This window comes from Nicotiana tabacum, chromosome 22 (assembly GCF_000715075.1).
Source record: "Nicotiana tabacum cultivar K326 chromosome 22, ASM71507v2, whole genome shotgun sequence".
Lineage (NCBI taxonomy): Eukaryota > Viridiplantae > Streptophyta > Magnoliopsida > Solanales > Solanaceae > Nicotiana > Nicotiana tabacum.
The window spans coordinates 70,493,997-70,566,085 of record NC_134101.1 but is presented as its reverse complement, the minus strand read 5'-3'; the positions used below and the strand labels follow the sequence as shown (position 1 = coordinate 70,566,085).

At 40.4% G+C, this 72,089-nt stretch overlaps 1 protein-coding gene across 2 annotated transcripts; it reads left to right on the top strand.

The window, feature by feature from the left end:
- Window positions 1-24,347: 24,347 nt before the first annotated feature.
- Window positions 24,348-39,048, top strand: LOC107832275 (peptidyl-prolyl cis-trans isomerase CYP20-1-like). Of its 2 annotated transcripts, NM_001326273.1 has the most exon segments (8): window positions 24,399-24,503; window positions 26,593-26,671; window positions 29,279-29,326; window positions 29,406-29,429; window positions 29,719-29,901; window positions 29,986-30,061; window positions 30,286-30,583; window positions 39,039-39,048. In NM_001326273.1, coding segments are annotated over 7 exon segments (624 nt in total). In that variant the 5' UTR covers window positions 24,399-24,428; the 3' UTR covers window positions 30,425-30,583; window positions 39,039-39,048.
- The last annotated feature ends 33,041 nt before the right edge of the window (window positions 39,049-72,089 follow it).

Sequence of the window (72,089 nt, the reverse complement as noted above, 5' to 3'; positions counted from 1 at the left end):
AAATAAGATAGGAGCACCCCAAGGCGATACACTGGGCCGAATGAAGCCCTTATCAATCAATTCCTGTAATTGTTCTTTTAATTCTTTCAACTCTGTTGGGGCCATATGATATGGTGGAATAGAAATGGGCTGAGTGCCCGATAACAAATCAATACCAAAATCAATATCTCTGTCGAGTGGCATACCCGGGAGATCCGCTGGAAATACATCAGGAAAATCCCTTACTATAGGAACTGACTCCACGGTAGTAGTATCAACACTAACATATCTCACATAGGCCAGATACGCATCACACCCCTTCTCAACCATTCGTTGAGCTTTAAGAAATGAAACAACCCTGCTAGGAACAAGATCCGAGGTACCTCTCCACTCTAGCCGCGGTAGACCTGGCATAGCCAACGTTACCGTCTTGGCGTAACAATCAAGAATAGTGTGATAGGGCGACAACCAGTCCATACCTAAAATAATATCAAAATCCACCATACTGAGCAATAATAAATTAGCTCTGATCTCAAAATCACTGATAACAATTAAACACGACCGATACACGCGGTCCATAATAATATATTCACCCACGGGTGTAGATACATAAACAGAAAAACTCAAAGAATCACGGGATACGCCCAAATACGGGGCAAAATAAGATGACACATAAGAATAAGTGGAGCCTAGATCAAATAAGACGGATGCATCTCTATGACATACCGAAATAATACCAGTGATAACCGAATCGGATACAATAGCCTCTATCCTAGCAGGAAGGGCATAATATCTGGCATGGCCTCCCCTCTAGGGAGACCTCTACATATCCGACCTCCACCTCTAGTTGGTTGTGCAGGTGGAGTGGGAACTGATGCAGTAATCATGGCCTGAGGAGCCGAGGGCCCTGTGGAATAGGTGGGGTCTGAGAAATCTATGGAGGTGCACCCCTCCTAAATCTAGGGCAATCCCTCATAATATGACGAGTGTCACCACACTCAAAACAAGCCCTCAGAGGTCGTGGCTGCTGGGACTGGCTCGGGCTTGATCGACTAGACTGCCCGCTGAAAGCACCCCGTACAGGAGGTACAATAGACACTGGTGGTGCATAATATGGAACCTGAGGTCTGGGAGTAGCCGGAATACCACTGGAAGCTGGAAATGCTGAATGAATAGGACGGCTCACATAACCTCTACCATGACGGGCTGCAACTGAGGCACGAGAATTATTATATGTGCCAGAATCTCGGGGTCTCTTAGCTTCCCTCTCTTCCCTCTCCCGAGTCTGCATACCTTCTAATCTCTTAGCAATTGACACCACTTGTTGGTATGTGATGTCCATCTCTAGCTCTCAGGACATATTGAATCTGATACTAAGGTGGAGACCCTCAATAAATCTGCAAGCCTACTCTCGAACAGTAACAATTAAGGCTGGTGCATGCCTAGCCAACTCACCAAATCGGACCGCATACTCTCACACGCTCATAGAACCCTAGGGCAATTGCTCAAACTTTGTGCGCCATGCATCTCTAAGACTTTGAGGAACATATCCCCTTAAGAACATATCTGGAAATTGAGTCCAAGTGTGTGAAGATGCCTCAGCGGGACTATCCAACTCATATGCCTGCCACCACTGGTAGACTGCTCCTCTAAACTGGAATGACGTGAAAGAAACCCTACTGGAATCGACAACACCCATAGTATGAAGGATACAGTGATATTCCTCCAGAAAACCCTGAGCATCCTCTGAAGCTAAACCGCTGAAAGTGGGAGGGTGGTACTTCTTGTACCTCTCGAGCTTGAGCTGCTCCCCCTCTAAAACTGTTGTCCTAATCTCAGGTCGAACTGGGACAACTGGCTGCACTAGCATAAACTCTAAGGCATGGTCAACTTAGGCCCGTGGATCTGGAGTATGGGCGGCGGGAGTCTATGCTCCTCCCCCGGCCTGAGATGTGGCAGGAGCAAGTGGAATTAACCCTGCCTGAGCTAAAGTGCCAAACATACTCAAAAACTGGGCAAGAGTCGCCTGAAGTGCAGGAGTAGTAACATGCGTCTCAGGTGCCTGTTCTCCAACTGGAGCTACTAGTGGCTCTGGTGCAGCCGCTCGTGAAGGTGCTCTGGTTGAACCACGTGGTCCTCCTCGACCTCTGGCTCGGCCTAAGCCCTGACCCCGGCCTCTTGCGGCTCCAACAAGGGGCGCGAGTGTGTGATCATCGGATCCAGTTGTGCATGTCCTCACCATCTGTGAAAGAATAGAAAGATAATGGTTTAGAACTTTGAATTCAACAATTGCGCACGATAATGAATCAAAGAAGTAAATATTTAGCTAACAGTTACATAGCCTCCTGAAGATAAGTACAGACGTCTCTGTACCGATAAGCAAGACTCTACTAAACCTGTTGTGACTCATAACACCTATGAAACTAGGGCTCTGATACCAACTTGTCACGACCCTAAATTCTCTCCGTAGGATGTCGTGATGGCACCTAGTCTCTAAGACTAGGTAAGCCTATCAAAGAGGAATAAAAATAGAAATCTGAAATAAATAAATCTGAAATTTTACATTATTACAACTTCCAAAACCTGGTAGAAATAAGTCACAAGCTTCTAAGAATTTATCCTCAATGTCTCTATATATCAGAGTTTAAAGAAAATAAGGAAGCAACATAACAATAATAGAAGGGGACTCCGAAGTCTGCGAACGCTGGCAGATATACCTCAAAGTATCCGTGCGCAGATAATTTACTGATGTCTGGGTTGGTAATATGTACCTGGATCTGCACAAAAAGATGTGCAGAAGCGTAGTATGAGTACACCACAGCGGTACCCAGTAAGTGCCAAGCCTAACCTCAGTAGAGTAGTGACGAGATCAGCTCAGGCCCTACTGGAAAATAATAATGGCATGGTAAATTATTTAACAATATAATAAAATAAAATGACAATGGAAATGAATCAAGTAGCAGGTCACCATTTAATTACACAATAATGGCAAATAGTATCTCGTGAAAACAAAACAGAATTTCCTTTCAACTTTAAGAAAATCATAACAATAATCAAAGGCAACTGCGGCCATAAATCAATATCAACACGGGCACTCCCGAGGTACCGCCTCGTGGTCCCAAATCATAAATAAATTCACAATATCTCATTTTCTTATATCACCGCGGGAGCCTTCACAATTTATTTTAAAGAAAATATTTTTTTTCCGAAATAGCATCCCGCATTTTAGCCATCCTTATCATACCGTCTGACTTCTAGTAGTTTCCCCTACTAGCCATGCGTATCAATCCACCCTTATCTCACCGTATGCGCTTTAACACCCAAACCTTATACCACCGCATGCGTAACAATATCACAATATATCACAATTTGCACCTCAAGTGCCAAAATAAATCAACAACAATATTTTTCCATAATAAAGAGCTCACGACTCATGCCAAAATAAATCAAAAATAATACTCAGCAAATATAATATTTCACAAATTTATCACCTTGTTTTAAATGTCAAATTTTTAAATGCAAAACACTTCATGTTTAAATATATTTAAATTAAAGAAATTCTACCAAATTAAAGAAATTTCACCTTCAAATAGTACATCGAATAAATGAAACTAAATTTAAGCTAAACAGGTAAAAACAATTACCAGGAGAAGGTCAAGCAAGTTTAAAGTATATAACTCAGATCAATGATGAAGAATATAACAAGATAAAATAATTTAATTAATGTGCAACAATGATCTACCCAATTTAAAAACATAATCTTTCGTATTTAGCCCGTGTACACACTCGTCACCTCGTGTACACGACGTTCAACACATTTCAATTTCAATCCTAGTGGAAATTTTTCCCACACAAAGTTAGACAAGTCACTTACCTCGACTTGCTCTAATTTAATCAAGTAATATGCCTTTTTCTCGATTTTCTGACTCCGATCGACTCGAATCTAGTCATAATTAATTCGATACACTCCACAAAATTTATTGGAATTAATTCCGTAAGAAAAATGCAAATTTTCCATATGTATCCAAAATTTAACTCAAAAATCTCTCATGGGGCCCACGTCCCGGAACCCGACAAAAGTTACAAAATCCGACAACCCATTCAATTACGAGTTAAACCATACTAATTTCACTCAAATCTGACTCTGAATCGGTGATCAAATCTCAAAAATTTGTTTTATGAAATTTCTATAATTTTCCCCAAATTTCCATCTCAAAATAATGATTATATTATGAAAACAACGATATAATCATGTATGTTAACCAAATCTGAGTTAGAATCACTTACCCCGATGCATTTTTTGAAAACCCCACGAACAATCGCAACAAGCCGAGCTCCCAAGGTCCAAAATATAAAAAAATACCCTAAACCTCATTTATATAGTACACCTTTGAACTCCCAATGTGCGGTCCGCACAATTCCAAGTGCGGCCGCACATCTCAGCTCATGCGGTCGCACAAAATTGGTGTGGTCGCATCCTTTTAGTGACAGCACTGTCAGGCCTTAGTATTTTGGCCATAACTTTCTCTACATATGTCCAAATGATGACTTCTTTACCTTTATAGAACCTATACACGAAAGGCTACAACTTCGTTTTTCAATCATCTCCAAATTCCTTGTATATCAAAAGATATAAGCTTACGAATTCGGACCAACGGCAGAACTCCCTAGAGTGCGGCCGCAAACAGAATTGTGCGGTCCGCACTCCTCCTCAGAGGTCCGCATTTTTCTGCTGCGGTCCGCACCTCTCCTTCGCCTCAGCACCTCAAATTGTGCGGTTCGCACCCCCAAAAGTGCCAGAACAATATCAGAGTGCCGAAATACCCGAACTCACTCAAAACTCGCCCCGAAACACACCCGAGGCCCCCAGGACCTCAATCAAAGGTACCAACAAGTCCTAAAATACCATACGAGCTTAGTCGAGTCCTCAAATCACATCCAACAACACTAAAAACATGAATCACATACAGATTCAAGCCTAATGAACTTTAAAACTTTCAATTTCTACAAACGACGCCGGAACCTATCAAAACAAGTCCGATTGACCTCAAATTTTTCACACAAGTTATAAATGACATAACGGAGCTATAAAAAATTTTACAACTAGATTCCGACTCCGATATCAAAAAGTCAACTCCCCCGGTCAAATTTCCAAGCTTAAATTCCTATTTTAGCCATTTCAAGCCTAATTTAACTACGGACTTCCCAATAAAGTTACGAACACGCTCCTAAGTCCAAAATAACCATACGGAGCTGTTGGAAGCATCAAAATTCTATTCTGGGGTCGTTTTCTCAAAATATTGATCGAAGTCAAACTTAGCATTTTAAGGCCAACGTAAGGAACCAAGTGTTACGATTTCAACCCGAATACTTCCAAATCCCGAACCAACCATCCCTGCAAGTCATTAATTAATAAACGCACATACGGGAAGCTTTATTTAGGGGAACGGGGTTCTAAAAGTCAAAATGACTGGTTGGGTCATTTCATTCTCCACCTCTTAAACAAACGTTCATTCTCGAACGGGTTTAGAATTATACCTGGAGTGGTGAAAAGATGAGGATACCAGCTGCACATATCATGCTCGGTCTCCCAAGGCGCCTCCTCGACTGGATGACCCCTCCACTGAACCTTCACGAAAGTAATGTTCTTTGACCTCAGCTTTCGATCCTGCCTATCCAAAATAGCCACTGGTTCCTCAACATAAGATAGATCCTTCTCCAACTGAACTGAACTGAAGTCTAACACATGAGACGGATCGCCGTGATACTTCCAGAGCATAGAAACATGGAATACCGGATGAACTGCAGAGAGACTAGGTGGTAGTGCAAGTCTGTAAGCCACCTCTTCAACTCTTTAAAGAATCTCAAAAGTCCCAATATACCTAGGGCTCAACTTGCCCTTCTTCTCGAACCTCATTACACCCTTCATAGGCGAAACTCGGAGAAAGACTCGCTCACCAACCATGAATGCAACATCACGAACCTTCTGATCTGCATAACTCTTCTGTATAGATTGGGCTGTACGAATTCGATCCTGAATCAATTTAACCTTTTCCAAGGCATCCTAAACCAAGTCTGTACCCAATACCCTAGCTTCGCCCTATTCTAACCAACTCACTGGAGACCGGTACCGCCTACTATACAAGGCTTCATACGGAGCCATCTGAATGCACGACTGGTAACTGTTGTTGTAAGCAAACTCCGCTGCCGCAAATTAAGGTCCTTCTGTTTAAGCAGATATTGTAGACTACAGTGATCGGTGTAGACCACACAATGGACACCGTATAAATAATGCCGCCAAATCTTCAAGGCATGAACAATAGTTGCTAACTCAAGGTCATGGAACGGATAATTCTTCTCATGTACCTTTAACTGTCTCGACGCGTAGGCAATCACTCTACCGTCTTGCATCAATACTGCACCGAAACCAATACGCGACGTGTCACAATACACAGTATAAGGCCCTTAACCTATAGGTAATACCAATATTGGGGTTATAGTCAAAGTTGTCTTGAGCTTTTGGAAGCTCTCCTCACATTTCTCGGTCCACCTGAACGGGGAACCCTTCTGGGTTAATTTGGTCATAGGTGTAGCAATAGACTACAACTACATGAAGGGCTACAACTTTTGTTTTTGAATAATCTCCAAATTCCTTGTAGATCAAAAGATATAAGCTTACGAAATCGGACCGGCGAAACTGTAGAACTCCCTAGAGTGCGGCCGCAGATAGAATTGCGCGGTCCGCACTCCTCCTCAGAGGTCCGTATTTTTCTTCTATGGTCCGCACTCTTATGTGCGGTCCGCACATCTCCTTCACCTCAGCACCTCAAATTGTGCGGTCTGCACCCCCCAAAGTGCCAGAACAATATCAGAGTGCTGAAATGCTCGGACTCGCTCAAAACTAGCCTCGAAACACACCCGAGGCCCTCGGGACCTCAACCAAAGGTACCATCAAGTCCTAAAACACCATACGAGCTTAGCCGAGTCCTCAAATCACATCCAACAACACTAAAAACACGAATCACACATAGATTCAAGCCTAATGAACTTTAAAACTTTCACTTTCTACAAACGACGCCGGAACCTATCAAAACAAGTCCGATTGACCTCAAATTTTTTACACAAGTTATAAATGACATAACGGAGCTATAAAAAATTTTACAACTGGATTCCGACTCCGATATCAAAAAGTCAACTCCCCCGGTCAAATTTCCAAGCTTAAATTCCTATTTTAGCTATTTCAAGCCTAATTTAACTACGGACTTCCAAATAAAGTTCCGAACACACTCCTAAGTCCAAAATAACCATACGGAACTGTTGGAATCATCAAAATTCTATTCCAGGGTCATTTTTTCAAAATGTTGACTGAAGTTAAACTTAGCATTTTAAGGCCAACATAAGGAACCAAGTGTTCCGATTTCAACCCGAGCACTTCCAAATCCCGAACCAACCATCCCCGCAAGTCATAAATTAATAAAAGCACATACGAAGAGTTTTATTTAGGGGAATGGGATTCTAAAAGTCAAAATGACCGATTGGGTCATTACAAGATTATCCTAGGAAATTATTTTTCGCAGGTAAAATATTTTAAATTTAGGAATTTTAATATTTTCTATGAAAATCCGCATGTAATATCTACGAATAAAATTCCCATGTAAAATTTCCATGTAATTAGCACTTTTCTTGTAGTAATACACTTTGAAGAAGTTGGCTCAGATCTACATCAGAGAGATTGTTCATTTGCATAATTTGCCCATTTCAATCATTTCAGATCGTGGCACGATTCTCTTTACACTTTTGGAGAGTTGTTCCATGAAAGTTGGGCACGTTATTGGAGTTGAGAATCGCATTTTACCTACAGATGGATGGTCAGCCTGAGTGGACTATCCAGATCCTTGAGGATATGTTGAGAGCCTGTGTTATCATTTTTAGAGGCTAGTGGGACCAGTTTCTATCATTGGAGGAGTTCGCCTAACACAACAACTACCAGTCTAACATTCAGATGGCGTCTTATGAGGCTTTATATGGTAGGTGGTGTCATTCTCCTATTGGTTGATTTGAGCCTGGTGAGGCTATGATGTTGGGTATGGACTTAGTTCGTGATGCCTTAGATAAGATGAAGTTTATTCGGGATCATCTTCGTACAAGATCCATGATATGGCTTATATGGAAGGGCAAATTGAGAATAAAGGCAAATGTCATATAATGTACTTTCTCTATGAAATGCGTTATGAAATTTGGGAAGAGGGTCAAGCTGAGAATAAGGTTCATTGGCCTATTTGAGATCTTAGAGAGAGTTGGAGAGGTTGCTTATAGGCTTGCACTGCTTCTTAGCCTAGCAGGGGTACATCCGATATTTCATATTTGTATGATTCAAAAGTATCATAAAGATAAGTCGCATGTATTGAACTTTAACACAATACAACTTGATGAGAATCTGAATTATGAAGAAGAGCTAGTAGCTATTATAGATCAGCAAGTTCAAAGGTTGAGATCTAAGAAAATTTCTTCCGAGAAAGTGCTTTAGAAAGGGCAGCCGACTAAGGAGGCTACTTGAGAATCCGAGTCTGATATGAGGAGTAGGTATCCACAATATTTTACTTAGTCTTTAATTATTTTTACTTAGTCTAAATTCTTACTGTCAAAATTAGTTATCAATCATCCCTCTTATTGGAAAGTACAATTTGGTTATTTCACGTTCTCTCATCAAGTATTTACCTTATTGTAAACTCCTAAGGAATTCAACCCCGACTCAAGTTGGGTATTATAATTGCAACGACCGTTTACCACTTAATATTGAGTGTGGATTTAGGCGTGATCAGCCATTAATTTTATTGAGCTGCCCTTAGCTCGCGCTTTCTCGTTCCCGACTCGCTTGAACACTAATTGTCTCAATGGTTTACATTCCCTCTAAATATTAGAAAGATTTTAATTTTCATACTTTATATTATTTTGTCAGCTAAAAAATAACCATTAATAAAAGTGGAATTATACTAACTGATAAGATGAAAATATTATGCATAATATAAGTTGATCCTTGAGGAGGCACATAACTCACGGTATTCTATTCATCCATGCGTCACAGAGATGTATCGTGACTCGAATCAGTATTACTGGCGGCGGAAGATGAAGAAGGACAATGTTGGGCATGTTTCATGGGGCTTGAATTACCAGCAGGTCAAGTATTAGCATTAGAAACCAGGTGGTTTGAATTAGAGGTTAGTGATACCGAAGTAGAAGAGGGAGCACATTACGATGGACGTTGTGGTAGGATTACCACGAACTTTGAAGACGTTTGATGTTATTTGGGTCATTATGGACAGATTGACTTCGAAGAGGTTGGCTCAGATCTACATCAGAGTGATTGTTCATTTGCATAATTTGCCCATTTCAATCATTTCAGACCGTGGCACGGTTCTCTTTGCACTTTTGGAAAGTTGTTCCGTGAAAGTTGGGCACGCTATTGGAGTTGAGAATCGCATTTCACCTACAGATGGATGGTCAGCCTGAGCGGACTATCCATATCCTTGAGGATATGTTGAGAGCCTATGTTATCGATTTTAGAGACTAGTGGGACCAATTTCTATCATTGGCGGAGTTCGCCTAACACAACAACTACCAGTCTAACATTCAGATGGCGTCTTATGAGGCTTTATATGGTAGGTGGTGCCATTCTTCTATTGGTTAATTTGAGCCTGGTGAGGCTAGGATGTTGGGTATGGACTTAGTTCGTGATGCCTTAGATAAGATGAAGTTTATTCGGGATCATCTTCGTACAAGATTCGTGATATGGCTTATATGGAAGGGCAAATTGAGAATAAAGGCAAATGTCATATAATGTACCTTCTCTATGAAAGGCGTTATGAAATTTAGGAAGAAGGTCAAGCTAAGAATAAGGTTCATTGGCCTATTTGAGCTCTTAGAGACAGTTGGAGAGATTGCTTATAGGCTTACACTACTTCTTAGCCTAGTAGGGGTACATCCAATATTTCATATTTGTATGATTCAAAAGTATCATAAAGATAAGTCGAATGTATTGGACTTTAACATAGTACAACTTGATGAGAATCTGATTTATGAAGAAGAGCTAGTAGCTATTATAGATCTGCAGGTTCGAAAGTTGAGATCTAAGGAAATTTCTTCCGAGAAAGTGCTTTAGAAAGGGAAGCCGACTAAGGAGGCTATATGAGAATCTGAGTCTGATATGATGAGTAGGTATCCACAATTTTTTATCAGTTCAAGTACATTTTTATGTTCGTTCAAGGACGAACATTTTTTTTAGAGGGGAAGCATATAACGACCTGATAGGTCATTTTGAGTTCTAACTTTTCGTCTCATAATTTGAGACTTTGAATAGCCTAATTTGATAATTTATGACTTGCGTGCGTGATCCGTTTTGAGTTTCTGAAAGTTCAAATGTGATTTTTCAAAAAAAAAAAATTGTTTTTGAAACTTAAAAGTTGTTGGAATTGACCACGGTCAACATTGTTAGTAAGCGACCTCGGATCGATATTTTGATGATTCCGATAGATTCTTATGATGATTTTGAACTGGTGTCCCGAGATTGTTTCGATGCTTATGTGGAAAGTTAAAAAATTAAGTTTATGAACTTTGAAATCTTTGTGTTTTGATATTTGATTCTTGATTGTAGATGTTATTTTATTGTTTTGAGCTTACGAGCAAGTTCGTATGAAGTAATTATACTTGTTCAAATGTTTGAATTGTGGTACGAGGGGATCGGGTGAGTTTCATATTAATTTCGGCTAGATTTTGCTAAGTTTGGTATTGCTAGTGCTACAGTCATTGCACTTGTGATAGCCAGCTCGCAAATGCGAGGTTCGCATTTGCGAGTGCTACCTCACATTTGTGATACATGGGAAGGTGAGGGTAGCTTCACATTTACGAAGTTTAGCTTGCATCTGCAACGTGTCCGGGAGGAAGGTCAACTTCTCATTTACGAAGCTTATGTCGCATTTGTGACTATAGCATTTGCGATCCCCATGTCGCAATTACGAATTTTGAGCTTAGGAGACATAGTCGGATTTGCGAACCTTGGTTCGTATTAGCGAGTTGTGGAATTGCGAACATGAGTTCGCAATTCCGACATCTGCTCTAGGCTATACAATAGAGAATTTCAGGATTAGTTCATTTTATTCTATTTTTTAGACCTAGACTTCACCTAGAGGCAATTTTTTGAAGAGAATTTCTTCTTATCTTCAAAGTTTAGTAACTTTAACTTATCTTTGATTAATTTTCATCACTTTTCATAGTTTTTTATCCCTAAATCTAAAATTTCATATAGTAGATATAAGATTTTTGGGTGGATTAGGATTTTATATTTTTGAGATTTAGACCTCGATTTGAGGTCTCTTGAAACAAATCACATATTTGAACTTGGGGATGGATGGGTAATCGGAATTTGATCTTAATTTTGAATTTTGCATAAGTGAGCTCTGGTTGAGTTTTTGTATACTTTTCCAAATATGTTAAAGATCGAACTACTTTGATACTGGGATAATATCTAAAGTTTATTTTGACTTATTTGGGCATTACTTGACTAGATTCGAGTTGTTTAGAGGCTTGTGGTAAAGGCAAAACTATGTTGGATTGTTGATTTGGTTCCTGAAAGAGGTAAATATCGTGGTTAACCTTGATTTGAGAAAAATTGAATGTGATCAGATATTTGCTACATGTTCTATGTATTGGGGACAACATATACGCAAAGTAACGAGTGCATATGCGTTGTCATGGGTTAAAGCATGCAGGTAAACTAGTTTATTCAAGCTTTTACTTATTTTCTGCATTTACTTGATATATGCCTTTACTTGACACATATTTTTACCTGCTATATGTCGTTACTTGCTACATGTATTTACTCGTTTCATGCCCTTACTTGGTACATGTCTTTATTTGTTACATGCCTTACTTGTTACATGTCTTTACTCATTTCATGCCTTGTTCTTCTATGCTATATTGGAGTGTGCGGCTATTTGAGCGTGCGCATGTTATTGACCTTGTGTGAGTTCTCGTCAAGATACATGTGTGAGACTAGCTTTTGGATATTGGATCGCCTGCTGTTCCTTGTTAGTGTACATCTTTTCCTTAATGAATTAGGTTTATCTATTCTCCTCGACATTTTACTTTGAAACTCACTATGTCTGGATGTGTTGTTGGATGATTCTAGTGAATTAATATGTTGGATCAGGTTGCCGCTGCAACAATATTATTATAAGAATCGGGTTGCTCACCACAATAATAGTATGGTCATGAGATCGAATTGCTAACGCAACAGTGTTTTGATGTGTTGGATTGGGTTGTGCGCCACAACATACAGTATTGTTTGTGATATAATCTTTCCTTGTGGTTTTGGCTGTATTAGTTATAAGTGTTGTTTCTCCCACATTGAGTTGAGCTGCTGAAAAAGGATTAAGATTGTGTTGTTCGAGAAATGTGGTTATTATGTCATTGAGTCCTTTTATTGATTTATGCCTTTTACTCCTGTTATTATTATCCCTATTCCTATTCATGTTGCTTACCAACAATACATGTTCATACGGTAAGTGTCTTGTTATAGTCTCGTCACTATCTCATTGAGGTTAGGCTTGATACTTATTTAGTACATCGGGTCGGTTGTACTCATATTATACTTCTGCACTTCTTGTGCAGATTCAAACATTGGCACCAACGGAGTCCCAAGAGGTGCTTAGCTGTTACCAGATAAACGACTCGAGGTAGAGTTGCACACTGATCCGTAGACCCTAGAGTTATTTTATTTATTTATTTTAGTTGTTTATTATGCAGACATTATTGTATTCCTTGCAAACATTATATTTAGTATTCTTAGTAGCTCATGTATTCTGTGACACCAAAACTTGAAAAGTTGATTAGTCGAGGTTTATTTTAGACTTATTATGTATTTATGAGTTTTTCTCTTATTCTATATTATTATGTTGTTAATTGTTACTCTTGTTTTTTATTTACTGTTAAGTGTTGGCTTGCCTAGCAAGCGGTATTAAGCGCTAGCACGATTCCGTTGGTTGAGATTTTGGGTCTTGACAATAGGACGTAACACCTCGATACATACTAGCTCTAAAATTAGTTGCCTAACAACTCTTACCATTTTACAATGTTAGGATACTGGATAAACATTTACTTTTAGGGCAACAACTAGTGTTTTTTTTTATACATTTTGAATTGTTGAAGTTGAAAGTGACTTGGATTTGAACTTTATGAAAAAGGGTTTTGTAAATCAATTGGACTTCATTCGATTTTGAGCTTTACCTCACTTTTGTAAGAAGTGGTTTTTCTCGTCAAAATCAAGTTTATTGATGTTCTAAATTAGTCACGGCATCTTTGTCCATTCTTCAAGTTGAGTGCGAGTCTAAGGACTCGTTTGGTCATAGATTTTGCCAAAATAAATTTGGGTTTTATTTGGCTAACACATATTTGGCCAAAGATTTTGCCTACATTTTGGCAAAATCCCAAATCACAATAGCTGATTTTGGGCCAAAATATCACTATTACATTTTATAAAATTTGCCCCAAACTTTTGCATTTTATAAAAGAGTCCACCATTTATTATTTTATAATAATGTTGTTTCGTCTTCTTGGTTATCTGATAGTGTATCATGTAGTTCATTATAAAAATGATAATTTTGTACAAATTTATTTATGTTCAGGAATATGGTTTGGGATAATATAATGAATGTTATTAATAATGGTATTGTTGGGTATTTATGATAATTTTTAAAACTTGTAGGTATAAGTCATGTTTCATGTTTTTCTAAAATAAATTTGGGAAATATGTTTTGAAAACCGATGTCCAATCACATTTTCATCTTCAAAACAAATTTCACCAAAATCAGATTTTTCAAAACAAATTTGGGAATCTATGGCCAAACGCTAGCTAAAACTCTCTCTTCTATACTTGACATATGTCACGACCCAAAATCTGACTTGTCGTGATGGCGCCTATGTCGAAACTAGGCAAGCCGATAATATCAATAACCCCCAATTTCCTTTAAGTTTTAAGAACATAATAATTTGAGTTTAATAAAAGGCCTCACAATTTCCGATACAAACACTCCCAAAACCTGGTGTCACTGAGTACATGAGCATCTAATTATGAATACAAGTCTGAACAAAATACGGCCCATAACAGTCTGAGACCAAATACAATAAATAAGGAGATAGGGAAGGAGAGGCAAAGTCTGCGAAACACGACAGCTACCTCAGAATTTCCGGAAAATCAGCTGTGTGAAAGAATCAACATCTGCTATGTTCGGAAACACCTGGATATACACACGAAGTGCAGGGTGTAGTATGAGTACAACCAACTTAACAAGTAATAATAATAAATAAGGAACTGAAGATAGTCGAGCTACACAATTATAGTTCATTTCCAGTAATTCCAGCAAAGAATAGACATGCTATCAAATCTGGCAGTTTAATGTCAAATCAATTTTTATACAGTTCCTATTCATGTAATCCGTATATACAAATATTTCAGATATTTCACAACAATGACAGATAGCAACTAAGTGCAACAACAAATAAAAATCAAGTACAACCTCTCAGGACAACAATCATTCACTGGGCTCCCAACCCTCATCACTCACTGGGCTCCCAACCCTCATCACTCACTCTCAGTGGGTACCCGTGCTCACTGGGGGTGTACAGACTTCGAAGGGGCTTTTACAGCCCAAGCGCTATAATCTGCACGGACAACTCACGTATTGCACGGATAACTCACGTGCCATAATATAAATATCTGGATCCGCACGGCCAACTCACGTGCTATAGTATAATATAAGGATCCGCACGGACAACTCACGTACTGCACGACCAACTCACGTGCCATAATATAAATATCTGGATCTGCACGACCAACTCATGTGCTATAGTATAATATAAGGATCTGCATGACCAACTCACGTTCTATAATATAATATTTCACAATCAGGCCTTCGGCCTCACTCAGTCATAAAGCTCTCCAGTCTCTAGGGCTCTCAACAATCATACAATCAGCCCAAAAAATAATGATATGATGTATCAATAATAATAACAGAGGCTGAGACAAAATGTGCAAGTAAAAACTGAGATTGAGTACATATAGCATTTAGCAGGCAATTCAACAAGTACGCAACGTCCCAACAGTACTATCACATAACCTAAGTATGATTTCTAACATAATTTATAGTCAAATTTTATCAACACATAGAGAGCATATAGCTAACAATAAATTATTCAACTTTACAGTTTCCCGGGACGGACCAAGTCACAATCTCCTCGGTGCACGCCCGCACACCCGTCACCTAGCATGTGTGTCACCTCCAAAATCATATGATACAATAATTCGGGGTTTCATACCCTCAGGACCAGATTTAAAACTGTAACTTACCTCGAACAAGCCAAATTCAATGCCGAGCAAGCTAAACAATGCTCCAGAAATCCCATTCTACGCGTATCAACTTCTGAACGGCTCGAATCTAGTCACAATTAATTTGATTCAACCCACAAAATTTATAGGAATTTATTTCATATCAAAATACTAATATTTTTTACAAAATTCGAAAATACGCCCCAAAATTCCCGTTGGGACCATATCTCGGAACCCGATAAAAGTTATACAATATTAACGCCCATCCAACCACGAGTCCAACCATACAAATTTTACCAAATTCCGATATCAACTCAACCCTCAAATCTTCAATTGAAATCTTTAAAGATTTCTACTATTTTCAACCTAATCTTTACCCATTTGAACTCAATACTCTTTCCATAAACCTTATTGGTACGTATAAATAATACTCTTACACCCAAGAATCATACTCTTAATCACTCATTATTATCCAAACTCAAAATTGAAGATTAGGGATTAGAACCTTACCTCTTTGATAAAGAACTTGAGGGATTTCTTGTTGGATTTTAAGGCTTGGACAAGAATTTGATGAGCAAGACACTTCATCTACTTCCTCTCTCTAGAACACTCTCACTTCTCTCTAAAATCATCAGATCATTGCCCCAAAATATGCCCCAAAACCTATTTATCAAAATGGAGTCGAGTTATGAAAATAGAAAAATTACCCCTCCGAAAACAGGTATGCGGTCGCACAATGGACCGCACAATGGGTATGCGGGTCGCACAATGGACCGCAAAATCACTTCCGAAAACTAGGCTGCGCTGGGCATATCAGCAACTATTTTGCGGTCGCACAATGTGTCATTATGCGATCGCATAATGATTCTGCGGTCGCACATCTGACCGCGAAATCGTATTTTTCCAGCCTTTGGTAATTTGGTCATAACTTCTTGTAGGAATGTCCAAATGATGAACGATTTAAAGCGTTGAAAACTAGACACATAGACCTTTCTTTTTATAGGTAACACATCTTATAACTCTTCATATCAAGAGAGCTATACTCGTTTGAAGTTAGGTCTTATGCGAACTCACTTGAAACTTTAGTCTGTAGAAATTTTCAACTTCTACATTCGATGCCGAAACCTATCGAATCAAGTCCGATTGACCTCAAATTTTGCACACACGTCATAAATGACATAACGGAGCTTTGAAAATTTTCGGAATTGAATTTCGACTCCAATTTCAAAAAGTCAACCTTGTGGTCAAACTTCCCAAAAATTCAACTTCCGGCATTTTAAGCCTAATTCTACTACGGACCTCAAAATAATATTTTGGACACGCTCCTAAGTCCAAAATCACCATACAGAGCTATTGAAATTATCAAAATTAAATTTCGAGATCGTTTACATATAAGTCAATATCCGGTCAACTTTTTCAACTTAAGCTTCTAACATAAAATTCATTCTTCCAAACTAACTCCGAAAAATCGTAAAACCAAAAACAACAATTCACACAAGTCATAATACCTTGTAGGAAGTCATGCAATACCTCAGATAGTTGAAAAAAACGTAAATACTTAAAACGACCGGCCAGGTCGTTATAACATATTTCAGATTTAAAGCTTATGCTACGATGAGATATATTACTGCCTCAACTATTTTTAATATACTAACTTAAGTTAATGGTTGTTATTTTGTGAGTGTTATTTTTAACATTTCACTGCTTAGACTTAATTAATTTAAATTTGGTATGTTAACCATTTAATATGGATCTTAAATGGTGCCTCAAAACCTTCCCTTTAGTTTAATTCCCTTTAGGTTAAGTAGACTATTAATGGACTTTAACTTTATATATTACTTTAATTAACTTAAGGTGTCCTAATTTATCATAATTAATTAAGTGGCGACTCCTTAACGTTAATCAAACTTGAAATTATCAAAATATTATACTTTATTTTAACCAATTTAAAATGGGGTATAACATAAGCAAGAAGAAGAATTTTACTCGTATAAAAAGATTTAAATTATTAAAAGTATATCATTGATTTAAGGAAAAAAGAACAGTATAAACAATATATTATTAATGATCTATACTTACCTGGTGCATCTTGTGTGTAAGTTATGATTAAGGTTCCTCGGTGTGATGCTTTGAGAAAAGTCCCATCAACTACTAAAATAGACCAACAATACTACCATCTATAATTGTTGCATGAAGTGCCACAAATAGATACATGAAGCATCCATCTTCTGACTAACAGATCCTAGATTTGTTACCTCCGACATATAAAGATATTTCAGCATCTTCCCGTATGAACTTTTTGAGTTTCCTCTCAACATTTTAAGAGCCTTTTCCTTTTTTTTCTACGCTTTCTTGTAGATCTTGGTGACGCCATAATCATTCAACATGTCACATTGTATGTTTCTAGTAGTGTATATTGACTTTGAGTCAGTATACTTGTATTTTACCAGTTCGCCATTACAGCTGAAGCGTGTATCAAATTTCTTATCAACTCGGCATGTGTGAAATTTGTTGAAGCTTCTAACTTTAAAAACATGAGACTTGTTTAGTCTTGATACTTTAAAACCCCAAGAACAATTCTGATTTATGGAAACAATGAACTACCTGTTATCGTATTGGTATAGTATTAATTTCTAACATATGCTAATTAACAAAATGGTATACTATCACAACTCTGAAAGTTAAAAATCAACACTAAACCTAACTTTGGAACTAAGACAAAGAAAAGTACATCAGCCAAACTGAATTGCATCATTAGCTAGTATCTTTGGTGACAGAATCCGGAGTTGGTAAACTTATTCAAATCCTAGTAGCTGCTTACCGGAAATTCTCGACATAATATTTAGATCAATATCAATAAATACCTAACTTAAATACCACATCATATATAGGTAAAAATCTTATACTATACCAATATCCTGCTAGAATTAAAATTTCATACACATCTTTCTCGAATAAGGGTGGAAAGTGGGCCGGTTCCGAACTTAAACGGGCTAAGTTCTCCGGTCCAAACGGTCCCGATCCCGGGTCGGTCCTAAACGGTCCCGGACTAAACGGTCTTTTTGCAGGGACCGGCCCGGGACCGGGCTAAATGGGTTAAATGGGCCCAACAAATTTTTTTTAAAAAATTAAATAAAAATTAGAGATAAAAGGATGTTAAAAATAATATCTAAGTCTAAAGACAAAAATATTGTAAAGAGATATGCCTTGTAATTTTATTATAACATTAAAAAATATGGCAATATCTTTCTTAGTCTTCATCCCCCTATGGAATGAGTACAACAAGGTGCTAATACCACCATTGAGAAGAAAAAGAAACTAATCAAGATGTGCCAAAATATAAGTTACATAATACATACTAATTTTTGATCATACAAGTTACATGGTATCTCTTACAAACTTCATAAATCTATCAAGGTCTGGAGGAATTTCCGTTGGTGGTGGCGGAAAAGTAGCTTGGTCATCGCCACTTCCAGGCGAAGCAACATCCTCCGCAAGTTCAGCTAGCATTTCTTCGTAAGCTTCGTCTTCATCTGGTTGTGATTCAGCAATTCCAAAATTTCTTCTTTCCGACCGAATCCAATCGCTGAAAAGTACTGATTTATCCAAGCTCTCCCTCATAGACGCTCTATAATCACCGAGTTGAAGTCTTGCTTGACTGAAAGCGCTTTCTGATGCCACTGTTGAAGCTTGAATAGTTAAAATGTCTCGGCCCATCCTTGAAAGAACCAGAAAGTATTTTTCTTTGTCCTTCCACCATTCCAAAAGATTAAAGGAGCCGTCGGGATTCACTTCCTCAATTCCTTACGACAAATAAACTTCAAGCTCATTTAGTTGTGAAAAATCACTACTACTAGAACCTTGAGAACCCCTAAACCCCGCCCAAGTGCTAAGTGCTCTTACTCCCGCAGTTCTTTTAGATGATTGAGAATCAGAAGAAGAATGAGTTGGAACATTTGGTCTAGCATGATTTAATGCAACTTGATAAGTATTAAAAATAGTTTGAGCATTTATTCTAATTGAGGATATTGCTTCCGGAAGTTGAGACAATTCCTCATCTTCAAGTGCTAAACCATTATAAACAGTTTCATACCAAAAATGAGGACCTCCTAATTTCATACAAGGATTTAAGAAACACCATAAATAGGGAAAATAGGAAAAAAATATTTTTATACCTTTTTCTCATAGAATCAATAGCAAGTTTATAAATTTCCCCACCCTCTGAAAAATGAGCAAACAAATTTGCAAGTTCTACAATATAAACTAAACAGTTAGAAATAGTAGGATAATATTGCCCAAAAAATTCATTTATAGCAATATGAAATTTTTTTAAAAAATCTACAAGTATTTTAACATTAGCCCAATCCCCATTTGTAAGGTGCTCATCATCATCACTTACATGTGCATTAAATATTGAGTTTATGGGGTTTCTATATTCACATGCAACAATCAAACTTTCATACATGTAATTCCATCTAGTTGGACAAGGTTTAGGAACATTTCTTTATCTTAGGCCAAATTCATCGCATCTTTTAAAATATTCTCTAAGTCTACTTCTACGGTTTGAATAAAAAAGCCAGTTAAAAGCCATTTTAACCTTTTCAATTTCAATATTTAAAATCCTCATACCATCACCCACAATTAAATGGTAGATATGACAAATACATCTAACATGAAAAATATCACTAAATACAGGATTTACCGTATTGGTAAGCAAGGCTATAACATTTGTGTTACTAGTAGCATTATCCATTGAAATTGACATTATTTTATCACTAATGCAAAAATATCTACAAATATTTGTAACTGTGCTAGCAATAAACTGCCATGTGTGACGTGAATTAATTATTCTATAAGAAATAATGCGCTTTTGCATTATCCAATCCTCATCAATCCAATGACTAGTAACAGTAAGGTAATCACAGTCGTTACCACTTCTACCAATATCAGTTGTAATAGCAACATGATAATTTATATGAGTAAATAAATAACGCAAATATTGTTCATATTCATGTTTATATTTATAAATATCGCTCTTTACGGTTGTGCGAGGAAATCCTTTATAAGTAGGATTAAAAAAAATTCTAATATAATGCACAAAGTTAGGGTCAGAAGGAAAACTATAGGGTAAACGCATAACATTTACCATTTTTGTCAATTCTTCCCTATCTTTTTTTGGATCATAATATAAAATATCACCGGTAACAGTGTTAATTCCCGGTTGAAATTGATTTGAACCGATACTAGGATCAACTTGACTAGGAGTAGGTAGACTTTTCCCCTCGGCCAAAGCTTTCAAATGAAGATATCTCACTCTATCTTGAGGGTGTTTCATTATGTGTCTAGCCAAAGTTTTCCCCTCCCCCGCAATCCAAAATATTTAAAAACTAACTCTGTGCCACAAGTTTTACACTTAGCCTTATTTTCTGGAATTAGTTGAGTAAAAAATAGCCAAACGGGAGATGTTTCTGTCTGTTTGCTAGGTTGTCTAGAAAAAGTAGGGGTAGTAACAGGAGTATCAGATGGGGCATCATTTGGATTAGCAGGGTTATCACTAGTTGGGTTAACATCAGGAGCAGGACTAGTTGGTGTATCATCATCCGGTTGAGTTTCATCAAAATCTATTTCCTCGTCATCATTTTCATCAATAGTTGGATTAGAATAAAGAGCATTCATTAATTCATGGTCTAATTGTTCACCAGCTCTAATATTATGGCAAAATTGACTTTCAGTAAATTGTAATAAACTATTATCGCTATCAAGAATAGCAGGTGTAGGACGGATATGGAGTTTGATTCGGGGAGCCCGGAGCAGTGGAAGAGGAACAGATTGAGCTCTAGATTCGTCACTCTTGAATTTTTCCTTATTTTTACCATTTTTTTAAGGAAGCCATCTTAATTAATAAAGTAATAGAAAATAAATAAAACAAACAAAATTATAATATTAAAACTTAAGAGTTGGAATGAGTTTACCGAATTGATGAACAACTTGTTGAAAATTGATTATCGTTGAAGACTTCAATTCACTAACTTCACAATTGTTTCACAAATTGTAACAATAAAGTAAGTAATAGTAGCAATTATAGAAGAAAATTAGAGAGAGATTGATGATTTTGTAAGAAAAAATAAAAGAATGAGGGGGTATTTATAGTTGAAAATAGGAAAAAAGTTTAATTATAAAGGGGGGGGATAAATGGCTATTTTATAATATAGTCGTTTGGCCCGCTAAGGGCCCTGTCCGGTCCCTAGCAGGCTAAATGGTCAAGGCCTGGCGGGCCCAAATCATAGGACCGGCCCAGACCCACTAAAACCGGGCCAAACGGTCCTGGCCCCGTTTAGCCTGTTTGGCCCGCGGTCCCGGGCCACTTGCCACCCTTAATCTCAAACATGATTTTCGATTTAAATTGAAAATTATTCTTGATTGCATAGTATTCTATGACATTACGTATGGTTTCCTTATCTTTGAATAAATGACATACTTTAACTTTTTTTTTGTGTAAAGTATTGCTAATTAAATTCATATCATTTGCTTTTATATTCTGATAACCCTCTAATTTTCCTGTTGTTAATATATCAACAACTTCATCTTCAAGGTGCAATGCTGCTTTCACGTTCATACTTTGTATTCTTAGCCTTGGCATTGCAACTGGTATAAGAGCCGAGTAGCTCGCATGTGCATTGTTGTCTTTGAACGTAATACACGTGAGAAAAGCTATCACATTTAAATTTTTTTCTTTCAATTTGACATACATCTTCAAAACTGTATCACTATTTACTGTTAGTAATGGATAACCATCTTTAATAGTACACTTAATATCTACGTTGTCGTATGCTTTTTATGAAAATACTTCGAAGTCTCGAACAGAAAATCATCTAAATTTCAATTCGATTTGATTAACATTCCGCAAAAAATCATCTAAATTTCAATTCGATTTGATTAACATTCCATCAACTTCAAAATCCATAAAACAATTATCATGACACCAATACCCACTATGCTGTAGCAACGTATGTATTTCAGCCATTGTTAGATTTCAGCTTTGCACCATAAATTTTCTCCCAAATTCATCAACAACAAAAAATTGCTTCAATTTCCCCCAATTTCTTTTGCTCCCGCACAAACGCGCAAATGCTACGATAGTTGTTAGGTTTTTTGGGGTTTATAATTTATAGTATCCATATTTGGCGGGTGAAAAATCAGGCAAAAACTCACGCGTATAGCGTTTGAATCAGAAGGAGATACGATCTGGGTTTATGGGAGAAGAATTTTGGGGGTACCGATGGTAATTTTAGCCTTTGGTGCAAAGCTTGTCATCAAGTCTTAGTAGTGGGATATTTCTGTCCTTTTTACATAAAAATTATGTGTATTGTATAGGTTAAAACCTATTATAATTGAAAGATTTGCCGGTCTTAACTTCAATTACATCAACATATATATTGTAGGCCAATATTTTGTTGTAGAACTTCATTTTCGTTAGTAAATGTTTTGTTTAACTATAAAACTCTAAGTTGCTTGACAAGTGACCTTATAAAATTCCTATACTCTATACTATATTAAAAGCACAAAGGCTCTTAAAAATAGATTTAATATTGGATGAAATTATAATTTAAGTTAGCTTTCTAATATTCATAACCCACAAATATAAAAAAAATATTGTTCTCAAACAAAATAAAGTAAAAAACAAGATTTGGAGAGAAAAATATAAAGAATCAAATAATAAAGATCTAACAAAAGTTAAAACATGAAAAAATTTCGGATAAAAGGTTCTATCAACTTCACTTTTTATGGCGCGATATTAGTGTTCGATCTTGACTTCTGAACTACAATTAATGAATAAAGTTTTGACGAGTCAAATGTTTGTTAATGAATTTTTGATAATCAACATACAAAACTAATTACATATAATTGCTCAATAACTTTTGGACGAGCTTGTGCGCGAGGTGTTGGGTGCATATCAAGTAAACGTTCGGGGCACTTGAGGTGGAAGCTTCACATGATAAGAGCTCACACGTAATCTCAGAGCATTTTACGAGCGTCTCAACCCGAGGCTAGTCTCAATTTTGCCTAACCCCTATTTGGCAAGTGAAAACAAAAATGACTAAGATTAATTGAATATTCATTAATTCTTCACCTTTTGAATTCTTTCTTATTTGATTTATGTTGGAAATCTTGATATTTAGGTTTTTAGGAGCAATCAAGATTATATCTTATATAAATTATTTTTTTATTTGAATAATATAACATGATCATAATTTTTTTTGGCCATGACTATAATTCATAAGATATTATCTTTGAACTCTTTTAGTTATCTACTCAAATAATATTTTTCTCTTAATTGATTGTTTTGTATAATATGTTAAGATAATACTCATCTATCAAAATAAATAACAAAAGAGTTATAATTATAGTAGAGATAGAGAGAAAGGAGGGAGGGAAAGAGAAGATAATCGGATAACTTCGGTCATTGGCAGAACACCAAACGTCACAATAAGTCATATTTTCTTATTTTTTAAGCCAGCTAATTAGGATCAACATTCATAATTTTTAGGAACATACATATTTTAATGCAAATATATTATTTAATAATATTTATACAATTTTTTTAAAAGTTGCATACTCAATGATATGGATACACGCGCAAAGCGCGTACCATAAGATTGGTGCTATATTAATTTAACTGCATTTCTCTTTTTTTTTAAAGTCAAATGTAGTCAAGAGAACATTTTCTTTTCTTTACCTTACTTCAATTCTCCTTTTATTTAAAAAATGTTACTTCAAATTTCTTGCATATTTTTTTCTTTTTACAGAAACAGGTTCTCAGGTTTTCCTTCCACAGGATGAGCTGGGCTGAGGAGTGATACGTATGGGCTCGATTAGCTAAACTCCTTTGTTTGGGCCCAGAATTATTCAACCAATTTCATCAAGTAGAAACACCTCATCATGCCTACGTGGCATCATCTCATTGGCTAATGTCACTCCCAATAAATATATATCTCAGCAGCCGACACAACGTCTCCAAGTCTCACTCCAACTTCAACTACGATTCTCTACACCGGAACCACAGCCAAAGATGGCGACGACGAGATTACAGCCGTCCGTTTTGATCCTCTGCATCGCGGTGATCGGAACCCTAGCTCTTGCTCAGGTTCGTAATTTCTTAAGCATTTACCTGTTGATAATATTATCTCTGGCTTTACGCCGTTTTAGGATTTAGTTTGCCATTTGTGATCCTCGTCCGATGTACAAATTGAATGATCAGAGAGCACTGTAATCGTATAGTATAGGGACCGATCTGCGAGTTACTGATTAATTCAACTGTTATTCTTGTTAAGACTAAGCTATACGCGTTATCTATTAAGTAGAGATTTGATACAGCTGCTAAACTGCTGTTCGAACGATTTTTATGAATCTTCATTGTGCTTTTGGATCGTAATACAGCTTACCATTACTGAGACGGTTTCTATATTGATCATTCGAGCTACTTTAGATCCTTTATGTTCTTTTGCGGATTATATTCTGGTAGAAATTGCTATAAGAAGTACTGAATCATACAGATGGAAATAGATGCATTTTTACCAGTAAAATCCCAACCGAGTTCATTGATTGCTGAACAAGCTGAGCACGAGCTCAATTACTATATCAGCTGAGCTCGCGCTGACATGGTTCTACTTGTGTATTTTAAGAACAAACTTGATTTCATTTCTTTGCACATAAGTCTTCTTGCAGCATGGATCTTTCCTACCTTTGCAGCCACATTGTAGACCAACCATTACTGACCCCCTCCTACTATGGACCTACCATGCATTTACCATCGCTAATTAGCTGGCACTCTTAAGCCTGCCCTCAATTATCTTGGATCTTTCCTACCTTTGCAGCCACATTGTAGACTGCTGGTGGTGGAAAGTTGGAAACATCCATCAACATCAGTCCACTTCAATAACAATCCTCTCCCTCTTCTTTGCTTGCATGGGGCAATTGGTGTTCAAGAGACTGGGTAAATCTAAAGTTTCCTTCTTCTTCAGCAGAATCTAACATCTTTTAAAAAAGTTTTTGGCTCTTTAAATAGTTAGCAGACCTGTGAAACATCCACCAAGTTTAAGTAATGGTTGTTGCTTTGATCAGGAATTCGGTTTTTCTAGGACAAGTTAGGATTTGAGTAATTGAATGAATCCATTGTTGTCGAGTTGAATTGTAGCTTGAGCTATGCAAGAATAGTACAGGCCAAGTTCCGTCACATCTTTGAGCTTATGTGATAATGGAGCCTAGCTTAAACAGGCAAGGTTTAGCTCAGCTCAGGTTGTTAATACCGTTACACGCAACTATTTGGTAGTGATTGAGCTTGCTTAACATAGGCTATAAAACTGAGTGCCAAATTAGAATCAAAGCACCTGTCAAAGTGGCTTGTTTTGGATGGGTTGCTATCAGAGAAGCTTGTTTAACTCAAGATAACCTACAGAGAAGAGGCATTTCCTTAAGCAACAGGTGTTGTCTATGTGAAGAAAGTTTGGAGTCAGTAAATCATCTTTTTATTCACTACAAAGTTGCTAAGCAATGCTGGGAGCTCTGCCTGAATCTTTGTGGTGTCACTTGGGCTATGCCTTCATATATTCGGAGTCTAATTGATAGCTTGCAAGGGAAAAAGATATCAAAGTTCCAGAAGTAGCTTTGGAGGACCATTCCCCTACTGCATTTTCTGGACCATTTAACACAAAGTAGTATTTTTTTGAGAATAAAAAGAATAATATTTCTAGTATCAAAATTTTATGTCTGCATAATCTGTTTTTCTGGTGTAATATGTGTTTATTAGATAGTAGGGATCAATATCTGGAATTTTTGGATCTTGTAATAGAGTGCTCTTTGTAGGTGGTCTGCTCTGTTTTGTAATCTTGTTTACCTTCTTGGTACACTTTTTATTAATAATACTTTATAAAAAAAAAGAAATAGTTGCTAAATAAAGTACAAATTTAAACTCTGACACGTCGTCAGATATCAAGTGCTACTCAAGTTTACTGCATAAAGATTTTTGTGTAAATATATCAACCTTTTTTTTTTCATTTTTCTTTGGGTCTAACATGGACTTATGACTTGGCACATTTCAAAAGGTGATCTAGGTATTTATCTTTCCTGGTTTATGTGGGGCCACTGTTCATGTGTGTGCATATGTGTGCTCGTCTTTGTGACAAATAGAGGGAGAAAGTCTTTTATTACTATTGACTTGAAAGCATCCTCTGCAGGCCAAAGAATCTCAGGAAAGTCTGAAAGAAGTAACTCACAAAGTTTACTTCGATGTTGAGATAGATGGTAAACCTGCCGGTATGTTCCTTTCCTTCATATCGCCTTAATTTAGGTCCTTTGTTTATATGGTGAAGATACAAAGATGATTTGTCAATAATGTGTTTTGCTACGGAAGTCTCTTTCCTTTCATATTTTTTTATTTTAGCTCCTATGCTTATGGGGTGCATATATAGGGTTGATTTGTTAATACTTACCATTTCAAAAAACATGGTTTATTTGTTAATAGTGTCATTTCATCAGTTTTCCGTTCACCTGCATCGCTGCATAATTGATCCTACGTAAATGTGTGTGGTCTTCCTTTTTCTTTTTTGTGGGCAAGGGAGGAGAGGGCGAGGTCCTGCTTTTCGTAAAGTCGCTATATTAATCTTGCAAGCTAAAACAAATGCATGCTAGATGAGGATATTCTGTGAAGCATAAGTAATCTTCCTTGATCTATCCAAGAACTTGAGGATTGTGTTTTTCTCTTTTCTTGCTTAGGCTGCATATGTGGGTACCCAGGGCCACATTTATGCATGCTATCCTTCGTCCTGTGCAGACTTCACAGTGGCCATTTTGTTACATAAGACTATTTATTTTTTCTTCTCTCAGCAAAAAGGCCATCAACGATATGATGATACTTTGAGCAACAGACATGTTTCTAACATTGGAAAAGGGCCAAAAATACTCCTCTACTATTTTTTATTTTTTAAATATGTCCCCCCGTCATACTATCCGTCCCCATTTACCTTACCATTAGGCAAATCTAAATTTCCCCTCATTTTAAATGGCTCGACACGTGGAGGCTTCTAATCAAAGACCAACCCATTGATTAAAAACCCAGCCCCACTAATCTAACCCATAATTGATCCGACCCCATTCCCAAATGAAAATCGCCCACTTCTAATAAATCACTCATTTCAAATATAGCTTCAGTCTTTGATGGGCTTGAAAATTTCTATGGGTCTTATGAGAAAAGAGTGATACTCAATTTGGGATTCTCATATCTTGCATTATATAAGTAGGGACCAAGAAAGGTTTGAGCTTGTTGAGGGTGAAAAGGTTAGATAATTTTTAGATGAAAATAGGGCTGGAATTTTTTGTGGGTCTGATGACAAAAGAGTGATCCCAAATTGGGATTCTCAGTTCTTGAATTATGAGTACAGGGCCCAAGAAAAGTCTAATTTTAATGAAGGTGAGAAAAGTAGATCCTTTTCATCTGTAAATGGGTCGAAAACACGGATGCGTTGAATGAGAAGGAAGTAGCTCAAGCTTGGAATTCTCAGTACTTTGTTGGTGAATCCATCATGGTTGTTGCCAATGGAAACTATGGGCTTGAAAAGGTAGGCCGCATTGACCATAAACCTTTAGGCTTGCCTGTTAGGAGCCTGAGAAACAGACTTGTTAATGCTGAAAACCCTGAATCTATTCATGAAAATGCTGCTAATTCAGCGGTGTTCTTCAAGTAGTATTGATTATGAAGGATGTTGTGATTTTCGTTTGGCCGAGGGTCTATCGGAAATAGCCTCTCTACCCCCTCGGGGTAGGGGTAAGGTCTGCGTACACACTACCCTCCCCAGACCCCACTAGTGGGATTTCACTGGGTCGTTGTTGTTGTTATTGTTGTGATTTTCGTTTGGGAATGGGGTCAGATCGGGTTATGGGTTAGATTGATGTGGCTGAGTTTTTAATCAATGAGTCGGGTCTTTCGATTAGAAGTTTCCACGTGTCAAGCCATATAAAATAAGGGCAAATATAGAACTTTGCATAACGGTAAGGGTAAACGCGGACACATAGTATAATGGGGGACACATTTAAACAATAAAAAATAGTAGGGGGTATTCTTAGCCCTTCTCCGTTCTGGCATTCAACTATTCCTCGTCTCCTAAAATTCGAGTACAGTAAAATTCGAGTCTTATATTTTGGGAATAAGTAGTAGGTGTTTTTGGGAAACAATATTTTTGGTTCGCCTGAAAACCTTTTGAGTTGTTTGAGTGTCTTTTCAAAAATCTAATTAGATTTTATACCCAAAATGATACTTTCTGATTTTTATTCCCTCTAAAAGCATTTACAGTCCACATGCGCCGTACAGACTTGAAAAGTGTCTAAAAACTGATAAGGAAGGGAGAGGCAGGATCAAATATTTGTTACTAGAGAAAGATGGAGGACAGCCTGATCAAAAAAGAAAGGAGGACAGTCGCCACTGTTGTATTGACAATAATATAAGATATGCAAGTAAATGAAACTATGTAATTAAATGTAGCTATGTCCATAATTTTCATCATTTCAATAGCAAATATCTATACACAGACACACATGTTAATGATAGAACAGTAAAGTCAAATAAAATAAATATTACATTTGACAAGTATCCTTGACATGTTTCTTGCTACTTAGGAATATCATGTCTTCTTGTATATGCTTTATCCATAGTATGTAGGAATCCAGCTATTTCCTCTTAGAATTTGGAAATGTTGACGCACAATGTAGGATCTGAGATAATTTTTCCGGGAATGATTTTTGACTCGCATAAAGAATGTTCTTCCCTATTTATGTCCAAGGGGAGATGTCCTTTCCATGTAGTATCATTATCTAACTCCATTTTGTTATCATCCTTGTTTTGATTTTCAAGTATCTGCTTTCTTTCAGGTCGTATTGTTATGGGTCTCTTTGGTAAAACAGTTTCTAAAACAGCAGGTATGGTGGCACATATAAAAAGCTTGTAAATTTCACCATTGCTACTCCTGTTATTCACTGTCTTTCTATTTTCTTGCAGATAACTTCAGAGCATTGTGCACAGGTGCTTTTACCTGATTTTCATAATTTATTCTCCTGCCGTTCTGGACCTATTGGTCAACTTACCCTATAGACGCTTTGGTCAATTTAGCTTGTGCTTGCCTGTATTTCTTTTCTTTTCATTTTTGTTTTTGCCTAACCAAGTTATTTTTTCGGTTCTTAGCTGACTGGTAATGCAGAAAAGGTTTAGATATTGTTTTCTGATTCAGGATAATGGTTAAATGAAGATTGCATTTACTTGTTACCTTCACATTCTTGATCTTGTTTTTCTCCTCTGGTAATCAACATTGCAGGGGAGAAAGGTGTTGGAAAGAGTGGCAAGCCTCTTCATTACAAGGGGAGCACATTCCATAGAATAATCCCCAGTTTCATGCTTCAAGGTGGTGATTTCACTCTTGGTGATGGGCGTGGAGGTGAATCTATTTATGGTGAAAGTTTTGCTGATGAAAATTTCAAGATCAAGCACACTGGACCAGGTAGGATTCACTCCTTGTGTTAAAGTGCCTATATATTCTCTATTTTCATGCATGTAAAACTGCTCCTGCATACATAATCTCCAGGGCTTTTGTCAATGGCAAATGCTGGTCCTGACACCAATGGTTCACAATTCTTCATCACAACTGTCACAACTAGCTGGTAAGTCCATGGCTCTTGAAAAACGTATTCAGATTACTTAGACTATTAACCATTTAACTATGTATAATTGAGAACCTACCAGTGCCATGTTATTAAATCTCGAATATTTGTCAATTTTAGTTTTGCATCTTTCAATCCTAGTTGCTTCTGATTTACTACTCTTCTGATAAGCTACCCATTCTCCAATAATCCTCTAGGCACTTCTGATTTTTTATTATTTGTAGGTTGGATGGCCGGCATGTTGTCTTTGGGAAGGTGTTGTCTGGAATGGATGTCGTTTACAAGATTGAAGCTGAAGGAGGACAAAGTGGAACACCAAAAAGCAAAGTTGTCATTGCAGACAGCGGTGAACTTCCTCTGTAATGGGATCTGATAAGTGCAATATGTTTAGCGCAATAATTTAAGGCCGTTTTCTCTGCTAATTAATGTGTGTGTTGGGGGGAGGGGGCAGTTTTTCTGTCAATCCATGGCTTGTTCTGACATCAGCAGTGAAACGGGAACTTAGGCGAAGAAAAGAACTGTGTAGAGGCTAAGAGACACTGGATCACGTTGATTCTGTGCCATCAAAGTGTACTTTAATAGTCTACTTTATATTATTACTCTTTACTAACTCACGTTTCAGGCCTTGGGGGGAGTTTATTTTTCTCCCATACTACGGGAAAATCAATCCACTTATATGAACTCATCGTAGCTAGATCAGGAAAGAGACCAGATAACGGAAAAATTATTTGGATCGAGATTTATGACTACATATTATCTAGTAGTACCAAAATTTATTATTACTATTTCTCCTATTCTTTCATCGAATATAATCTATCACCGCTGTGTCATAAGTAATTTAACTTCTTGCTAAAAAGATTTTGCCTTTTCGTGACCTTAATTATTAGATGCAATGTTATGTGTAAACAACATAAACACCTCAAACTCAATCACGTTTGTGGGACATCAGTGAATGCAGACAAGAACAGCCCCGCATTTGCTAATTGCCATCAATATCGCAAGAAGAACTAGTTTTGTATACGGGTGAACATGGGGTACCCGAGTTTCCAGTGAGTCGAACGATGTAAGAAGTATGAGTCTATGAAATAGAGAACAAATCTGAGTACTCCTTGAATCGAGGCCGGAACTGGGTGCTCGCTATCGGACCTGACAAGACAACACCCCTGAACCCGGAACGAGCTCCAAGACCTCGGAAAGCCGTACAAACTGTTGCACACGACTAACAGAGGACCATCCGGCTATCACTGCGCGGATCTCGCCCGATGTCGGTAGTGTATCAGTGATTGACGTACAAGGAGGATTTTTACCTTTTTTAGAATTGTACTAGAGGTAAAACTCTCCTGGTATATAAAAGGAAAGTTTTTTTTTTATTCAATAGACACATCATGGCGAAAACAACGATCTGGTGCCTAGCAACGAGGCGCCCCCTGCCGATCCCAACGGAGTCCCAGTTGCAGACCCAGTCGATGCTAACTCGCAGGTGGCCATCGACGCCAACCTGCTTACCGACCCCCAGAACAGCGTTCGCGGAGGAGCCCGACCAACGACTCGAGGAGCGCCCGAAGGCGAAGGCGACATGGTCAGTCTACGATTGATCTTCAAAATATTGCAGGCTCAACAGCCGGTGATATCGCAGCTATAAAATCAAATCTGCGCCCCCAGCAGAGTTGAGCCCGAACCATCTCAGGAAAACACCCGAAGAAATGAGCAGATCACCGAAAGGCCGGGTGAAGCTGAGTCCGATGTCAGCCCCGAAGTAATGAAAATGCTTGAAGCATTAACGAAATGAGTGGAATCAGGTGAAAAGAAAATTGAGGCAAACGACAAGCAGGTCGACACCTATAATTCCCGGGTCGATCAAATCCCAGGAGATCCCCCGATATTGAAAGGCCCGGACTCCAAGAAATTTGTCCAAAAGCCTTTTCCTCCGAGCGCGGCACCAAAGCCAATCCCGAAGAGGTTTAGTATGCCCGATATTCCAAAATATAACGGAACCATGAATCCGAATGAGCATGTGACCTCCTACACATGCGCCATCAAAGGTAACGACTTGGAAGACGACGAAATCGCGTCACTGTTTTTAAAGAAGTTCGGTGAAACTCTGTCAAAATGAGCAATGATATGGTACCACAACTTGCCCCCAAATTCCATTGATTCGTTCGCTATGCTCGCGGATGCTTTTGTAAAGGCTCATGCCGGGGCCATCAAGGTCGATACTATAAAATATGACCTTTTCAAGGTTAAGCAAAGAGACGATGAGATGCTCAGGGAGTTCGTGTCAAGGTTTCAAATAGAACAGATGGATTTGCCTCTGATTGCGGACGATTGGGCCGTTCAGGAATTCACTCAAGGACTTAACCCCTAAAGCTCATTGGCTTCGCCGCAGTTGAAATAAAATTTGGTAGAGTACCCGGCGGTAACTTGGGCCGACGTCCACAACATGTACCAGTCAAAAATTAGAGTCGAGGACGACTAACTCGGAGTCCCTTCTGGGTCCGTTTATCCCATCAGAACCTACGACAGGCCTAAGAGAGTCGTCGATCAAGAATCAAGGCCGGTTCGAGATCGGTATCAACCATACAGTGTAGATCGGAGGGGAAACAGGCTCAGACGTAACCCCACGAGGAACGAGAAGAGGAGCGACCGTGGGACCAATAGCCGAGGTCTGATGAGCAAGAACGGTTTTGACAGGCCGCTCGGGGGAAGGAAGCACTAAGATTATCAGAGTATAACTTCAACGTTGATGCAGCCAGCATCGTATCGGCCATTAGGCGCATCAAGGAAACCAAGTGGTCTCGACCATTGCTCCGATCCTACCCAGAGAGATCCTAACCTGATGTGTAAGTATCATGGCACTCATGGCTACATGACCGAGGACTGCCGACAATTTAGAGAGGAAGTTGCCCCGTTGTTTAATAATGGGTACCTCCGAGAGTTTTTGAGTGATCGAGCCAAAAACCACATCAGGAACAGGGACTCCAACATATAGACCGAACAAGAAGAACCTTAGCACGTCATCAACATGATCATTGGAGGGGTCGATGTCCCCCAGGGACCAATGATAAAGCGCACTAAAGTATCCATCACACGGAAAAAGCGCACCCGAGATTACTTCCCGGAGGGAACTATTTCGTTCAGCGACGAGGATGCCTAGGGCATCGTACAACCTCATAATGATGCACTGGTGATATCCATACTTATCAATAAATCTCGAGTTAAACGTGTGTTGATAGATCCAGGTAGCTCGCCCAATATCATCAGATCGAGGGTCATAGAGCAGTTGGGGTTACAAGATCAAATAGTGCCGGCAGTCTGGGTGTTGAACGGAATTAACATGGCATGCGAAACTACTAAAGGAGAAATAACCCTGCCAGTGAATACCGCTAGGACGATTCAAGAAACAAAATTCTACGTGATCGAAGGGGACATGAGGTATTACGCCTAATTCGGAAGGCCATAGGTTCACAACATGATGGTAGTACCCTCAACATTACACCAGGCACTGAAGTTCCATAGGCCAGGAGGAATCAAGACGGTCTACGGAAAGCAGCCGACCGCAAAGGAAATATTCGCGGTCGACGAGGTGATCCCAGTGCCCGTGGTCTCAACATCAAAGAACACGGAGCCGATCAGGAAGGAAGAAATAAAATAGCAATCACCGATACCGACCCCGACCGAACCAGAAGAGCGAGGAGTAGGCGAGGAGGATGATTACGGAGTTCCTACGTCGTTTATTGCTCTCGATGATTCCAACGCCACCAAATTGACGGTCGAGGAGTTGGAGCAAGTCATATTGATCGAACACTTACCCGATCGGAAGGTATACCTTGGCACGGGGTTAACTCCCGAGCTCAGAAAAAAAATCATTGAATTTCTTATAGCTAACATAGATTTTTTCGCTTGGTACCATCTTGACATGACAGGGATCCCGCTAGAAGTAACCACTCATAAGCTGAGTTTGGACTCGAAGTTCCATTCGGTTAAGCAAAAAAGGAGACCGCAGTCCGAGGTCAAGCACACATTCATCAAGGATGAGGTATCTAAACTCCTTAAAATAGGATCCATTCGGGAAGTTAAGTACCCGGACTTGTTAGCCAACGTAGTGGTAGTACCTAAGAAAGGAAATAAGCTAAGAATGTATGTGGATTATAAAGATCTGAACAAGGCATGCCCTAAGGATGCTTTTCCTTTGCCTAACATCGATCGGATGATCGACGCGACGGTCGGGCATGAGATACTCAGTTTTTTCGATTCCTATTCCGGATACAACCAAATTCGGATGGACCCGAAAATCAAGAAAAGACTTCATTTATCACTAAATTCGGCATCTATTGTTATAACGTAATGCCATTCGGATTAAAGAACATCGGTGCCACCTATCAACGCCTAATAAACCGGATATTTAAAGAACAGATAGGAAAATCAATGGATGTTTATATTGACGACATGTTAGTCAAGTCCCTGCGAGCAGAGTACCATTTGAAACATTTGCAGGAAACCTTCGACATATTGAAGAGATACAATATGAAGCTGAACCCGAAAAAGTGCGCATTCAGAGTTGGATCCAGAAAATTCCTCGGGTTCATGGCATCCAATCGAGGGATTGAGATCAATCCTGACAAAATCAAAGCCATAGAAGACATCACCGTGGTGGACAACGTCAAGGCCGTTCAGAGGCCGCCCTGGGCCGATTCATATCGAGGTCCTCGGACAAAAGCCATCGGTTCTTCTTACTGTTGAAGAAGAAGAATAACTTTTCCTGGACCCCGGAATGCCAACAAGCTTTGGAGGAACTCAACCGGTACCTCTCGAGTCCTACTGCTCCACACTCAGAAGGTGGATGAACAGTTGTACCTTTACTTGGCAGTTTTCGAGGTGGCGGTAAGTGAAGTCTTAGTCTGTAAAGAGGAAGGTACGCAATTCCCTATTTACTATGTCAGTAGAACTCTAGGCGAGGCCGAAACAAGGTATCCCCGCCTGGAAAAATTGGCACTCACTTTGCTAAGCGCCTCTAGAAAGTTAAAACCGTACTTTCAATGGCATCCCATATGTGTCGTAACCTCTTACCCACTAAGGAACATCATGCACAAACCCGAGCTCTCGGGCCGGTTGGCCAAATGGGCCGTCAAAATCAGCGGTTACGACATCGATTATTGACCCCGAACCGCCTTAAAATCTCAAATTTTGGCTGACTTCGTGGGCGACTTTACACTGGCCTTAGTGCCCGAAGATGAACGAGAATAATTGCTAACCTCGGGGACTATCTCGGGAATTTGGACACTTTTTACGGACAGTGCCTCGAACGTAAAGGGGTCCGGGCTCGGTATCGTTCTGAAACCACCTGCGGGGAATGTAGTTATGCAATCTATTAGAACTGTGAAATTTACTAACAATGAGGCCGAGTATGAGGCCATGATTGCAGGTCTTGAATTGGCTAAAAGCCTTGGGGCCGAGGTGGTCGAAGCTAAGTGTGATTCTCTCCTCGTGGTAAATCAAGTCAATGGGATGTTCGAAGTGAAAGAGGAACGAATGCGAAGGTATTTAGACAAGTTGCAGGTAACGCTGCATCAATTCAAGGAATGGACCCTACAACATGTGCCCCGAGATCAGAACAGCGAGGCAGATGCTCTGGCTAACTTGGGGTCATCGGTTGATGACGAAGAATTCAGTTCAGGGACAGTCGTAGAGCTCATGAAGTCGGTGATAGAAGAAGTCCACGCCGAAGTAAACTCAACGAGTTTAACTTGGGATTGGAGGAACAAGTACATAGACTACTTGAAAACTGGGAAATTTCCCTCAGATCCCAAAGAATCGATAGCCATGCGTACCAAGGTTGCCAAATTTAGCTTGGCCAAAGGGACATTGTTCAGGAGAACGTTCGACGGCCCGTAAGCCATATGCTTGGGCCCGGGAGATACCGAGTACGCCTAAAGAGAAGTTCACGAAGGCACTTGTGGAAACCATTCGGGGGCAGAATCTTTGGTTTGAAAATTAATCAGGACCGGCTAATACTAGATCTACATGGAGAAAGTCGCAAAGGACTTTGTACAAAGATGCGACGGCTACCGGAGACATGCGCCGATGATCCATCAACCGGGAGAGCTACTCCATTCGGTTTTGTCCCCATGGTTGTTCATGAAATGGGGAATGGACATCGTCGGTCCCCTGCCATAGGCACCTAGTAAGGCTCAATTCATACTATTCATGACTGATTATTTTTCCAAATGAGTCGAGGCTCAAGCATTCGAAAACGTTCAGGAGAAAAGAGTCATTGACTTCATCTGGGACCACATAATATGTTGATTTGGGATACCGGCCGAAGTCGTGTGTGATAATGGGAAACAATTCATTGGCAGCAAGGTAAATAACTTTTTCGAAGATCACAAGATTAAGAAGATACTATCAACACCTTACCATCTTAGTAGGAACGGACAGGCAGAATCAACAAACAAGACCATACTTCAAAACCTGAAAAAAGAGGTTGATCGGTGCCAAAGGGAAAAGGGAAGGAATCTTGCCCCAAGTCCTATGGGCATATCGTACAACCTCGAAGTATAGTACTGGGACCACTCCATTTTCGTTGATCTACGAGGCCGAAGCCTTGATACTAGTCGAAGTGGGAGAGCCGAGCCTCAGATTCCAATCTGCGACAGAAGAGTCAAATGGCAAGGCCATGATCACGAGCCTGGAACTATTGGATGAAAGGCGTGAGGTAGCTTTAGTCCGGTTGGCCGCCCAGAAACAACGGATAGAAAGATACTACAACCCAAAGGCCAACCTCCGACATTTCAAGATCGGGGACTTTGTGTTGAAGAAAGAAACATTACACACCCGGAACCCAAACGAGGGAAAGCTGGGACCGAATTGGGAAGGACCATATCGAGTCATTGGAATTACCGGCAAATGCTCATACAAACTCGAAGCGGGAAACGGTGTGCAACTACCGAGTAACTGGAACGTGACACACTTAAATCAGTACTACTGCTAAGGTACGATATAAACTACACTTTTATCATGTTATTAAAAGGACTAACACTTGCAGGCAACGACCAAGGGTGGATGTGGCTATTAGGTCTAAAAGCACGCGTTGCACTCTTTTTTTCTTGAGCCGGTTTTGTCCCAAAATGGGTTTTTCGGCAAGGTAACGAGGAAACAGTAAAATGTGCTAACCTAGATTGGAAGGTCGGTCTCAGACCGGAGTCAATGATCGTTCACTTCATGTCAACAGTATCCGAGCCCTCTCAAGCTCGACCTCTAATACTGGGGGCCATTACCCTCGAACTAAGGATCAACGTTTTTTAGCAAGGAAAGAAGAAAAAATTTGTATGCTAGAAGCTAAGGCTTGGTGGTTAGGATTCACTGTAAGGGCCAAACGGTCGTATGAACCATGCTCACATAGTCCACTCAAGCCATGATACGCGTTTTTATGCGCTTTCGATAATGTACTTTACACACTGAGAAATGAAAGAAAGTTTCGCCTTTCTATTTACGCATTTTCTTGCCTCTTAAATTCAGGATCCTAAGAGCCCACGGGCTACCCCTACTCGGGGACTATCAAGCCCACAGGCTATCCCTATTCGGGGACTGTCGTTCGAAGAAAGTTCGGACAACCCGGGCTACCAAATCCCGGAGGCACCAAACCTATGAGACGGTGTCCAAATACGAAAGGCTACGGCCACCCTAAAAATGGCTCGGAGACGTCCGAAACTCGTAATCAGAAAGTAAGGCCTTTATAAGAACTCGAAACCTGCTAAGAGGTTACCCTCGGCAAAAATATCGTCTAAAAATTGCTTAAACATCTTGAAAACACCTTCGGTCACACTGAGTTTTCAAACCCTCGAGCAAATAAAGTTGTATTGAAGTGAGGCCCTGTTCGGACCTCTGAAAAATGAACGCCCTATAACAAATTCGATTATATGCTAAGGCATTAGAAACATTACATGAATAGAAATTATGAAAAGATGCTGGAAAAGTAAAGGTACGTTATTGCTAGAAAGGGAAAATTTCATATATACATTCCGGAGTATATTTACAAAGGCTCAATAAAAACGGCCTCAAAATAAATAAAACAAATATATGTACATGAGACAAAAACTAAAAAAATACTAAGGCATCCATGCCTAGTCTTCACCTAGGCCCAACTCGTCGCCAGAGCCATCAGAGCTTTCGGATCCCTCGGAACCCTCAGAGCCTTCGGCACCTTCAGGCTCGTAAAGCTTCTTTGCCTCGGCCTCAGACTTTTTGGCTTCCTCGATCTCATCTGACAGGTCAAAACCCTGGGCGTGGATCTCTTCGAGGGTCTCTCTTCGGGATAGCCGCTTTATATATTCGGCCTTTGCCTTCAGGTGCACCTCGGATGCCTCCACATTGGCCTTGTATTAGGCCACCATTTCTTCAACATCGACGGAGGTTGTATCCAACTTGGACTTCACTGCCTCGTATTCTCTACCGAGGGCATCCCGCTCCATGACAACCAGGCTCAGCTATGCTCGGAGATCGTCATTCATCTAAGACCATTTGTCATCTTTGTCCTTCGCCACCTGAATTTGGTTCTCAATCGATGCCAGATCCGCATTAGTGGTTTCCTTCTCCAAAGACAGCAAGTCCATTTTACTTTTCCACCTGCCGGCCATGGCTTGGACCTCGTTCATCTCGGCTCAGAGTTGGTCTATCAGGTCGATCTTCTATTGGACCTGCGAGGTTGTGTTGTTAGCCACCATCACTAGCTCCTCATTTTTAACTTCAAAGACCTTTACCTTTTCTACCAGGTCGGCATATTCCTGCTTCAAGGTCGAAGCTTCCTTTTGATCCCTGTCCAGCTCGGCCTGAAGATCCTTGACGGCCCCGTCCTTTTGCTCATTGAGAAGCATGCACATGTCCTTCTTCCGAACCTGCTCCTTGAGCTTGAACTCGAGATGGTTGATTTCGAAGCGGTACCGGAGGAAGATCTGATAGTGAAGCACCGAGGCCTGCAAAGCAACGAAAATAGTAAAAGATATTAAAACCTAAGTGGAATTCATGAGGGAGTGTTGATGCCTTACCCGGTTCAGCGCCTGCTGCACCTCGTTGAAGAGACTCGACGCACCTACCCCATTCATCTTTGCCTGGTCCTCCTCGGTCACCAGGCATCAGAGGTAGCTGTCTATGCCCACTAGAGCAGATAGAACCCGAGCATCCTTCGAGACCGTAAGAATGTCTATTCTCTTGCGGTTGGGGTCCACACTCGGAGCAGAAAACTGCTTCACCAGTTTTGGGCTCGAACTCGGCCCACGAGCTTCTGAAGGTGCATCCTTCTTCGGGATCTCCAGGTCGACCAGCCCGAAAAAATCTTCCCAAGTGGACATGTCCAAGCATCGAGGAAGGAGTGAAGAGGGTCGTCCGCGCTGTGAACTCCTTCAGTTGACTTTTCCTTTTCTGCTTGGGCCTCTTCAAGCATGGACTCGGTGTAGGAGGGCGTCTCGATGATGTCTATCACACTAGTCGCCTCCTTCGGAACAGAAGCGACTTCTCGGGAGGTATCATCTCCCGTCTCCATTTCGGCCTTTTGAGTCGGAAGGAAATCGGCCTCATGGCTCTTTTCCTCGGTTGCAGCCCGCTCCCCGGCAAGGGTCGTTCCATGAGCGACAAAGATGTCGTCTTCTTCAGACTCATCCCTGAGTCGGCGAAGCGAGTCAGAATACGACACCCGGGAGTTGGTGTTCTTCTTGGGCTTACGAGCCCGGGAAGCTGCCCTCTTTTTTGGCTTCACCTCGGGACCCAGGGAGCCCGAAGACTTCCTTTTCCTCTTCTTCTTCTCCCTAGCAGCCCCGGGTTGTCCCGTAACGGAGGGATCAATGGGTAAAGACACACACTCGTCCCCTTCCAGCGGCCTAAGTTCGGTGGTCTTAGGCAAACCTGTGAAGGAAAGAGAAAAGGTCAGTGTTACGTGAGTTTGGGGTGTAATAATAACTATTTAGAGGGGAGCCTTACCATGAGAACGGGTCTCCCATCTGCCCTTCGAAATCTTGCGCCACGAGCGCTCGAAGTACGATATCTGCTTGTAAATGCCTTCGATCCACTCCTTGACCCAGGGGACCGCATTAGGAACCCAAGCAACAGTTGCACGACCACAAATACTGATGGTGAGAAAGGAAACAAAGGAGACTCGACACTTAAGGAAAAACTACACTTATGAGATGTGTGCCACTTCTCGGGAAATGGAAGGAACTCGGGAGAGATCAAATCTTCAGTTTTTACCTGAACAAAGCGCCCTTGCCAGCCTCGGTCCCGATCCTCATCGATTCTTGAAAAGAGAGCCTTGCTGGCCCGGCGAACGAGCTTGTTTAGTCCCCCTCGAAATATTCGGGGACTATACAGACATAGTAGGTGGTCGAGGATGAACCGAGGAGATTCAGTGTTGTTCACAAAATAACGTAGGAGGATCACGATCCTCCAAAGAGACATGTGGATTTGCCCAAGGCACACCTCGTATCTCTTGTAAAAGGCCAGAACTACCGGGTCTATCAGGCCCAGCGTGAATGGGTAAGTGTAAACACTTAGATACCCCTATACATGGGTAGTAATATCGTCCTCAGGCCCGGGGACTACCACGTCCTTACCTTCCTATTTACAGTCCTCTCAGACTATGGAGAAGGTATCTTCGGTAATGAAGCATATATATCTCAATGCCCCTTCACTTCGATCTTATTTTGACGTTTTTTCTCGACTTTGAAGTCGTCTCCGATTGAAAAGTCCCCAGGTATAAAGCTTTTCATGGGGGGCTCTGGGTCCGCTTCGGGAGCAACCACCTCGGGTGCATCCGTCTCGAGAGCAACCACCTCGAGAACGGCCGCCTCGGTACTTGTGGCCGGGTGGGAAGATGAAGAGGCATCTTTCTGAGGAACTGATTTGGAAGTCTTAGCCATTGTGATCTGGAAAATATGAGGGTTTGAAGGAAAGATATGAAGATTTGAAGGAATAAAGTATGAAGGTTTGAAGGCAGGATGAAGATCTGGGTAGAACCTAAGAACAATTATGAAGATTTGAAGATCAAAGGTAAACATATGAAGATTTGAAAGAGTTGATAGCCGCTAGAGAATTCGAAGGTAAAAGCTAGGATCGGAAAGTGAAAGAAGTACAAAAGGTCAAAACTTTTGTAGGAGTCAAAAGTAATCAATACGCGACGTTTCACTTTCGGAGGCGACCAACCGATAATTGAACACGTGTCCGAGGTCAGAGCGACGCGATTGAGGGGAAGTTTCATCTTATTCATTGTCTCGGTTGTAACGTACGAAAGAAAGAATCAGGGTTCATCTATCGTTTCCCATTGTTTCAGCGAACCTATTCTTTGAGAAATAAGGGGACTATCTGTATACGGGTGAACTCAGGGTTAGCACACACCTCGAGTTTCTGGTGAGTCAAACGAAGTAAGAAGTATGAATGTATGAGATAGAGAGTGAATCTGAGAACTCCTTGAATCGAGGCCGGAACAGGGTTCTCGCCACCGGACCTGACAAGACAACACCCCCCGAACCCGGAACGAGCTCCAAGACCTCGGATAACACTACAAACTGTTGAACACGACTAACAGAGGACCTTGATATCCGCACCTAACCGGATATCACGGCGTGGATCTCGCCCGATATCGGTAGTGTATCATTGACTGACATACAAAGAGGATTTTTACCTTTTTTAGAATTGTACTAAGGGTAAAACTCCCATGCTATATAAAAGGGAAGTTTTTTATTCAATAGACACATTGTAACACGCATATCAAGGCAATGCAAACCTATTTCTCTGATTTCTAGCTATTGAAAGGTTCTTATTTTTATCATAGTTCTTCATACATATTTAGCTTCGAATCGAGGGTCCGGTCGAGGGCAAAACTATTGTTCAGCTTAAATTCGAGCCTGGACTTAACGTCATAATTGGTTTGGTTATTTATTTTATCTTTAATTCGTTTATTAACATTTTTGATTACTTATGTTGAATCAATCCAAATATCCTTAAAATCGCGTACAATTTAGTTGATATCCGTTTTAAGGGTAAAAAAATTTAAAACAGCACCCGTCCACAAACAACATCCATCAAATTAAATAATGAGTCAACACATACAACTCTTATTTATTAAGAATGATCATAGCACCTGATAAATACACTAAATCTTACTAGTAGGGAAAACAAAGAGTAATCGAGATTACCGAGTTCGGAGTCATCAAGTGAATTGAGACAGGATTCAGCGCCTCTCCGCTTTGCCGTTGCGATTCTTAGATTCCAACAAATCCAATGCCCGTCGCTGACGTACGATATTGCAGATATTTACAGAGAGATCAGAGTAAAGGCGAGAAATTTTGGAGATATTATGATTAATATCTCGAATAAGAGCTACGTTCTTCACCAGATTATCTGGAAGCATTGATTGATGATTTTTGTTCACCTGTTGAATAAGAGTTCGGTTCCGATCAAGAACAGATTGAACCTCTCGGAAACACTTGGTAAGCATTTCCCAAGCCTCCGTGTCATACTCTTCCTCTTCGCCGTCGACGTCTTTTGCGTCGTTAAATTCGTCGACGTTTAATCGGTGCCTACTGATGTCGGAAAGTTTCGTTAGGGTTTGGGAGGTAGCTTCCATGATCGAGTTCACCGCTGAGGACGATTCAGATGTGTCGTCAATCGTAGTCTGTGCCTGCTACTCCCCCTCGTTCCTTTAGGAGCAAAATGATATTCCCTTCGTATTCTAGACTCTAGTACTACAGTTGTCTCATCTTATGTGAATGCTATTTTGTTTGAACTAAATTTTGGACACAAACGAAATTCAATCAAATTTCAATAGCATAAAATTAAAACCGCGCATCCGTACATCTTTCTTTTTTTTTATTTCTATGCAAGCTAGAAGATAATTATAGCTAACAATTCATAATAAGTGAACTGAGTACCTAAAAATAATAAGTAAAGCTGTCAATATGGGTCGAGCCGAGTTAGCCCAGCCCAGATTTACACTGTCGGCTTATATAAGGTAAATCTATATAAATAAATAAATAATTAAATAAAAGAATCAAATTTTAGTGCCTAGTTTAAGCTTAATACATCGTGTAAATACGAGAAATAGATTATAAATGCCTTTAATTTTTTTACAACTAGTCTTAGGGGCACTTTGCGTGTGTAACCCGTATCAATAAGTATAAACTTCTAAAAATTATCTAAGTATTATACGTATAATTGACGCGCAATTATTAAGTGTCATTTTGAAAGTATCTCTAGAACTTGATGTTGAGTTAATGGTTTTAATAATTGTAAATATTCAGATAATTTATATCTAATTATAGTATTTTTAGAATGTGTATTTATATTTTAATACATAATTGTTGTAGAATACCAAAACCAAAATTATATAGCTTGAGTTTTATACCCTTTTATTGATATGAAGGCCTTCCCTATTTTAATATACTTACCTTTTTCCATCCTACACCTAAAACTAAATAGAGCTGAAAGTGACGAAAATTTCATTTACAAAAAAAAAAGGCCTAAATCTAAAAACAATATAAAGTGGTCGAAACTTTCCTAATATAAATTGAAAATGCTTGAAATTTAGTACTTGTAAATTTAAATGGAGTTGAAAATAAGGAATTTTAAAACAAGAAGGAATTGAAAAATCAAAGTTCTAAAAAGTAGAAAAATAATTAAATGACTAATTCTAAATAAATCCTAAATATTAGGGAATTCATTAAATAACTATTTCTAAATATTTGAGAAATAACTAAATGACTATTTTGTCCAGCATGAACTGTATTTTTAAAGGATAAAAAAGGCAAATGATATTTCGCTAAGGGCTTTCGTGCTTTTAATATAGTACTAGTTTTAGTGTACGTGCGATGCACGTGTGCATCACGTTAATCAATATAAAACGTATACAAAATTATTAAAAATAGCAATGGAGGTAAAACTAAACGCAATATATGTTTAAATGATGAAAAAAATATTAGTACATTGATATAATATATAGCTGAATTCAACATTTTCCGAATGACTTTAGTGTAATTAGTTCTATAGTATTTATAGTTATAAATATTTTATTATACAAGATACAAATATGCTATGTTGTTGTATCTCATCTAGCATCTCTTTGTAAACTCTACGTTCATAATGTCATTATACAAAAAAATAGTTTTTCATTCAAATTTAATCAAAATTATAGCCAAAGGAACTCTTCTTGTGTAAAAACATTATCTGGATTCTGTCACGACCCAAAATTCTAACCTGTCGTGATGGCGCCTATCTCAATACTAGGCAAACTGACAACACCAATAACCCATAATTTCTTTTAAATACTAAAAATATAATAATTAAGTTTAAGAGTAAATCCCAAAAATATTAGAAATAAACACACTCCCAAAATCCGGTGTCACTGAGTACATGAGCACCTATACATTACAAGTCTGGAAAATGTGGTCTATAATAATCTGAGACCAAATACAATAAACAAAAGGATAGGGAATGAGAGACAAGGTCTGCGAAACATGGAAGCTACCTCTGAATCTCCGAAAAATCGACTGTGTGAAAGAATCAACACCCACTATATTCGGGATCACCTGGATCTGCACACGAAGTGCAGGGTGTAGTATGAGTACAACCAACTCAGTAAGTAACAATAATAAATAAAGAACTGAAAGTAGTGACGAGCTTCTCAGCTAAGCCCAAATACAGTACTTTCCAATATAAAAGGGTAGGCATGCTCTCAAGTTCAACATTTAAGATTTCACTAAAATTTCATATCAAGTTTGACCGAAACAGAAAATAATATTTTCCCGAAATTTCCAAAATAGTGATATATGACAACTGAAATGCAACAAATAATGAAATCAATGCTTCCTCTCAGAGTAACCGTCACTCAGTCCTCCCATTCACTCCAACCTCATAGTCACTCTTTCCACAGTCACTCTTTCCTCACAGTCTCCCATTCTTCACAGTCACTCATCACTCGGCACTCGCACTCAGTAGGTACCTGCGCTCACTGGGGGTGTGTACAGACTCCAGAGGGGCTTCTTCAGCCCAAGCGCTATATCAAGCCAATCATGTCATAAATCAATTGAAACATGCTGAGGCGTGCAGCCCAATCCATAAATATCCTCACAATAAGGCCCTCGGCTTCACTCAGTCCTCAACCTCTCCAGTCTCTCGAGCTCTCAGAAATCATGATAAGCAGTCCAACAATAATGATATGATGCATCAATAATGAATAAGAGAGACTGAGGTAAAAATGTGCAAATAGAACTGTGACTGAGTGCAAAACAATAATTTAGCAAATAATTTCACAAGTACACGATCTCTATGGGTCCCAACAGTGTAAACATATGATTTAAACATGATTCATAGATCAATTTCTCTAATACGGGAAAAAATGTACAAGTATCAACATATTTTTCAACTACACGGTTTCATGAAATTGACCAAGTCATAATTCCTACAGTGCACGCCCACACGCCCGTCACCTAGCATGTGGGTCACCTCAAAACCAATCACATACTACATATTCTAGGGTTGCATATCCTCAAGACCAAATTTAGAACTGTTACTTACCTCAAGCCGTATAATTATTTATTCTGCAATGTCTTTTCCTCGTGAATTGGCCTACAAACGCCTCGAATCTAGCCACAAATAATTTGATTAAGTCAATAAAATTTATTGAAATTAATTTCATAAGAAAATACTAATTTTCCAATAAAATCTAAAATTTAGCTCAAAAATTATCTGTGGGGCCCACGTCTCGGAACCCGACAAAAGTTATAAAATCCGAAAGCCCATTCAACCACGAGCCTGACCATACCAATTTTACCAAAATCCGACCTCAACTATCACCTCAAATCTTCAATTTAAACCAAGAGAGTTTTCTAAATCTTCCAACTTAATTCACTAATTAAATGTCAAAAACAACCATGGATTCGGGTAATTTAACCAATATTGAGTTAGAATTACTTACCCCATTATTTTTCTTGAAAATCTCCCAAAAATTCTCTCTCTCCGAGCTCCAAATCGGTAAAAATAGAAAATGGTCACATTTTCAGAACTTAAACTCTCTGCCCAGTCATTTGCTCTACACGATCGCGGACAACCACACACGATCACGAATCACAAATTTTCACTGCCTGGATTTAATCCTACGCGATCGCGGACTTTTTCACGCGATCGCGAAGCTCACTCTCACAGGCCTACGTGATCGCGGACTCGTCCACGTGATCGCGAAGCACAAAACACGTGACCTCTACTTCTGCTCCACTTACTCTACGCGAACGCGACCTTCTTCACGCGTTCGCGAATAACAAACTCGCAAAGCTATGCGATCGCGGCCCTCTTCAGGCAATCGCAAAAAACAAAATCATCACTGACTCAAACAAGCCTACGCGATCGCGAACATTCTCATGCGATCGCGTAGAAGGAAACCAGTGACAGAAAACCAGCATTCTTCAGCTGGAATGCCAAGTTCAAAATTGATCTGTTAACCGTCCGAAACTCGCCCTAGGCCCCGAGACCTCAACCAAATACACCAACAAATCCTAAAATATCATACGAACGTAGTCGAAGCCTCAAATCACATCAAGTAAATTCAGAAACACAAATCATACCCCAATTCAAGCCTAATGAACTTTGAAATTTTAAATTTCTACAAACAACACCGAAACCTATCAAATCACGTCTGATTGACCTCAAATTTTGCACATAAATCATAAATGACATAACAGAGGTATTTTAATTTTCAAAATCAGATTCCGACCCCGATATCAAAAAGTCAACCACCCGGTCAAACTTCCCAAAATTCAACTTTCGCCATTTCAAGCCTAATTCCACTACGGACCTCCAAATAATTTTTCGGACATGCTCCTAAGTCCAAAATCACCATTCAGAGCTATTGGAATCATTAGAATTAAATTCCAAGGTTGTTTACATATAAGTCAATATCCGGTCAATTTTTCCAACTTAAGTTTTTAATTAAGAGACTAAGTATCTCATTTCACTCTGAAATCCTTCCGGACCCGAACCAACTAACTCGGTAAGTCATAAAATAACTGTAAAGCATAAATTAAGCAGTAAATGGGGGAACGAGGTTCTAATACTCAAAACGACTGACCGGGTCATTATATTCTCCCCCTCTTAAACAAACGTTCGTCCTCGAACGGGTTTAGAATCATACCTGGAGTCTCAAATAGGTGTGGATATTTGCTCTGCATCTCCTGCTCAATCTCCTAAGTAGCTTCTCCGACTGGCTGGCCTCTCCACTGTACCTTCAATGATGCTATATTCTTTGACCTCAGCTTTCGAACCTGCCGGTCTAAAATAGCCACCGGCTCCACCTCACAAGTCAAATTACCGTCCAGCTGCACTGTACTGAAATCCAGAATATGAGATGGATCCCCGACATACTTTCGGAGTATGGATACATGGAATACTGGATGAACACCTGATAGACTAGGTGGCAAGGCAAGTTTATAAGTCACCTCTCCAATTTTCTTAAGTATCTCAAAAGGCCCAATATATCGAGGGCTCAACTTGCTCTTCTTCCCGAACCTCAACACACTCTTCATGGGTGAAATCTTGAGCAGAACCTTTTCCTCAACCATGTAAGTAACATCACGGAACTTCAGGTCGACATAACACTTCTGTCCAGACTGCACCGTGTGAAGCCGCTCCTGAATTAATTTAACCTTCTCCAAAGCATCCTGAACCAAATCAGTACCCAATAGCCTAGCCTCACCCGGCTCGAACCAACCCACCGGAGACCGACACCGTCTCCCATATAAAGCCTCATACAGAGCCATCTGAATGATCGATTGGTAGCTGTTATTGTAAGCAAACTCTGCCAGTGGCAGAAATTTATCCCAAGAACCTCCAAAATCAATGACGCAAGCGCATAGCATATCCTCCAATATCTGAATAGTGCGCTCGAACTGTGCATCCGTCTGAGGTTTGAAATGTTGTACTTAGCTAAACCTGTGTACCAAATTCTCGCTGCACTGCTCTCCAAAACTGTGATGTAAACTACATGCCCCGATCTGAAATGATGGACACTGGCACATCGTGTAGGCGAACAATCTTGCGGATATAAATTTCATCCAACCATTCGAAGAATAAGTAGTACCAACTGGAATAAAATGCGCGGACTTCGTCAATCAATCCACAATCACCCAAACAACATCAAACTTCCTCAAAGTCCGTGGAAGTCCAACTACAAAATCCATGGTAATACGCTCCCATTTCCACTCCGAAATTTCAAGTCACTAAAGCAATCCTCCCGTTATCTAATACTCGTATTTCACCTATTGACAATTTAAACACCGAGCTACAAACCCAACTATATCTTTCTTCATTTGCCTCCACCAATAATGTTGCCTCAAATCCTGAGAAACCCTCCACGAAGCGACGATAATAACCAGCCAAGCCGAGAAAACTCCGAATCTCAGTAACTGAAGATGGTCGGTGCCAACTCTGAATTGCCTTTATTTTCTTCGGATCCACCTTAATCCCTTTACCGGACACTATGTGTCCCAAGAATGCCACCGAACTAAGCCAGAACTCACACTTAGAGAATTTGGCATAAAGTTTCTCTTCCCTCAGCCTCTGTAGTACAATACTCAAATGTTGTGCATGTTCCTCCTAGCAATGTGAGTACACCGGGATATCATCAATAAATACCACGACAAATGAGTCAAGATACGGCTGGAATATGCTATTCATTTAGTTCCTATGATGGAAGCATTTGATGGTTTTGGAACCAAGTCCCACACTTTATTTCTTTTAAATTGATCAAGTTCATTTTTCATGGCTTTGACCCAGTAGTCATCTTTGAGGGCTTCATCAACCTTTTTTGGCTCAAGTTGTGATATTAAGGCCACGTGATAGTTCAGCTTTTGAGATCTTCTAGTAGTGATACCTTCTTGTGGATCTCCAATTATGAACTTGTGGGGATATCTAAGTTCACTTTTCTATTCATTTTGAATAAACCCCATATCAAGGAGTTCCTGAAGCTATTCTTTCAATTCCTTCAACTCTGTCGGTGACGTACAATAAGGTGGAATAGAAATGGGCTGAGTGCCCGGCACCAAATCAATACTAAAGTCAATATCCCTGTCAGGCGGCATGCCCAACAGGTCTGCAGTGTAACGACTCGGCCGGTCGTTTTGAGAACTTAAGTCTCGTTTGGCGGCATAAGGCCCTGAGCATCTTCATATTATATGTATTGACTTGTGTGTGTGGTTGAATTCAGTTACCAGATGATTCAGAGTGATTTGGGACACTTAGTCCCTAAAACGGAAGCTTAAGTCTTAGGATTTTTGACCGTAGTTAGAACTATGTGAAGATGACTCCGGAATGGAGTTCCTTCAGTTCCATTAGCTCCGTTGGGTGATTTTGGGCTTAGGAGCGTGTCCAGACTATAAATCCGAGGTCTGTAGCTGATTTAGGCTTGAAATGGCGAAAGTCGAATTTTTGGAGTTTTGGACCGGAAGTGAACTTTTTGATATCGGGGTCGGAATGTAATTCCGAGAGTTGGAACAGCTCCGTTATGTTATTTGGGACTTGGCTAAAAAATTTGACGTCATTCCGGGTTGGTTAGATTGGTTTCGGCATGAGTTTTCAAAGTTGGAAGTTTTCGAAGTTCATAAGTTCGATTCGTGGTGCGATTTGTATTTTTGGTATTGTCTGATGTGATTTGAGACCTCAAGCGAGTCTGTGTTAGGTTATGGGACTTGTTGGTATGTTTAGACGGGGTCCCGGGGGCCTCGGGTGAGTTTCGGATGAGCTACCGGTTTTTTCCCCCTATTTTTGAACTGCTGTTATCTGTCATCTCCCTTAAGTAGGGCATATAGAGTATTCAATAAAAGAACTTTATGTATTGAGGAATCCATTTATGTTATTTTTGTGGATACTAACCTCGCTTAAGGAATGAAAAATCTCCTGAATATATGAGAAAATTTCTATTGTCCCAAAATATGTTGTTGCAGGCAAAAACAGTCACGATCAGGCGACAAATCAGGAAAATCAGTCAATTGATGTTCCTGGGGCATTGGTTAGCCTAAATGACATCACAAGAAATTCATAGTGACTATAACGAGTCCTGAATACCGTCTTTAGAATATCTGAATCCCGAATTTTCAACTGGTGATGCCCCGATCTCAAATCAATTTTGGAGAATACCCTTGCTCCCTAAAGTTGGTCAAATAAATTATCAATACGCGACAAAGGATACTTATTCTTGATTGTAACTTTGTTCAACTGCCTGTAATTGATACATATTCGCATTAGTATCATCTTTCTTTTTCACAAACAGAACCGCTGCACCCCAAGGCGACACAATAGTCCTAATAAACCCCTTATTAAGAAGCTCCTGAAGTTGCTCTTTCAATTCTTTTAACTCAGTTGGTGCCATACGATACGGAGGAATAGAAATGGGCTGAGTGCCCGACACCAAGTCAATACCGAAATTAATATTCCTATCGGGCGGCATACCCGGCAGGTCTGCAGGAAATACAGCCGGAAAGTCTCTTACTACCGGTACTGAATCAATAGTATGAGTATCTGCATCAACATCTCTCACAAAAGCCAAATATGACAAACACCCCTTCCTAACCATACGTTGGGCTTTCAAATAAGAAATTACCCTGCTGGGAACATAATCTAGAGAACCTCTCCATTCGACCCTCGGCAACCCCAACATTGCCAACGTCACCGTTTTTGCATGACAGTCCAGAATAGCATGACATGGAGACAACCAATCCATACCCGGGATTACATCGAAATAAACCATACTAAGCAATAAGAGATCAACTTTAGTCTCCAGTCCCTCAATAGTTACCACACATGACCGATGTACACGGTCCACAATAATAGTATCGCCCACCGGCGTAGATACACAAATAGGTGAAACTAAGGACTCATGGGGCATATCCATATAATGAGTAAAGTACGATGATACATAGGAATAAGTAGAACCAGGGTCAAATAATATAAAAGCTTCCCTGTGGCACACTGAGACAATACCTGTGATCACTGCATCTGAGGCAACGACATCTGGCCTGGCAGGAAAAGCATAGAATCGGGCCTGACCGCCACCTGATCGACCTCCCCCTCTTGGGCGACCCCTAGCTGACTGACCCCCACCCCGAGCTGGCTGGGCGGGTGGAGAAGTAACTGGTGCTGAAGTCGTAGCCTGACTTCTCTGCTGCACTGGACCTCCCGAGCGATAGGGACATTGTCTCCACATATTCCCAAATTCCCCGCACTCAAAGCAGCTCCTCGGTACTGGTGGTGGTGCTGACTGAATCGGGCCCCGAGAACCAGAATAACTGCTAGAATCACCCGGTGCAAATGAACAATGAACTGAAGGAGCACGGGACGAACTCTGGGCTGGCAGGGCACTGAGAGATAACTGACCCTGATGAGAGCTATATGAACCCTCGCTGGATGATGTACCACGGTGAACTGGACGACCCGCCTGAGCGTACCTGTAAGGACAACCCTTATCGCGGTAAAACTGACCCCCTAAAGGAACACCGCTGAAATCACCTGGACCACGAGGCCTCTTGGCCTCCCTCTCCCCACGCTCCTAGTTACAAACCATCTCTATCTGCCGAGCAATGTCAACTACCATATCAAAAGTAGCACCAGATACTCTCTCCCGAGTCATAGGTAATCATAGCTGATATGTGAGGCCATCAATAAACCTCCTAATCCTCTCCCTATCAGTGGGAACCAAACAAAGTGTGTGACGAGCCAACTCAGAAAATCTCATCTTGTACTACGTCACAGACATAGCATCCTGACGTAACTACTCAAACTGTCTGCGCAGCTCCTCTCTGCGAGACTGCGGCACAAACTTCTCCAAGGAGAGAACAGAGAATTCCTGCCATGTAAGTGGTACAGCACCGACCGTCCTGCACCTCTCATAAGTCTCCCACCATCTGAAGGCAGCTCCAGAAAATTGAAAAGTAGTGAACGAGACCCCACTGGTCTCCAAAATACCCATTGTCCGAAGCATCCGCTGGCACTTATCCAGAAAACCCTGAGCATCCTCTGACTCAGCACCGCTAAATGATGGAGGTCGAAGCCTCCCAAATCTCTCAAGTCTCCTCTGCTCATCATCTACCATAACGGGGACTACCGGGGCCTGAACAGCTGTAGCTGACTGGGCTGGTAGTGCCCCGGTATCTGAAGTCCCTGTACCACCTGATCTGGAGTACGGGCAACAAGGGTATGAGTACCTCCCCCGGCCTGAGAAGTGGCAGGTGCGGCCTGAGCCGAAACCACCTGAGCAAGGCCAGTGCAAACTATCAATATCCAGGCCAAAGTCTCCTGAAGGCCTGGAATCTCAATGGGCACAGCTGGTGCCTGAGCTGGTCTTGTCGGCTCAGCTATATCTGGAATCTGCTCCTGAGCTGGAGCAACTAGTGGTGCTACAAGTGCTGCTCCAATTGTTGTACGAGCTATACCTCGACCTCTACCTCGGCCTCGGCCTCTACCACGGCCCCGACCTCTCGCGGCCCTAACTGGTGGCACTGGTGGCACTGGTGGTACTGGTGGCTGACCGTACGATTCAGTAGTACGTGTCCTCACCATTTATGAGAGAATAGAATAACAGAAATTTAGTTTCTGGAATCAACAATTTGCACGATAGAATACAAGAAAGTAAAATTTTTCTAAGGGTTAGACAGCCTCTCGAAGATAAATACAGATGTCTCTGTTCCGATCCGCAAGACTCTACTAAACTTGCTCATGACTCGTGAGACCTATGTAACCTAGGCTCTGATACCAACTTGTCACGACCCAAAATCCTAACCTGTCGTGATGACGCCTATCTAAATACTAGGCAAGCCGACAACACCAATAACCCATAATTTCTTTTAAATACTGAAAACATAATAATTAAGGTTAAGAGTAAATCCTACAAACATTGGAAATAAACACACTCCCAAAATTCGGTGTCACTGAGTACATGAACATCTATACATTACAAGTCTGGAAAACGTGGTCTATAATAATCTGAGACCAAATAAAATAAATAAAAGGATAGGGAAGGAGAGACAAGGTCTGCAAAACATGGTAGCTACCTCTGAATCTTCGGAAAATCAATTGTGTGAAAGAATCAAAATCCACTGTATCCGGGATCACCTGGATCTGCACACGAAGTGCAGGATGTAGTATGAGTACAACCAACTCAGTAAGTAACAATAATAAATAAAGAAGTGAAAGTAGTGACGAGCTTTTCAGTTAAGCCCAAATACAGTGCTTTCCAATATAAAAGGGTAGGCATGCTCTCAAGTTCAACATTTAAGATTTCACTGAAATTGCATATCAAGTTTGACCGAAACAGAAAATAATATTTTTCCGAAATTTCCAAAATAGTGATATATGACAACTGAAATGCAGCAAATAATGAAATCAATGCATCCTCTCAGAGTAACTGTCACTCAGTACTCCCATTCACTCCAAACTCACAGTCACTCTTTCCTCATAGTCGCTCATTCCTCACAGTCACTCATCACTCGATACTCTCACTCAGTAGGTACCTGCGCTCACTAGGGGGTGTGTATAAACTCAGGAGGGGATCCTTCAGCCCAAGTGCTATATCAAGCCAATCATGGAATAAATCAATTGAAACATGTTGCGGCGTGCAGCCCGATCCATAAATATCCTCAAAATCAGTCCCTCGGCCTCACTCAATCAGCAACCTCTCCAGTCTCTCGGGCTCTCAGAAATCATGATAAGCAGCCCAACAACAATGATATGATGCATCAATAATGAATAAAAGAGACTGAGGTAAAAATATGCAAATAGAACTGTGACTGAGTGCAAAACAGCAATTTAGCAAATAATTTCACAAGTACACGACCTCTATGGGTCCCAACAGGGTAAACATATGATTTAAACATGATTCATAGATCAATTTCTCTAATACGGGAAAAAATGTACAAATATCAACATATTTTTCAACTACATGGTTCCATGGAATTGACTAAGTTATAATTTCTACAGTGCACGCCCACACGCCCGTCACCTAGCATGTGGGTCACCTCAAAACCAATCACATACTACATATTCTAGGGTTTCATACCCTCAAGACCAAATTTAGAACTGTTACTTACCTCAAGCCGTGTAATTCTTTATTCTGCAATGTCTTTTCCTCGTGAATTGACCTACAAACACCTCGAATCTAGCCACAAATAATTTGATTAAGTCAATAAAATTTATTGAAATTAATTTCATAAGAAAATACTAATTTTCCAATAAAATCCAAAATTTAGCTCAAAAATTGCCTGTGGGGCCCATATCTCGAAACTCGACAAAAGTTATAAAATTCGAAAGCCCGTTCAACCACGAGTCTAACCATACCAATTTTACCAAAACCCGACCCTCAAATCTTCAATTTAAACCAAGAGGGTTTTTTAAATCTTCCAACTTAATTCACTAATTAAATGTCAAAAACAACCATGGATTCGGGTAATTTAACCAATATTGAGTTAGGATTACTTACCCCATTATTTTTCTTGAAAATCTCTCGAAAATTCTCTCTCTCCGAGCTCCAAATCGATAAAAAACTCTCTGCCCAGTCATTTGCACTATGCGATTGCGGACAACCACATGCGATCACGAATCACAAATTTCCACTGCCTGGATTTAATCTTACGCGATCGCGGACTTTTCCACGCGATCGTGAAGCTCACTCTCACAGTCCTACGCGATCGCGAAGCACAAAACACGTGACCTCTACTTCTGCTCTACTTACTCTATGCGAACGGACCTTCTTCACGCATTCGCGAATAACCAACTCGCACAGCTACGCGATCGCGGGAAGTCTCGAGATGGGAAATCAATCTATGCGCCAGACTGGTGGCCAGATGTACCTGCCTCAAATCCTGTACAATCAAGTACAAAAGTGTAGCGTGAGTACATAAAAGTATGTACCCAGTAAGTATCTAGTCTAACCTCGAAGAAGTAGTAACGAGGGGTTGACTTCGACACTCACTAGGGCCAACAATATAATAATATGTGATTCTAAATAAGCATGATACACAGAACTAACAATAAACTCAGAACAAGAAATAACTGTACAGTCCTTCCATCATATCTAAGAAACCAAAATACTTCCTTCATTTTAAACAAATGATCTCTAAAATAGTAAATTTATACCAATTATAAAAAGGGCTTCCGCTTCTATTGTCACACACAAATTCCACCGAGGACTTTCGGCCCGATCCAACATGAAAATGTAAATTGTGCACTGCCTAGGGTCGAACGGCGCAAACCATAGATGCATCTATTAACCTGTCGAGGTGAACGACCCGCTCCCATGAGAGTAGTGGAAATAGTCACCCCTCTCGCGGAATATACTTGCGACGCGGTTACATATAAATATAACGTAATTTTTCTCAATTTTTTTCAAAATATTAATTTACTTGAAACCTTTGAAATCTTGAAATCCTCAACTTAGTTCTATTAAATGCAAATAAACAATTATGTTCAGATAACGGTACCCACAAAGCATGGTGTAAGCCTAGAACTACCCGGACATAACAAGAATAGTAGCTACGTACGGACTCTCGTTACTTCGTGCGTACGTAGCACCCCACAAATGATCATACATTAATTAAGTTCACCTATGGGAAAATTTCCCTCTTACAAGGTTAGAAAAAAATACTTACCTCACTTTAAGACCTACTTTCTGGTCCAAGCTTATGCCCAAACCCTCAATTTGGTGTCGAACAATTCAAAGCTATCCAAATAGTGTAGAAACTAATCAATATAGGCTTAAAAGTTCATATCCCTACTATTTAAGTAATTTCCCAATCCTAAATGCAAGATTCCTAAAATTCATCCCCGGGCCCACGTGCTCGGATTCAGGAATATTGTTATTTTATCTTATAATATTGTTTAAACATTTTACCATGCCATTATTTATTATCCAGTAGGGCCTGACCTGACCTCGTCACTACTCTACCGAGGTTAGGCTTGGCACTTACTGGGTACCGCTGTGGTGTACTCATACTACGCTTCTGCACATCTTTATGTGCAGATCCAGGTACATCTTATCAGGTCACGCATCAGTAAACTAGCTGTATGAGGAGACTTCGAGGTATATCTGCCAGCGTCCGCAGACTCCGGAGTCCCCTTCTATCTTACTATGTTGTCTTCCTTATTTGCTTTAGACTCTGATGTATAGAGATAGAGAGAATAAATTATTAGAAGCTTGTGACTTATTTCTACCGGGTTTTGGGAGTTGAAATTGTTTGAATTGTAGTTTATTTATTTCAGATATTTATTATTATTCCGCATTGATAGGCTTATCTAGTCTTAGAGACTAGGTACCATCAAGACATCCTACGGAGGGAATTTGGGGTCGTTACAATTACTATGGACTTTGTAGTTGGATTGCCGCGGACCTTGCGGAAGTTTGATGCAGTTTGGGTCATCGTCGACAGGTTGACCAAGCCGGCACACTTTATTCTGGTTGTGACTACCTATACTTCAGAGAAATTGGCCCAGATTTATATTAGGGAGATAGTTCGGTTGCACGGTGTGCCTGTTTTCATCATATCAGATAGAGGCCCTCAGTTCACTTCACATTTCTGGAGAACCGTACAGAGTGAGTTGGGGACCCGTGTAGAGCTCAGCATAGTGTTTCATCCACAGACCGACGGGCAATCAGAGCGGACAGTTCAGATATTGGAGGACATGATGAGAGCATGTGTGATTGACTTTGGGGGAGAGTGGGATCAGTTCTTGCCATTGGCCGAGTTTGCTTACAACAACAATTATCAGTCCAGCATCGAGATGGACCCATTTGAGGCTTTATATGGTCGGCGATATCGTTCTCCCATCGGGTGGTTTGAGCCTGGCGAGGCTAGGTTATATGGTACTGATATGGTGAAGGATGCCTTGGAAAAGGTAAAGTTGATTCAGGAGCGACTTCGCACAGCACAGTCCAGACAGAAGAGTTACGTGGATCATAAGGCACGTGATGTATCATTTATGGTAGGCGAGAAAGTTATCTTGAAAGTCTCGTCGATGAAGGGTATTATGAGATTCGGAAAGAAGGGCAAGTTGAGCCCAAGGTTTATAGGCCCATTTGAGGTGTTGAGGCGAGTTGGGGAGGTTGCTTATGAGCTTGCTTTACCTCCTAGCCTATCTGGGGTTCATCCAGGTTTTCACATGTCTATGCTCCGGAGGTACCATGCCGACCTATCACATGTGTTAGACTTCGGCACTATTCATCTAGATGAGAGCTTGGGCTATGAGGAGGAACCAGTTGCTATTGTCGCTAGGCAGGATCACCAGTTGAGGTCCAAGAGAATTTCCGCGGTAAAGTTTCAGTGGAGGGGCCAACCAGTCGAGGAGGTGACCTGGGAGTCCGAGGTGGATATGCGGAGCCGATATCCACACTTATTCAGCACTTCAGGTATGAATCTAAACCCGTTCGAGGAGGAACGTTTGTTTAAGAGGTGGAGAATGTAACGACCCGACCGGTTGTTTTGCTTTCTAGAACCCCGTTCCCCTAAATAAGACTTCTCGTACATGCTTTTACTGATTTATGACTTACGGGGATGGTTGATTCGGGATTTGGTAGAGTTTGGGTTTAAATCGGAACACTTGGTTCCTTATGGTTGGCTTGAAAGGCCAAGTTTGAATTCGGTCAACATTTTGAGTAAACGATCTCGGAATCAGGATTTGATGGTTCCAATAGATTCGTATGATGATTTCGGACATGGGCGTATGTTCGGATCGGGTTTTGGATGAACCGGGAGCGTTTTGGCGCCCAATAGTGAAAGTTGGTTCTTGAAGGTTTTAGAAGTGCTTTAAAATTTAGTTTGGAGCGGGTTTTGGTAATATCGAGGTCCAAACAGAATTTCAAGACCGAGAATAGTTCTGTAGTTTCATTTAAGACTTGCACGCAAAATTTGGTGTCATTCCGAGTAGTATAAGTACGTTTCGGCGCATTGGAAGTAAATATCCGAGTAGTATTACTTGAAGATTTTTAGTTTGATTCAATTGGTTTTAGGGTGTGATTCTTAGTTTTAATGTTGTTTCGGGCGTTCCGAGAGTTCGAGCGAGTCTGTTTTCTGATTTCAAACTTGTTGGTACGTTCGGACGGGGCCCCGGGGACCCCGAGTGTCAATCAGACGAGGCTCGGACCAAGTTGGAATTTGGAAGCCAAAGCTGAAGCCCCAGCTGCTGTCATAATCGCACCTGCACTTGGTCAGCCCCAGGTGCGAGCTCGCAGGTGTGAGCCCCATGATCGCATATGCGTCCCAGCATAGGCTACTCAGCCATTGCAGAAGCGGAAGAAGGACCGCACCTGCAAAAGTGCAGGTGCGAAGGCAGATATCGCAGGAGCGGGCAGTGTCGCAGATGCGCGTCGTTTGTCGCTGATGCGTGGACGCAAGTGCGATCACCTGGGCGCAGAAGTGAGATGAGGCAGCTTGGCTTTGGTCCGCACCTGTGCGAGTTGTCCGCAAAAGTGGAATCGTAGGTACGCCAATTTAACCGCAGGTGCGGAAGTCGTTGAAGGGCATTAATGTTTTAAATTGGGGGCAATTTTGGAACCTGTTAGAGAAGGGATTTCCATCAACTAGTTGAGGTAAATAATTCCTATCAAATGTGAGTTAAATACTTGGTTTATGGGTAGGTTATAATATGTAAATTAGTGAAAATCATGGGTTTAGAGGAAAACCTAGGTTTTTGATAAATATGGAGTTTTACCACGAAAATGGTTATGGAACTTAATAAAAATCATATATTTATGTTCCTAAGGTTATGGATAACAACTTTCTTTGAAAATTTCCTGAATTCGGGCACGTGGGCCCGGGGGTGAATTTTAGGAATCTTGCATTTATAATTGGGAAATTACTTAAATAGTAGGGATATGAACTTTTAAGCCTATATTGATTAGTTTCTACACTATTTGGATAGCTTTGGATTGTTCAGCACCAAATTGAAGGTTTGGGAATAAGCTTGGACCGGAAAGTAGGCCTTAAAGCGAGGTAAGTTTCTTTTCTAACCTTGTAAGAGGGATATTTCCCCATAGGTGAACTTAATTAATGTATGATCATTTGTGGGGTGCTACGTACGCACGAAGTGACGAGAGACCGTATGTAGCTACTATTCTTGTTATGTCTGGGTAGTTCTAGGCTTACACCATGCTTTGTGGGTACAGTTATCTGAACATAATTGTTTATTTGCATTTAATAGAACTAAGTTGAGGATTTCAAGATTTCAAAGGTTTCAAGTAAATTAATATTTTGAAAAAAATTGAGAAAAATTACGTTATATTTATATTTAACCGCGTCGCAAGTATATTCCGCGAGAGGGGTGACTATTTCCACTACTCTCATGGGAGCGGGCCGTTCGCCTCGGTAGGTTAATAGATGCATCTATGATTCGCGCCGTTCGACCCTCGGCAGTGCACAATTTACATTTTCATGTTGGATCGGGCCGAAAGTCCTCGGTGGAATTTGTGTGTGACAATAGAAGCGGAAGCCCTTTTTATAATTGGTATAAATTTACTGTTTTAGAGATCATTTGTTTAAAATGAAGGAAGTATAATAATATGTGATTCTAAATAAGCATGATACACAGAACTAACAATAAACTCAAAACAAGAAATAACTGTACAGTTCTTCCATCATATCTAAGAAACCATACGGTCAAAGAGTTTTCGGAATTTTGCCCTTCTTTGTCCGAAATACATTCCGTTTATCTTCCGAAATCTACCCGAGACCCTTGGGACCTTAACCAATTATACCAACATGTCCCAAAATACAATACAAACTTATTCGAGGCTTCAAACCATATCAAACAACACCAAAATGACGAATCGCACCTCAAATCCAAATCTATGAACTTTGAACTTTCAAATTATATATCTTGTGCCGAAACACATCAAATCAATTCGGAATGACTTCAAATTTTGCACACAAGTCATAAATGACATAATAGACCTATTCCAATTTTCAGAATCGGATTCCGACCTCGATATCTAAAAGTCAACCCCCGGTCAAACTTTCCAAAAATTCAACTTTGGGCATTTCGAGCCTAATTCCACTACGGACTTCCAAATAAAATTCCGATCATGCTCCTAAATCCAAAATCACCATACGGAGCTGTTGGAATCATCAAAATTCTATTCCGTGGTCGTTTGCACATAATTTGATATCCGGTCACTATTTGAACTTAAACTTTTAATTTTTCATCAAAATTCCATATCTCGAGCTAGGGGCCTCGAAATTTGATTCCAGGTGTACACCCAAGTCCCAAATCACGACACGGACCTATCGGAACTGTCAAAACACTGATCCGAGTCCATTTGCTCAAAATATTGACCAAAGTCAACTCAGCTGAGTTTTAAACCTCTAATTCACATTTTAATCCATTTTTCACCTGAAAACTTTCTGGAAAATTTTACTGACTGCGCACGCAAGTCGAGGAATGATAAATAGTGCTTTTTGAGGTCTTAGAACACAAAATTAATTATTAAATTTAAAGATGACATTTTGGGTCATCACATTCTCCACCTCTAAAACAAACGTTCGTTCTCGAACGGAGTTAGAAAAAGTACATGAGCTGGTGAATAAGTGTGGATAACGGCTGTGTATATCAAGCTCGGTCTCCCAAGTCGCCTCCTCGACCGGATGACCCCTCCACTGAACCTTCATGAAAGCAATGTTCTTTGACCTCAGCTTTCGAACCTGCCTATCTAAAATAGCCACTGGTTCCTCAACATAAGATAGATCCTTGTCCAACTGAACCGAACTGAAGTCTAACACATGAGACAGATCGTCGTGATATTTTCGAAGCATGGAGACTTGCAATACCGGATGAACTGCAGAGATACTAGGTGGTAGTGCAAGTCTGTAAGCCACATCTCCAACTCTTTCAAGAATCTCAAAGGGCCCAATATACCTAGGGCTCAACTTGCCCTTCTTCCCGAACCTCATCACACCCTTCATAGGCGAAAGCCGGAGCAATACCCGCTCACCAACCATGAATGCAACATCACGAACCTTCCGATTCGCATAACTCTTCTGTCTAGATTGGGATGTACGAAGTCAATCCTGAATCAACTTAACCTTTTCCAAGGCATCCTGAACCAAGTCTGTAGCCTTGCCCGGTTCGAACCAACCCACTAAGGACAGGCACTGCCTACCATACAAAGCCTCATACGGAGCAATCTGAATGCTTGACTGGCAATTGTTGTTGTAAGAAAACTCCGCAAGTGGTAAGAATTGATCCCAAGCACCCCCAAAATCTATCACACATACACGAAGCATATCCTCCAATATCTGAATAGTGCGTTCGGATTGCCCGTCCGTCTGAGGGTGAAATGTTGTACTCAACTCCACACGAGTACCCAACTCTCGATGTACAGCCCTCCAAAACCGTGAGGTAAACTATGTATCCCGATCAGAGATGATAGATACCGGTACACTGTGAAGTCTGACAATCTCGTGAATATATACCTGAGCCAGCTGCTCTGAAGAGTAAGTAGTAATCACAGGAATGAAATGAGCTAACTTGATCAATCTATCCACAATCACCCAAACTGCATCGAACTTCCTCCAAGTCCGTGGGAGCCCAACAATGAAATCCATAGTGATCCGCTCCCATTTCCATTCTGGAATTTCCAACTTCTGAAGAAATCCACCTGGTCGTTAATACTCATATTTCACCCGGTGACAATTTAGGCACCGAGCTACATATTCCACTATGTCTTTCTTCATCCGCCTCCACCAATAGTGCTGTCTCAAGTCTTGATACATCTTTGCATCACCCGGATGAATGGAGTACCGCGAACTGTGAGCCTCCTGAAAAATCAAGTCGCGCAAACCATCTACATTTGGCACACATAGCCTGCTCTGCATCCGTAATACATCTTCATCTCCAATAGCGACTTCCTTGGTATCGCCGTGCTGAACTGTGTCCTTAAGGACAAGTAGATGGGGTTCATCATACTGACGTTCCCTGATACGGTCATAAAGAGAAGACTGTGAAACCACACAAGCCAAAACTCGGCTCGGCTCGGAAACATCCAATCTGACAAACTGGTTGGCCAAGGCCAAAGGCCTCTCTGCTACTAGAAAATATGCTAAGCTGCCCACACTCTCCGCCTTACGACTCAAGGCATTGGCCACTACATTGGCCTTCCCAAGATTATAGAGAATGGTGATATCAAAATGCTTAAGCAACTCCAACCGTCTCCGCTACCGCAGATTAAGATCCTTTTGTTTAAACAGATGTTGTAGACTTCGGTGATCGGTGTAGACCTCGCAATGGACACCGTACAAATAATACCGCTAGATCTTTAAGGCATGAACAATAGCTTCTAACCCAAGGTTATGTACAGGATAATTCTTCTCATGCACATTTAATTGTCTGGACGCGTAGGCAATCACCCTACCGTCTTGCATCAATACTGCGCCGAGGTCAATACGCGACGTATCACAATACACAATATAAGACCTTGAACCTATAGGTAATACCAACATTGGGGCTGTAGTCAAAGCTGTCTTGAGCTTTTGGAAGTTCTCCTTACATTCCTCGGTCCATCTGAACGGAGCACCCTTCTGGGTCAATCTGGTCTTAATAGTTGTTCATAATCAATTACAGAATCATCAATTAACTTCATGTTAAGAAAAATCTCATTTCAAACTTTCACAATACTGATAACGAGACACGAGGCATGAAGACCTCAAAATTATTTACCCGAAATAATGAGTCACATTTAACGTCACCTGGGCGGGAACCTACCTCGTAGGTTAAAACTCAATAATTACAACACAAAATTGGCAAGTATGCACAGAGAATTTCATATAGAATTTTCAAATAAGCCTAACATGCATGACTCCCTATTAGTACTATAGTACAAATTAAAATTCACAAGGGAGAACTTAAACACAAGAATTTTCATCACAAGGATCTCGTCCTTATATAACTTCCACCGCAGCTCGTAGCCCGGTTTAAACATATCAGTTTATATTAAAATGCGAGGATCTCGTCCCCGGTTCTAAATCACAAGTAATATGCACATCGTGCCAATCGAAACTTTTCATTTGCTCCTTCTAAATAATTTCCGTTAAAAAAGAAAATCACAACACATAATGAACCCCACACCGGTAGGGCATACAATTCACAATTTGTAATTAATTATCCGTAAATTACATCAAAACTTACCGAAATGAGTAACAAAAATCCACATTTAGCCTCATAGGTCTTATTAGTGACTAGCATGGAATGATAGGCGTAGTTATCTCCATGGAATCTCCCAACAGGAGTAAACACATAAGTAGATTATAGAATTATGAAACTCACTCATAAGTGGAGCACAATAGGAGGACTCGTCTCGATACTCAGAACCGAATCAAGTTAAGGAAATTATTCCTTTATATTATATCAAGGTCGTACCTGTAATGACACCAACTGATGTAGCGACCTCTGCCATACCATAAAACAAATATATCAACGGCTGGGTCTCCACCTCTAGTACGCCTTCTGCCCGTCTGTCCTCCACCCCTAACTGGTCGTGTGGGTGGTGTAGTAACTGCAATGGGTCACGTAGCCTGAGTGCTTTGATGAAATAAGTCTCTCTTAAGTTTGGGACAATTTTCTCATGATGTGCCTAGTATCACCGTATTCATAACAACCTCTTTACGGGTTAGGCTGCTCATATTGAGTTTTTGCCAGATAACTGGAATAACCATTGTAGGAACTCATGTCGGTGGTGCATTAAAAGAACTTACTGGAGCACCCCAAGTAATCCGATGTGCGGACTGGGCTGGCCGACTGCCTGAGCCCCCTCCATAATGATTTATACTTGCAGAGTAGAATCCACTGAATCCCCCAGAACCTCGAGATGTCTTGGTCTCCTTAGTTTCCTTTTTTCCTCGCCCCGAACACATTCTAATATCTTGGCAATTTGTACAACTAGCAGAAATGAAGTATCAGCTTGTAGCTCCCGAGTCGTACAAAATTTTACGATCATAATTATGTCCTTTAATGAGTCTGTGGACTCGCTCTCTGGCTATAGGAAGCAAAGTAGGGGTATGACTGGCTAACTTATTGAACTTGATGGCATATTCTCACACTTTCAATGGTGACCTGACGCAACCGTTCAAACCCTATGCGCCACGCATTACGAAGAGTCCGGGAAACTAACTCTTTTAAAAGCGTTTCTGAGAACTGAGTCAAGTGGGCGGTGTTGCATTGGCTGGTCTGCCCTCTTCATAGGCTTGCCACGAACACCGGTAGAGAATTATCTCTCCCAAGGCAAATTTCTTTTTTTGTTATGCTGACTCAACACTGTTGAGTTGACCCATTTCTTAACATACTCTTCGATTCTTCTTTGGGGCAACCTTTACCCCTATTTATACACAACAATCACAAAAGTAGAGCTCCATACAAGCAAATCTTGTCACGAACCACATAGTCCAGACTCTCGTCAACAAGTGTACTTCCTCCAAAGCACCCCAAAATCCGCAACAGTGACGTCCATGCTGAGTAGACCTTCTACAAATTTAGAGTTGTTTCTATAACTCCTTTGGTAATGAAGTATAGGATTATTAAGGAGGCGGACATACCGCAAGTCCCAACCTTATCCTCTACAAAATCTTAGGTCTTAAACATGTGTAAATTTTAGGGAACCTTTCAGTACCACATATATACATTTCAGGCCAAAACTGATATAATACATGACCCCGCAATCCACCCATTGGTAGTGGACTCCCCCAACTCGACGTGCGAAGTCATAGGTCACAACGTACGATGATCCACAATAATAACTTTCACAGATTGTATAAATCAACCAGACGCCAATGTCTGTTGCACCCCCACATGATTCACTAGGTGATCTCTCAATACGCCCGCATCTTCAGTCGGAACCACACGTTGAGGCAATGTTTGAGCATCTCAGGCTCCCTCATAGTCCATCTACGGCATCACGAACCGTCGACGCACAACTGATACCGAGTGTGCAATGTCATACACGAGTGGATACAAAGGAATATAAGATATATGTTTCGAGCTAAATCAATGCCGCACGATAAGGAGTCAAAGAAGTGAATATTTCCTAACAGTTCCATAGCCTCTCGAAGATAAGTATAGACGTCTCCATACCGATCCGCAAGACTCTACTAAACCTGCTTGTGAGTCATGACACCTATGAACCTAGAGCTCTGATACCAACTTGTCACGACCCCAAATTCCCTCCGTAGGATGTCGTGATGGCACCTAGTCTCTAAGACTAGGTAAGACTATCAATGCGGAATAATAATAAATATCTGAAATAAATAAACTACAATTCAAACAAATTCAACTCCCAAAACCCGATAGAAATAAGTCACAAGCTTCTAAGAATTTATTTTCTATGTCTCTATACATCAGAGTCTAAAGCAAATAAGGAAGACAACATAATAAGATAGAAGGGGACTCCGGAGTCTGCGGACGCTGGCAGATATACCTCGAACTCTCCTCGTACAGCTAGTTTACTGATGTGTGGTCTGATAAGATGTACCTGGATCTGCGCAAAAATATGTGCAGAAGCGTAGTATGAGTACACCACAACGGTACCCAGTAAGTGCCAAGCCTAACCTCGGTAGAGTAGTGACGAGGTCAGGTCAGGCCCTACTGGAGAATAAATAATGGCATGGTAAAATGTTTAAACAATATTATAAGATAAAATGACAATGGAAATGAATCAAGTAGTATGTCACATTTAATTATATCAAATAATGGCAAATAAATACCTCGTGGAAACAAAACAGAATTCTTTTCAACTTGAAGAAAATCACAACAATTATCAAAGGCAACTGCGGCCATAAATCAATATCAACAAGGGCACTCCCGAGGTACCGCCTCGTAGTCCCAAATCATAAACAAATTCACAATATCTCATTTTCTTATCTCACCGCGGGAGCCTTCATAATTTATTTTAAAGAAAACATTTTCCCGAAATAGCATCCCGCGTTTTAGCCATCCTTATCACACCGCATGACTTCTAGTAGTTTCCCCTACTAGCCACGCGTATCAAGCCACCCTTATCTCACCGCATGCGTTTCAATACACAGACCTTATACCACCGCATGCGTATCAATATCACAATTTGCACCTCAGGTGCTCAAATAATTTAACTTGCCAAAATAATTCATCAACAGTATTGTTCCACAATAAAAAACTCATGACTCATGTCAAAATAACTCAACAATAATATTTTTCCACAATAAAGAGCTCACGGCTCATGTCAAAATAATTCAACAATAATATTTTTCCACAATAAAGAGCTCACAGCTCATGTCAAAATAATTCAACAATAATATTTTTTCACAATAAAGAGCTCGCTGCTCTATTACAATGAGTACGAAAATCTTACAAAAATATTCAGGAGTAAATAATTCAGGAAAATAATATTTCAAAATCTTTAATACGTTGCTTCAATATCAAGTTTAAAAATGTTAAATACTTCATATTAATAATATTTAATTTAAAGAAAATCAACCTTCAAATAATGCACAGAATAAAAGAAACCAAGTTCCAACTAAACAGATAAAACAATTAGCAGGAAAAGGTCAAGCAAATTTAAAATATAAACATTAAATCAATAATGAAGAATATAACAAAATAAAATAATTTAATTAATGCGCAATAATGATTTACACAATTTAAAATATAATCTTTCACATTTAGCCCATGTACACACTCGTCATCTAGTGTACACGACTTTCCACACATTACAATTATCAATCCTAGGGGAATTTTCCCCAAACAAGGTTAGACAAGTCACTTACCTCGACTTGCTCCAATTTAACCAAGTATTATGCTTTTCCTCGATTTTCCGACTCCGATCGACTCGTATCTAGTCATAATTAATTAAATACAGTCAACAAAAATTATAGTAATCGATTTCATAAAAAAATATTATATTTTTCAATAAAATCCGAAATTAGCTCAAATTTTACTCGTGGGGCCCATATCTCGGAATCCGGTGAAGCTTACAAAATCCGACAACCCATTTAATTACGAGTCCACCCATACCAATTTTACCAAATTCCGATAACAACTCGACCTCCAAATCTTAAATTTTCGTTTTTGGAAGATTTTGCAAAAATCTTGATTTTTCTTCCATAAATTCACGGATTCATGATGTAAATGAGTATGGAATCATGAAATATAATCAATATAGGATAAGGAACATTTACCCCAATATTTTCCCGTGAAAATCGCCCAAAAATCGCCCAAGAACCGTGCTCCAAAAATCCAAAATGAATGAATGAAATGACCATTTTTGGTCTCTAAGTTTCTGCCCATCCGTCACTAAAAGTCCATTTTCCGTCACTAAAAGTCCACCAGAAACTTCTCTACCATCCTTTCTTCAATCAATCATAACTTTATGTACAAATGTCCAAATGATGAATGGTTTAACTTTCTGGAAACTAGAATCATACGACTACAACTTTCATGTTTTGAAAATATTTTGATTCCTTATGAATTATGAGATATAAGCTTCTAAATCCGGCTCCGCGCATCAGAAATTTCGCCAGACATTTCTTGCGAAACTGCTCTACCAACCCTCATTCAATCTATAATAAATTTCTGTACAAATATCCAAATAATGAATGGTTTAACTTTCTGGAAACTAGAATCAAACTACTACAACTTTCATGTTTTGAAACTTTTCTGATTCCTTATGAATTGCGAGATATAAGCTTCCAAAGTTGGTTCCACACACCAGAAATTCCTGGCGAAATTTCTGCAATAGAAATTTCTAGCAGCCTTCTTTGTCCGAAATCCATTCCGTTTACCTTTCGAAATCCACCAAAGACCCTCGGGACCTTAACCAATTATACCAACATATCCCAAAATACAATACGAACTTATTCGAGGCTTCAAACCACATCAGACAACATCAAAACGACAAATCGCACCTCCACTCCAAATCTATGAACTTTGAACTTTTAAATTCTATATCTTATGCCGAAACACATCAAATCAATTCGGAATGACTTTAAAGTTTGCACACAAGTCATAAATGACATAACAGACCTATTCCAATTGTCAGAATCGGATTCCGACCTCGATATCTAAAAGTCAACCCCCCGGTCAAACTTCCCAAAAATTCAACTTTTGGCATTTCGAGCCTAATTCCATTACGGACTTCCAAAAAAAATTTCGATCACGCTCCTAAATCCAAAATCATCATACGGAGCTGTTGGAATCATCAAAATTCTATTCCGGGATCGTTTGCATATAATTTGACATCCGATCACTATTTAAACTTAAACTTTTAATTTTTCATCAAAATTCTATATCTCGGGCTAGGTGCCTCGAAATTTGATTCGGGGCATACACCCAAGTCCCAAATCACGATACGGACCTATCGAAACTGTCAAAACACTGATCCGAGTCTGTTTGCTCAAAATGTTGACCAAAGTCAACTCAGTTGAGTTTTAAACCTCTAATTCACATTTTAATTCATTTTTCACCTGAAAACTTTCCGGAAAATTTTACGGACTGCGCATGCAAGTCCAGGAATGATAAATAGTGCTTTTCGAGGTCTTAGAATATAAAATTAATTATTAAATTTAAAGATGACAGTTTGGGTCATCACAAAAAGCATAATACTTGGTTAAATTGCTGAAGTAGGCCACCTGGCCTCTGGTGCTCATACATAACCTGCTGGCAATTTAAGCACCTAGCCACATACTCAACTATGTCTTTCTTCATCCGCCGCCACCAATAATGTTGTCCCAGGTCACGATACATCTTCGTAGCACCTAGATGAATGGAATACCGAGAACTGTGTGCCTCCTCTAAAATCCTCTCCCTCAAGCCATCGACATTAGGAACACATAGGCGACCTTGGAGTCAGATAACACCATCCTCGCCAATAGAAACTTCCTTTGCACCACCCTGTAGTACCGTCTCTATGAGAACTACCAAATGCGAATCATCGAATTGTCGAGCCTTGATCTGCCCCAATAATGAAGACTGGGCAACAACACATGCAAGAACTCGGCTGGGCTTTGAAATGTCCAACCTCACAAGTCTGTTAGCCAAGGACTGAATGCCAAGCTACCCATACTCTATGTCTTCCTGCTTAAGGCATCCGCGACCGTATTTTCCTTGCATGGATGATAAAGAACAGTGATGTCATGATCCTTCTATAAGTCAAGCCATCTACACTATCTCAAATTGAGATCCCTTTGCTTGAACAAATGCTGTAAACTGCGATGATCAGTATAAACCTCAAATGATACCCCATACAGATAATGACTCCATATCTTAAGAGCATGGACAATCGCGGCCAACTCCAAGTCGTGCACAGGGTAATTCTTCTCATGGATCTTCAGCTGACGTGAAGCATATGCAATAACTCTCCCCTCCTGCATCAAGACACAACCCAAGCCAACACGTGAAGTGTCGCAATAAACCGTATACATCCCCGAACCGGAAGGCAACACTAGAACTGGTGCTGTGGTCAAAGTTGTCTTGAGCTTCTTAAAGCTCGCCTCACAATCATCGGACCAACAGAATGGAGCACCCTTCTAGGTCAATCTAGTCAAAGGTGCCGCAATGGATGAAAAGCCCTACACAAACCGGCGATAATAAACTGCTAACCCCAGGAAACTCCTGATCTCAGTCACCAAAGTGGGATGAGTCCAACTCTAAACTGCCTTAATCTTCTTGGGATCTACCTCAATACCTTTACTTGATACAATATGCCCCAAGAATGCCACAGACTCTAGCCTAAACTCACACTTGAAGAACTTAGCATATAGCTTATGTTCTTGCAAGGTCTGAAGTACCACTCTCAAATGCTGCTCGTGCTCCCCCAGGCTACGTGAGTAAATCAAGATGTCATCAATGAAGATAATAACGAAGGAATCAATATAAGGCATGAACACCCGGTTCATCAAATCCATAAATGCCGCTGGGGAATTAGTTAAGCCGAAGGACATCACTAGAAACTCATAATGACCATATCTGGTATGGAAGGCAGTCTTCGGAACATCTGAGTCCCGGATCTTCAACTAATGGTACCCCGATCTCAAGTCGATCTTAGAAAATACCCTGGCACCCTGCAACTGGTCAAACAAATCATCAATGCGCGGCAACGGGTACCTGTTCTTGATGGTAACCATGTTCAACTGGCGGTAATCAATGCATATCCGCATAGTTCCATCTTTCTTCTTCACAAATAACACTGGTGCACCCCAAGGTGATACACTCAGTCTGACAAACCCCTTTGCCAATAACTCCTCAAGCTGCTCCATCAGCTCTTTCGGAGCCATACGGTACAGTGGGATAGATATGGGCTGGGTACCTGTAGCCAAATCAATACAGAAATCAATATCACGATCTGGCGGCATGCCTCGAAAGTTAGAAGGAAACACATCGGCAAATTCCCGGACTACTGGCACTGAATCAATTGTCGGAGACTATGCGGTGGTATCCCGAACATATGCTAGATATGCCAAAAAACCCTTCTCGACCAGATATCGAGCCTTCAGAAAAGAGATAACCTGACTATAAGTACTAACGGAGGAACCCTTCCACTCCAATCTCGGCAACTCTGGCATCGCTAAAGTAACAGTCTTGGCATGATAATCAAAGATGGCGTGATATGGGGATAACCATTCCATGCCCAAGATGACCTCAAAGTCGATCATATCAAGTAACAGAAGGTCCACTCTAGTCTCGTAACCACACAGGACTGGTAGATCCGATCCACAACCACAGAATCGCCCACATGAGTGAACACATAAACAAGAGTACCCAAGGACTCACGAGGAATAACCAGGAATTGAGCAAACAGAGATGACACATATGAATAGATAGACCCTAGATCAAATAATACCGAAGCATCCCTACTGCATACAGAAATAATACCTGTGATTACGGCATCTGAGGCCACTACATCTGGTCTGGACGGAAAAGCATAGAATCTAGGTAGAGCACCGATTGGCTGGCCTCCGCCTGGCTGAACAATAGCTGGCTGACCTCCCCCTGCCTGGCCTCCACCTCTAGGATGGCCCATACCTGCCTGTCCTCCGCCTCTTGGCGGTTGAACGACTGGTGCTGTAATCATAGGCTGATGACCCTGCTGTACTGCCTTGCCCCGAAGTCTGGGACAAAATCTCTTCATGTGACCCGGATCCCCACACTCATAACAACCCCACAGTGCCATAGACTGCTGTCCTGAAGTCTGACCCTGATGGCCTGAATACCCACTAGAAGAACCTTGGATGGATGGTGGGCGGTATGAACTCTCTGGTATGGCACTGAAGTAGGCACTGGAGGAACCCTAATGAACTGGTGGGCGATAAGAACTCTCTGGCATAGCACTGAAATAGGGTCATGCTGGAGCACCCCGAAGAAGTGGTGGTGGTGCTGGATATGTGGGCCTGCTAGGCTGACCCCTCCCAAACTGACCTCTGCCCCTAGCCGGGTTACCTCTAAACTCTCCCGAGAATCGGGTCCTCTTGTCCTACTGCATCTGCTCTCTACCCCTCTGGTGGTAGCCCTCAATCCTCCGAGCAATCTCTACCACTAGCTGATAATCAGTACCCATCTCAACCTCCCTAGCCATGCTAGCCCGAATACTGGGGTGTAACCCCGCAACAAATCTCTGCACTCTCTCTACGTCCGTAGGAAGTATCATAAGTGCATGGCGTGACAACTCAGAAAATCTCGCCTCATAATCGGTCATAGACATCTGACCCTGCTCGAGCTGCTCAAACTGACACGGCAACACTTCCCTCTGAGAGGGTGGAATATACATGTCCAATAGAAGCCATGTAAATTGATCCCAAGTCATAGGAGGAGAACCCGCTAGTCTGCCAAGAAGGTAAGACTGCCACCATTTACGGGCCCTGCCCTCCAGCTGGAAAGCGGTGAAATCTACTCCATGGGACTCCAATATCCTCATGTTGTGCAGTCTGTCCCTGCACCGATCAATGAAGTCCTGGGGGTCCTCATGCCGCTCACCCCCAAATATAGGAGGGTGTAGCCTAGTCCATCTGTC

Excerpts from the sequence above, each read along its gene's own strand:
- LOC107832275 (XM_016660091.2), top strand. The coding sequence starts at position 24,429 with ATGGCGACGACGAGATTACAGCCGTCCGTTTTGATCCTCTGCATCGCG. Across the intron at positions 26,672-29,278 it reads GATAGATGGTAAACCTGCCG|GTCGTATTGTTATGGGTCTC; the intron begins GTATGTTCCTTT and ends GCTTTCTTTCAG. Across the intron at positions 30,062-30,285 it reads ACAACTGTCACAACTAGCTG|GTTGGATGGCCGGCATGTTG; the intron begins GTAAGTCCATGG and ends TATTATTTGTAG.